Here is a 72,089-nt window from a genome sequence, read left to right on the forward strand (position 1 = left end):
CACCAGCACTAAAGGAAACATCCTCTCCACATACACTCTAACTGTGTCCTCTGGTCCTAGACTCCCCCACTACAGGAAACATCCTCTCCACATCCACTCTATCTGTGTCCTTTGGCCCTAGACTCCCCCACTATAGGAAACACCCTCTCTACATCCACTCTATCCGTGCCCTCTGGTCCTAGACTCCTCCATGACAGGAAACACCCTCTCCACATCCACTCTCTCTGTGTCCTCTGGTCCTAGACTCCCCACTACAGGAAAAATCCTCTCCACATCCATTCCATCTGTGTCCTCTGGTCCTAGACTCCACCACTATAGGAAACATCCTCTCCACATCCACTCTATCTGTGTCCCCTGGTCCTAGACCCCTGCTATAGGAAACATCCTCTCCACATCCACTCTAACTGTGTCCTCTGGTCCTAGACTCCCCCACTACTGGAAACATCCTCTCCACATCCACTTTATCTGTGTCCTCTGGTCCTAGACTCCCCCACTACAGGAAACATCCTCTCCACATCCACTCTGTGTCCTCTGGTCCTAGACACCAGCACTAAAGGAAACATCCTCTCCACATAGACTCTAACTGTGTCCTCTGGTCCTAGACTCCCCCACTACTGGAAACATCCTCTCCACATCCACTCTATCTGTGTCCTCTGGTCCTAGACTCCCCCACTACAGGAAACATCCTCTCCACATCCACTCTGTGTCCTCTGGTCCTAGACACCAGCACTAAAGGAAACATCCTCTCCACATCCACTCTAACTGTGTCCACTGGTCCTAGACTCCCCCACTACTGGAAACATCCTCTCCACATACACTCTATCTGTGTCCTCTGGTCCTAGACTCTCCAGTATAGGAAACATCCTCTCCACATCCACTCTATCTCTGTCCTCTGGTCCTAGACTCCCCGACTATAGGAAACATCCTCTCCACATCCACTCTATCTGTGTCCTCTGGTCCTAGACACCCCACTACAGGAAACATCCTCTCCGCATCCACTCTATCTGTGTCCTCTGGTCCTAGACTCCCCCACTACAGGAAACATCCTCTCCGCATCCACTCTATCTGTGTACTCTGGACCTTGACTCCCCCACTATATGAAACATCCTCTCCACATCCACTCTACCTGTGTCCTCTGGTCCTAGACTCCCCACTACAGGAAAAATCCTCTCCACATCCACTCTATCTGTGTCCTCTTGTCCTAGACTCCCCCACTATAGGAAACATCCTCTCCACATCCACTCTATCTGTGTCCTCTGGTCCTAGACTCCCCCACAACAGGAAACACCCTCTCCACATCCACTCTATCTGTGTCCCCTGGACCTAGACTCCCCTGCTATAGGAAACATCCTCTCCACATTCACTCTAACTGTGTCCTCTGGTCCTAGACTCCCCCAACTCAGGAAACATCCTCTCCACATCCACTCTGTCTGTGTCCTCTTGACTTAGTCTCCCCCACTATAGGAAACATCCTCTCCACATCCCCTCTATCTGTGTCCTCTGGTCCTAGACTCCCCCACTATAGGAAACATCCTCTCGACATCCACTCTATCTGTGTCTGGTCCTAGACTCCCCCACTAAAGGAAACATCCTCTCCACATCCACTCTATCTGTGTCCTCTGGTCCTGGACTCCCCAACTACAGGAAACATCCTCTCCACATCCACACTATCTGTGTCCTCTGGTCCTAGACTCCCCCACTATAGGAAACATCCTCTCCACATCCACTCTATCTGTGTTCTCTGGTCCTAGACTCCCCCACGACAGGAAACACCCTCTCCACATCCACTCTATCTGTGTCCTCTGGTCCTAGACTCCCCCACTACAGGAAACATCCTCTCCACATCCACTCTGTCTGTGTCCTCTAGTTTTAGACTCCCCCACTATAGGAAACATCCTCTCCACATCCACTCTATCTGTGTCTTCTGGTCCTAGACTCCCCCACTACAGGAAACATCCTCTCCACATCCACTCTATCTGTGTCCTCTGGTCCTAGACTCCCGCACTACAGGAAACATCCTCTCCACATCCACTCTATCTGTGTCCTCTGGTCCTAGACTCCCCCACTATAGGAAACATCCTCTCCACATCCACTCTGAGTCCTCTGGTCCTAGACACCAGCACTAAAGGAAACATCCTCTCCACATCCACTCTATCTGTGTCCTCTGGTCCTAGACTCCCCAGTATAGGAAACATCCTCTCCACATCCACTCTATCTGTGTCCTCTGGTCCTAGACTCCCCCACTACAGGAAACATCCTCTCCACATCCACTCTATCTGTGTCCTCTGGTCCTAGACTCCCCCACTACTGGAAACATCCTCTCCACATCCACTCTATCTGTGTCCTCTGGTCCTAGACTCCCCCACTACAGGAAACATCCTCTCCACATCCACTCTATCTGTGTCCTCTGGTCCTAGACTCCCCAACTACAGGAAACATCCTCTCCACATCCACACTATCTGTGTCCTCTGGTCCTAGACTCCCCCACTATAGGAAACATCCTCTCCACATCCACTCTATCTGAGTTCTCTGGTCCTAGACTCCCCCACGACAGGAAACACCCTCTCCACATCCACTCTATCTGTGTCCCCTGGTCCTAGACTCCCCTGCTATAGGAAACATCCTCTCCACATCCACTCTGACTGTGTCCTCTGGTCCTATACTCCCCCAACTCAGGAAACATCCTCTCCACATCCACTCTATCTGTGTCCTCTGGTCCTAGACTCCCACACTACAGGAAACATCCTCTCCACATCCACTCTGTCTGTGTCTTCTAGTCTTAGACTCCCCCACTATAGGAAACATCCTCTCCACATCCACTCTATCTGTGTCCTCTGGTCCTAGACTCCCCCACTACAGGAAACATCCTCTCCACATCCACTCTATCTGTGTCCTCTGGTCCTAGACTCCCCCACTACAGGAAACATCCTCTCCACATCCACTCTATCTGTGTCCACTGGTCCTAGACTCCCCCACTACAGGAAACATCCTCTCCACATCCACTCTGTCTGTGTCCTCTAGTTTTAGACTCCCCCACTATAGGAAACATCCTCTCCACATCCACTCTATCTGTGTCCTCTGGTCCTAGACTCCCCCACTACAGGAAACATCCTCTCCACATCCACTCTATCTGTGTCCTCTGGTCCTAGACTCCCGCACTACAGGAAACATCCTCTCCACATCCACTCTATCTGTGTCCTCTGGTCCTAGACTCCCCCACTATAGGAAACATCCTCTCCACATCCACTCTGAGTCCTCTGGTCCTAGACACCAGCACTAAAGGAAACATCCTCACCACATCCACTCTATCTGTGTCCTCTGGTCCTAGACTCCCCAGTATAGGAAACATCTTCTCCACATCCACTCTATCTCAGTCCTCTGGTCCTAGACTCCCCCACTATAGGAAACATCCTCTCCACATCCACTCTATCTGTGTCCTCTGGTCCTAGACACCCCACTACAGGACACATCCTCTCCGCATCCACTCTATCTGTGTCCTCTGGTCCTAGACTCCCCCACTACAGGAAACATCCTCTCCACATCCACTCTATCTGTGTCCTCTGGTCCTAGACTCCCCCACTACAGGAAACATCCTCTCCACATCCACTCTATCTGTGTCCTCTGGTCCTAGACTCCCCCACTACAGGAAACATCTTCTCCACATCCAGTCTATCTGTGTCCTCTGGTCCTAGACTCCCCAACTACAGGAAACATCCTCTCCACATCCACACTATCTGTGTCCTCTGGTCCTTGACTCCCCCACTATAGGAAACATCCTCTCCACATCCACTCTATCTGTGTTCTCTGGTCCTAGACTCCCCCACGACAGGAAACACCCTCTCCACATCCACTCTATCTGTGTACTCTGGTCCAAGACTCCCCCACTATAGGAAATATCCTTTCCACATCCGCTCTTTCTCTGTCCTCTGGTCCTAGTCTCCCCACTACAGGAAAAATCCTCTCCACATCCACTCTATCTGTGTCCTCTGGTCCTAGACTCCACCACTATAGGAAACATCCTCTCCACATCCACTCTATCTGTGTCCCCTGGTCCTAGACTCCCCTGCTATAGGAAACATCCTCTCCACATCCACTCTATCTGTGTCCTCTGGTCCTAGACTCCCCCACTACAGGAAACATCCTCTCCACATCCACTCTATCTGTGTCCTCTGGTCCTAGACTCCCCCACTACAGGAAACATCCTCTCCACATCCACTCTGTGTCCTCTGGTCCTAGACTCCCCCACTATAGGATACATCCTCTCTACATCCACTCTATCTGTGTCCTCTGGTCCTAGACTCCCCCACTACAGGAAACATCCTCTCCACATCCACTCTATCTGTGTCCTCTGGTCCTAGACTCCCCAGTATAGGAAACATCCTCTTCACATCCACTCTATCTCTGTCCTCTGGTCCTAGACTCCCCCACTATAGGAAACATCCTCTCCACATCCACTCTGTGTCCTCTGGTCCTAGACACCAGCACTAAAGGAAACATCCTCTCCACATCCACTCTGTGTCCTCTGGTCCTAGACACCAGCACGAAAGGAAACATCCTCTCCACATCCACTCTATCTGTGTCCTCTGGTCCTAGACTCCCCCACTACAGGAAACATCCTCTCCACATCCACTCTGTGTCCTCTGGTCCTAGACTCCCCCACTATAGGATACATCCTCTCTACATCCACTCTATCTGTGTCCTCTGGTCCTAGACTCCCCCACTACAGGAAACATCCTCTCCACATCCACTCTATCTGTGTCCTCTGGTCCTAGACTCCCCAGTATAGGAAACATCCTCTTCACATCCACTCTATCTCTGTCCTCTGGTCCTAGACTCCCCCACTATAGGAAACATCCTCTCCACATCCACTCTGTGTCCTCTGGTCCTAGACACCAGCACTAAAGGAAACATCCTCTCCACATCCACTCTGTGTCCTCTGGTCCTAGACACCAGCACGAAAGGAAACATCCTCTCCACATCCACTCTATCTGTGTCCTCTGGTCCTAGACTCCCCCACTACAGGAAACATCCTCTCCACATCCACTCTATCTGTGACCTCTGGTCCTAGACTCCCCAGTATAGGAAACATCCTCTTCACATCCACTCTTATCTCTGTCCTCTGGTCCTAGACTCCCCCACTATAGGAAACATCCTCTCCACATCCACTCTATCTGTGTCCTCTGGTCCTAGACTCCCCAGTATAGGAAACATCCTCTTCACATCCACTCTATCTCTGTCCTCTGGTCCTAGACTCCCCCACTATAGGAAACATCCTCTCCACATCCACTCTATCTGTGTCCTCTGGTCCTTGACACCCCACTACAGGAAACATCCTCTCCGCATCCACTCTATCTGTGTCCTCTGGTCCTAGACTCCCCCACTACAGGAAACATCCTCTCCACATCCACTCTATCTGTGTCCTCTGGTCCTAGACTCCCCCACTACAGGAAACATCCTCTCCACACCCACTCTATCTGTGTCCTCTGGTCCTAGACTCCCCCACTACAGGAAACATCCTCTCCACATCCACTCTATCTGTGTCCTCTGGTCCTACACTCCCCAACTTCAGGAAACATCCTCTCCACATCCACACTATCTGTGTCCTCTGGTCCTAGACTCCCCCACTATAGGAAACATCCTCTCCACATCCACTCTATCTGTGTTCTCTGGTCCTAGACTCCCCCACGACAGGAAACACCCTCTCCACATCCACTCTATCTGTGTACTCTGGTCCTAGACTCCCCCACTATAGGAAATATCCTTTCCACATCTGCTCTATCTCTGTCCTCTGGTCCTGGACTCCCCACTACAGGAAAAATCCTCTCCACATCCACTCTATCTGTGTCCTCTGGTTCTAGACTCCACGACTATAGGAAACATCCTCTCCACATCCACTCTATCTGTGTCCCCTGGTCCTAGACTCCCCTGCTATAGGAAACATCCTCTCCACATCCACTCTGTCTGTGTCTTTTGGTCCTAGACTCCCCCAACTCAGGAAAAATCCTCTCCACATCCACTCTATCTGTGTCCTCTGGTCCTAGACTCCCCCACTACAGGAAACGTCCTCTCCACATCCACTCTGTCTGTGTCCTCTAGTCTTAGACTCCCCCACTATAGGAAACATCCTCTCCACATCCACTCTATCTGTGTCCTCTGGTCCTAGACTCCCCCAGTACAGGAAACATCCTCTCCACATCGACTCTATCTGTGTCCTCTGGTCCTAGACTCCCCCACTACAGGAAACGTCCTCTCCACATCCACTCTGTCTGTGTCCTCTAGTCTTAGACTCCCCCACTATAGGAAACATCCTCTCCACATCCACTCTATCTGTGTCCTCTGGTCCTAGACTCCCCCACTACAGGAAACATCCTCTCCACATCGACTCTATCTGTGTCCTCTGGTCCTAGACTCCCCCACTACAGGAAACATCCTCTCCACATCCACTCTATCTGTGTCCTCTGGTCCTAGACCCCCACTATAGGAAACATCCTCTCCACATCCACTCTGTGTCCTCTGGTCCTAGACACCAGCACTAAAGGAAACATCCTCTCCACATCCACTCTATCTGTGTCCTCTGGTCCTAGACTCCCCAGTATAGGAAACATCCTCTCCACATCCACTCTATCTCTGTCCTCTGGTCCTAGACTCCCCCACTATAGGAAACATCCTCTCCACATCCACTCTATCTGTGTCCTCTGGTCCTAGACACCCCACTACAGGAAACATCCTCTCCGCATCCACTCTATCTGTGTCCTCTGGTCCTAGACTCCCCCACTACAGGAAACATCCTCTCCACATCCACTCTATCTGTGTCCTCTGGTCCTAGACTCCCCCACTACAGGAAACATCCTCTCCACAACCACTCTATCTGTGTCCTCTGGTCCTAGACTCCCCCACTACAGGAAACATCCTCTCCACATCCACTCTATCTGTGTCCTCTGGTCCTAGACTCCCCAACTTCAGGAAACATCCTCTCCACATCCACTCTGAGTCCTCTGGTCCTAGACACCAGCACTAAAGGAAACATCCTCTCCACATCCACTCTATCTGTGTCCTCTGGTCCTAGACTCCCCAGTATAGGAAACATCCTCTCCACATCCACTCTATCTGTGTCCTCTGGTCCTAGACTCCCCCACTACAGGAAACATCCTCTCCACATCCACTCTATCTGTGTCCTCTGGTCCTAGACTCCCCCACTACTGGAAACATCCTCTCCACATCCACTCTATCTGTGTCCTCTGGTCCTAGACTCCCCCACTACAGGAAACATCCTCTCCACATCCACTCTATCTGTGTCCTCTGGTCCTAGACTCCCCAACTACAGGAAACATCCTCTCCACATCCACACTATCTGTGTCCTCTGGTCCTAGACTCCCCCACTATAGGAAACATCCTCTCCACATCCACTCTATCTGAGTTCTCTGGTCCTAGACTCCCCCACGACAGGAAACACCCTCTCCACATCCACTCTATCTGTGTCCCCTGGTCCTAGACTCCCCTGCTATAGGAAACATCCTCTCCACATCCACTCTGACTGTGTCCTCTGGTCCTATACTCCCCCAACTCAGGAAACATCCTCTCCACATCCACTCTATCTGTGTCCTCTGGTCCTAGACTCCCACACTACAGGAAACATCCTCTCCACATCCACTCTGTCTGTGTCTTCTAGTCTTAGACTCCCCCACTATAGGAAACATCCGCTCCACATCCACTCTATCTGTGTCCTCTGGTCCTAGACTCCCCCACTACAGGAAACATCCTCTCCACATCCACTCTATCTGTGTCCTCTGGTCCTAGACTCCCCCAGTACAGGAAACATCCTCTCCACATCGACTCTATCTGTGTCCTCTGGTCCTAGACTCCCCCACTACAGGAAACGTCCTCTCCACATCCACTCTGTCTGTGTCCTCTAGTCTTAGACTCCCCCACTATAGGAAACATCCTCTCCACATCCACTCTATCTGTGTCCTCTGGTCCTAGACTCCCCCACTACAGGAAACATCCTCTCCACATCGACTCTATCTGTGTCCTCTGGTCCTAGACTCCCCCACTACAGGAAACATCCTCTCCACATCCACTCTATCTGTGTCCTCTGGTCCTAGACCCCCACTATAGGAAACATCCTCTCCACATCCACTCTGTGTCCTCTGGTCCTAGACACCAGCACTAAAGGAAACATCCTCTCCACATCCACTCTATCTGTGTCCTCTGGTCCTAGACTCCCCAGTATAGGAAACATCCTCTCCACATCCACTCTATCTCTGTCCTCTGGTCCTAGACTCCCCCACTATAGGAAACATCCTCTCCACATCCACTCTATCTGTGTCCTCTGGTCCTAGACTCTCCAACTGCAGGAAACATCATCTCCACATCCACTCTATCTGTGTCCTCTGGTCCTAGACTCCCCCACTATATGAAACATCCTCTCCACATCCACTCTATCTGTGTCCTCTGGTCCTAGACTCCCCCACTAGGAAACATCCTCTCCACATCCACTCTATCTGTGCCCTCTGGTCCTAGACTCCTCCACTATAGGATACATCCTCTCCACATCCACTCTGTGTCCTCTGGTCCTAGACACCAGCACTAAAGGAAACATCCTCTCCACATCCACTCTGTGTCCTCTGGTCCTAGACACCAGCACGAAAGGAAACATCCTCTCCACATCCACTCTATCTGTGTCCTCTGGTCCTAGACTCCCCCACTACAGGAAACATCCTCTCCACATCCACTCTATCTGTGACCTCTGGTCCTAGACTCCCCAGTATAGGAAACATCCTCTTCACATCCACTCTTATCTCTGTCCTCTGGTCCTAGACTCCCCCACTACAGGAAACATCCTCTCCACATCCACTCTATCTGTGTCCTCTGGTCCTAGACTCCCCAACTTCAGGAAACATCCTCTCCACATCCACACTATCTGTGTCCTCTGGTCCTTGACTCCCCCACTATAGGAAACATCCTCTCCACATCCACTCTATCTGTGTTCTCTGGTCCTAGACTCCCCCACGACAGGAAACACCCTCTCCACATCCACTCTATCTGTGTCCTCTGGTCCTAGACTCCCCCACTACAGGAAACATCCTCTCCACATCCACTCTGTCTGTGTCCTCTAGTTTTAGACTCCCCCACTATAGGAAACATCCTCTCCACATCCACTCTATCTGTGTCCTCTGGTCCTAGACTCCCCCACTACAGGAAACATCCTCTCCACATCCACTCTATCTGTGTCCTCTGGTCCTAGACTCCCGCACTACAGGAAACATCCTCTCCACATCCACTCTATCTGTGTCCTCTGGTCCTAGACTCCCCCACTATAGGAAACATCCTCTCCACATCCACTCTGAGTCCTCTGGTCCTAGACACCAGCACTAAAGGAAACATCCTCTCCACATCCACTCTATCTGTGTCCTCTGGTCCTAGACTCCCCAGTATAGGAAACATCCTCTCCACATCCACTCTATCTGTGTCCTCTGGTCCTAGACTCCCCCACTACAGGAAACATCCTCTCCACATCCACTCTATCTGTGTCCTCTGGTCCTAGACTCCCCCACTACTGGAAACATCCTCTCCACATCCACTCTATCTGTGTCCTCTGGTCCTAGACTCCCCCACTACAGGAAACATCCTCTCCACATCCACTCTATCTGTGTCCTCTGGTCCTAGACTCCCCAACTACAGGAAACATCCTCTCCACATCCACACTATCTGTGTCCTCTGGTCCTAGACTCCCCCACTATAGGAAACATCCTCTCCACATCCACTCTATCTGAGTTCTCTGGTCCTAGACTCCCCCACGACAGGAAACACCCTCTCCACATCCACTCTATCTGTGTCCCCTGGTCCTAGACTCCCCTGCTATAGGAAACATCCTCTCCACATCCACTCTGACTGTGTCCTCTGGTCCTATACTCCCCCAACTCAGGAAACATCCTCTCCACATCCACTCTATCTGTGTCCTCTGGTCCTAGACTCCCACACTACAGGAAACATCCTCTCCACATCCACTCTGTCTGTGTCTTCTAGTCTTAGACTCCCCCACTATAGGAAACATCCGCTCCACATCCACTCTATCTGTGTCCTCTGGTCCTAGACTCCCCCACTACAGGAAACATCCTCTCCACATCCACTCTATCTGTGTCCTCTGGTCCTAGACTCCCCCAGTACAGGAAACATCCTCTCCACATCGACTCTATCTGTGTCCTCTGGTCCTAGACTCCCCCACTACAGGAAACGTCCTCTCCACATCCACTCTGTCTGTGTCCTCTAGTCTTAGACTCCCCCACTATAGGAAACATCCTCTCCACATCCACTCTATCTGTGTCCTCTGGTCCTAGACTCCCCCACTACAGGAAACATCCTCTCCACATCGACTCTATCTGTGTCCTCTGGTCCTAGACTCCCCCACTACAGGAAACATCCTCTCCACATCCACTCTATCTGTGTCCTCTGGTCCTAGACCCCCACTATAGGAAACATCCTCTCCACATCCACTCTGTGTCCTCTGGTCCTAGACACCAGCACTAAAGGAAACATCCTCTCCACATCCACTCTATCTGTGTCCTCTGGTCCTAGACTCCCCAGTATAGGAAACATCCTCTCCACATCCACTCTATCTCTGTCCTCTGGTCCTAGACTCCCCCACTATAGGAAACATCCTCTCCACATCCACTCTATCTGTGTCCTCTGGTCCTAGACTCTCCAACTGCAGGAAACATCATCTCCACATCCACTCTATCTGTGTCCTCTGGTCCTAGACTCCCCCACTATATGAAACATCCTCTCCACATCCACTCTATCTGTGTCCTCTGGTCCTAGACTCCCCCACTAGGAAACATCCTCTCCACATCCACTCTATCTGTGCCCTCTGGTCCTAGACTCCTCCACTATAGGATACATCCTCTCCACATCCACTCTGTGTCCTCTGGTCCTAGACACCAGCACTAAAGGAAACATCCTCTCCACATCCACTCTGTGTCCTCTGGTCCTAGACACCAGCACGAAAGGAAACATCCTCTCCACATCCACTCTATCTGTGTCCTCTGGTCCTAGACTCCCCCACTACAGGAAACATCCTCTCCACATCCACTCTATCTGTGACCTCTGGTCCTAGACTCCCCAGTATAGGAAACATCCTCTTCACATCCACTCTTATCTCTGTCCTCTGGTCCTAGACTCCCCCACTATAGGAAACATCCTCTCCACATCCACTCTATCTGTGTCCTCTGGTCCTAGACTCCCCAGTATAGGAAACATCCTCTTCACATCCACTCTATCTCTGTCCTCTGGTCCTAGACTCCCCCACTATAGGAAACATCCTCTCCACATCCACTCTATCTGTGTCCTCTGGTCCTTGACACCCCACTACAGGAAACATCCTCTCCGCATCCACTCTATCTGTGTCCTCTGGTCCTAGACTCCCCCACTACAGGAAACATCCTCTCCACATCCACTCTATCTGTGTCCTCTGGTCCTAGACTCCCCCACTACAGGAAACATCCTCTCCACACCCACTCTATCTGTGTCCTCTGGTCCTAGACTCCCCCACTACAGGAAACATCCTCTCCACATCCACTCTATCTGTGTCCTCTGGTCCTACACTCCCCAACTTCAGGAAACATCCTCTCCACATCCACACTATCTGTGTCCTCTGGTCCTAGACTCCCCCACTATAGGAAACATCCTCTCCACATCCACTCTATCTGTGTTCTCTGGTCCTAGACTCCCCCACGACAGGAAACACCCTCTCCACATCCACTCTATCTGTGTACTCTGGTCCTAGACTCCCCCACTATAGGAAATATCCTTTCCACATCTGCTCTATCTCTGTCCTCTGGTCCTGGACTCCCCACTACAGGAAAAATCCTCTCCACATCCACTCTATCTGTGTCCTCTGGTTCTAGACTCCACGACTATAGGAAACATCCTCTCCACATCCACTCTATCTGTGTCCCCTGGTCCTAGACTCCCCTGCTATAGGAAACATCCTCTCCACATCCACTCTGTCTGTGTCTTTTGGTCCTAGACTCCCCCAACTCAGGAAAAATCCTCTCCACATCCACTCTATCTGTGTCCTCTGGTCCTAGACTCCCCCACTACAGGAAACGTCCTCTCCACATCCACTCTGTCTGTGTCCTCTAGTCTTAGACTCCCCCACTATAGGAAACATCCTCTCCACATCCACTCTATCTGTGTCCTCTGGTCCTAGACTCCCCCAGTACAGGAAACATCCTCTCCACATCGACTCTATCTGTGTCCTCTGGTCCTAGACTCCCCCACTACAGGAAACGTCCTCTCCACATCCACTCTGTCTGTGTCCTCTAGTCTTAGACTCCCCCACTATAGGAAACATCCTCTCCACATCCACTCTATCTGTGTCCTCTGGTCCTAGACTCCCCCACTACAGGAAACATCCTCTCCACATCGACTCTATCTGTGTCCTCTGGTCCTAGACTCCCCCACTACAGGAAACATCCTCTCCACATCCACTCTATCTGTGTCCTCTGGTCCTAGACCCCCACTATAGGAAACATCCTCTCCACATCCACTCTGTGTCCTCTGGTCCTAGACACCAGCACTAAAGGAAACATCCTCTCCACATCCACTCTATCTGTGTCCTCTGGTCCTAGACTCCCCAGTATAGGAAACATCCTCTCCACATCCACTCTATCTCTGTCCTCTGGTCCTAGACTCCCCCACTATAGGAAACATCCTCTCCACATCCACTCTATCTGTGTCCTCTGGTCCTAGACACCCCACTACAGGAAACATCCTCTCCGCATCCACTCTATCTGTGTCCTCTGGTCCTAGACTCCCCCACTACAGGAAACATCCTCTCCACATCCACTCTATCTGTGTCCTCTGGTCCTAGACTCCCCCACTACAGGAAACATCCTCTCCACAACCACTCTATCTGTGTCCTCTGGTCCTAGACTCCCCCACTACAGGAAACATCCTCTCCACATCCACTCTATCTGTGTCCTCTGGTCCTAGACTCCCCAACTTCAGGAAACATCCTCTCCACATCCACACTATCTGTGTCCTCTGGTCCTTGACTCCCCCACTATAGGAAACATCCTCTCCACATCCACTCTATCTGTGTTCTCTGGTCCTAGACTCCCCCACGACAGGAAACACCCTCTCCACATCCACTCTATCTGTGTCCTCTGGTCCTAGACTCCCCCACTACAGGAAACATCCTCTCCACATCCACTCTGTCTGTGTCCTCTAGTTTTAGACTCCCCCACTATAGGAAACATCCTCTCCACATCCACCCTATCTGTGTCCTCTGGTCCTAGACTCCCCCACTACAGGAAACATCCTCTCCACATCCACTCTATCTGTGTCCTCTGGTCCTAGACTCCCGCACTACAGGAAACATCCTCTCCACATCCACTCTATCTGTGTCCTCTGGTCCTAGACTCCCCCACTATAGGAAACATCCTCTCCACATCCACTCTGAGTCCTCTGGTCCTAGACACCAGCACTAAAGGAAACATCCTCTCCACATCCACTCTATCTGTGTCCTCTGGTCCTAGACTCCCCAGTATAGGAAACATCCTCTCCACATCCACTCTATCTGTGTCCTCTGGTCCTAGACTCCCCCACTACAGGAAACATCCTCTCCACATCCACTCTATCTGTGTCCTCTGGTCCTAGACTCCCCCACTACTGGAAACATCCTCTCCACATCCACTCTATCTGTGTCCTCTGGTCCTAGACTCCCCCACTACAGGAAACATCCTCTCCACATCCACTCTATCTGTGTCCTCTGGTCCTAGACTCCCCAACTACAGGAAACATCCTCTCCACATCCACACTATCTGTGTCCTCTGGTCCTAGACTCCCCCACTATAGGAAACATCCTCTCCACATCCACTCTATCTGAGTTCTCTGGTCCTAGACTCCCCCACGACAGGAAACACCCTCTCCACATCCACTCTATCTGTGTCCCCTGGTCCTAGACTCCCCTGCTATAGGAAACATCCTCTCCACATCCACTCTGACTGTGTCCTCTGGTCCTATACTCCCCCAACTCAGGAAACATCCTCTCCACATCCACTCTATCTGTGTCCTCTGGTCCTAGACTCCCACACTACAGGAAACATCCTCTCCACATCCACTCTGTCTGTGTCTTCTAGTCTTAGACTCCCCCACTATAGGAAACATCCGCTCCACATCCACTCTATCTGTGTCCTCTGGTCCTAGACTCCCCCACTACAGGAAACATCCTCTCCACATCCACTCTATCTGTGTCCTCTGGTCCTAGACTCCCCCAGTACAGGAAACATCCTCTCCACATCGACTCTATCTGTGTCCTCTGGTCCTAGACTCCCCCACTACAGGAAACGTCCTCTCCACATCCACTCTGTCTGTGTCCTCTAGTCTTAGACTCCCCCACTATAGGAAACATCCTCTCCACATCCACTCTATCTGTGTCCTCTGGTCCTAGACTCCCCCACTACAGGAAACATCCTCTCCACATCGACTCTATCTGTGTCCTCTGGTCCTAGACTCCCCCACTACAGGAAACATCCTCTCCACATCCACTCTATCTGTGTCCTCTGGTCCTAGACCCCCACTATAGGAAACATCCTCTCCACATCCACTCTGTGTCCTCTGGTCCTAGACACCAGCACTAAAGGAAACATCCTCTCCACATCCACTCTATCTGTGTCCTCTGGTCCTAGACTCCCCAGTATAGGAAACATCCTCTCCACATCCACTCTATCTCTGTCCTCTGGTCCTAGACTCCCCCACTATAGGAAACATCCTCTCCACATCCACTCTATCTGTGTCCTCTGGTCCTAGACACCCCACTACAGGAAACATCCTCTCCGCATCCACTCTATCTGTGTCCTCTGGTCCTAGACTCCCCCACTACAGGAAACATCCTCTCCACATCCACTCTATCTGTGTCCTCTGGTCCTAGACTCCCCCACTACAGGAAACATCCTCTCCACAACCACTCTATCTGTGTCCTCTGGTCCTAGACTCCCCCACTACAGGAAACATCCTCTCCACATCCACTCTATCTGTGTCCTCTGGTCCTAGACTCCCCAACTTCAGGAAACATCCTCTCCACATCCACACTATCTGTGTCCTCTGGTCCTTGACTCCCCCACTATAGGAAACATCCTCTCCACATCCACTCTATCTGTGTTCTCTGGTCCTAGACTCCCCCACGACAGGAAACACCCTCTCCACATCCACTCTATCTGTGTCCTCTGGTCCTAGACTCCCCCACTACAGGAAACATCCTCTCCACATCCACTCTGTCTGTGTCCTCTAGTTTTAGACTCCCCCACTATAGGAAACATCCTCTCCACATCCACTCTATCTGTGTCCTCTGGTCCTAGACTCCCCCACTACAGGAAACATCCTCTCCACATCCACTCTATCTGTGTCCTCTGGTCCTAGACTCCCGCACTACAGGAAACATCCTCTCCACATCCACTCTATCTGTGTCCTCTGGTCCTAGACTCCCCCACTATAGGAAACATCCTCTCCACATCCACTCTGAGTCCTCTGGTCCTAGACACCAGCACTAAAGGAAACATCCTCTCCACATCCACTCTATCTGTGTCCTCTGGTCCTAGACTCCCCAGTATAGGAAACATCCTCTCCACATCCACTCTATCTGTGTCCTCTGGTCCTAGACTCCCCCACTACAGGAAACATCCTCTCCACATCCACTCTATCTGTGTCCTCTGGTCCTAGACTCCCCCACTACTGGAAACATCCTCTCCACATCCACTCTATCTGTGTCCTCTGGTCCTAGACTCCCCCACTACAGGAAACATCCTCTCCACATCCACTCTATCTGTGTCCTCTGGTCCTAGACTCCCCAACTACAGGAAACATCCTCTCCACATCCACACTATCTGTGTCCTCTGGTCCTAGACTCCCCCACTATAGGAAACATCCTCTCCACATCCACTCTATCTGAGTTGTCTGGTCCTAGACTCCCCCACGACAGGAAACACCCTCTCCACATCCACTCTATCTGTGTCCCCTGGTCCTAGACTCCCCTGCTATAGGAAACATCCTCTCCACATCCACTCTGACTGTGTCCTCTGGTCCTATACTCCCCCAACTCAGGAAACATCCTCTCCACATCCACTCTATCTGTGTCCTCTGGTCCTAGACTCCCACACTACAGGAAACATCCTCTCCACATCCACTCTGTCTGTGTCTTCTAGTCTTAGACTCCCCCACTATAGGAAACATCCTCTCCACATCCACTCTATCTGTGTCCTCTGGTCCTAGACTCCCCCACTACAGGAAACATCCTCTCCACATCCACTCTATCTGTGTCCTCTGGTCCTAGACTCCCCCACTACAGGAAACATCCTCTCCACATCCACTCTATCTGTGTCCACTGGTCCTAGACTCCCCCACTACAGGAAACATCCTCTCCACATCCACTCTATCTGTGTCCTCTGGTCCTAGACTCCCCCACTACAGGAAACATCCTCTCCACATCCACTCTATCTGTGTCCTCTGGTCCTAGACTCCCGCACTACAGGAAACATCCTCTCCACATCCACTCTATCTGTGTCCTCTGGTCCTAGACTCCCCCACTATAGGAAACATCCTCTCCACATCCACTCTGAGTCCTCTGGTCCTAGACACCAGCACTAAAGGAAACATCCTCACCACATCCACTCTATCTGTGTCCTCTGGTCCTAGACTCCCCAGTATAGGAAACATCTTCTCCACATCCACTCTATCTCAGTCCTCTGGTCCTAGACTCCCCCACTATAGGAAACATCCTCTCCACATCCACTCTATCTGTGTCCTCTGGTCCTAGACACCCCACTACAGGACACATCCTCTCCGCATCCACTCTATCTGTGTCCTCTGGTCCTAGACTCCCCCACTACAGGAAACATCCTCTCCACATCCACTCTATCTGTGTCCTCTGGTCCTAGACTCCCCCACTACAGGAAACATCCTCTCCACATCCACTCTATCTGTGTCCTCTGGTCCTAGACTCCCCCACTACAGGAAACATCCTCTCCACATCCAGTCTATCTGTGTCCTCTGGTCCTAGACTCCCCAACTACAGGAAACATCCTCTCCACATCCACACTATCTGTGTCCTCTGGTCCTTGACTCCCCCACTATAGGAAACATCCTCTCCACATCCACTCTATCTGTGTTCTCTGGTCCTAGACTCCCCCACGACAGGAAACACCCTCTCCACATCCACTCTATCTGTGTACTCTGGTCCAAGACTCCCCCACTATAGGAAATATCCTTTCCACATCCGCTCTTTCTCTGTCCTCTGGTCCTAGTCTCCCCACTACAGGAAAAATCCTCTCCACATCCACTCTATCTGTGTCCTCTGGTCCTAGACTCCACCACTATAGGAAACATCCTCTCCACATCCACTCTATCTGTGTCCCCTGGTCCTAGACTCCCCTGCTATAGGAAACATCCTCTCCACATCCACTCTATCTGTGTCCTCTGGTCCTAGACTCCCCCACTACAGGAAACATCCTCTCCACATCCACTCTATCTGTGTCCTCTGGTCCTAGACTCCCCCACTACAGGAAACATCCTCTCCACATCCACTCTGTGTCCTCTGGTCCTAGACTCCCCCACTATAGGATACATCCTCTCTACATCCACTCTATCTGTGTCCTCTGGTCCTAGACTCCCCCACTACAGGAAACATCCTCTCCACATCCACTCTATCTGTGTCCTCTGGTCCTAGACTCCCCAGTATAGGAAACATCCTCTTCACATCCACTCTATCTCTGTCCTCTGGTCCTAGACTCCCCCACTATAGGAAACATCCTCTCCACATCCACTCTGTGTCCTCTGGTCCTAGACACCAGCACTAAAGGAAACATCCTCTCCACATCCACTCTGTGTCCTCTGGTCCTAGACACCAGCACGAAAGGAAACATCCTCTCCACATCCACTCTATCTGTGTCCTCTGGTCCTAGACTCCCCCACTACAGGAAACATCCTCTCCACATCCACTCTATCTGTGACCTCTGGTCCTAGACTCCCCAGTATAGGAAACATCCTCTTCACATCCACTCTTATCTCTGTCCTCTGGTCCTAGACTCCCCCACTATAGGAAACATCCTCTCCACATCCACTCTATCTGTGTCCTCTGGTCCTAGACTCCCCAGTATAGGAAACATCCTCTTCACATCCACTCTATCTCTGTCCTCTGGTCCTAGACTCCCCCACTATAGGAAACATCCTCTCCACATCCACTCTATCTGTGTCCTCTGGTCCTTGACACCCCACTACAGGAAACATCCTCTCCGCATCCACTCTATCTGTGTCCTCTGGTCCTAGACTCCCCCACTACAGGAAACATCCTCTCCACATCCACTCTATCTGTGTCCTCTGGTCCTAGACTCCCCCACTACAGGAAACATCCTCTCCACACCCACTCTATCTGTGTCCTCTGGTCCTAGACTCCCCCACTACAGGAAACATCCTCTCCACATCCACTCTATCTGTGTCCTCTGGTCCTACACTCCCCAACTTCAGGAAACATCCTCTCCACATCCACACTATCTGTGTCCTCTGGTCCTAGACTCCCCCACTATAGGAAACATCCTCTCCACATCCACTCTATCTGTGTTCTCTGGTCCTAGACTCCCCCACGACAGGAAACACCCTCTCCACATCCACTCTATCTGTGTACTCTGGTCCTAGACTCCCCCACTATAGGAAATATCCTTTCCACATCTGCTCTATCTCTGTCCTCTGGTCCTGGACTCCCCACTACAGGAAAAATCCTCTCCACATCCACTCTATCTGTGTCCTCTGGTTCTAGACTCCACGACTATAGGAAACATCCTCTCCACATCCACTCTATCTGTGTCCCCTGGTCCTAGACTCCCCTGCTATAGGAAACATCCTCTCCACATCCACTCTGTCTGTGTCTTTTGGTCCTAGACTCCCCCAACTCAGGAAAAATCCTCTCCACATCCACTCTATCTGTGTCCTCTGGTCCTAGACTCCCCCACTACAGGAAACGTCCTCTCCACATCCACTCTGTCTGTGTCCTCTAGTCTTAGACTCCCCCACTATAGGAAACATCCTCTCCACATCCACTCTATCTGTGTCCTCTGGTCCTAGACTCCCCCAGTACAGGAAACATCCTCTCCACATCGACTCTATCTGTGTCCTCTGGTCCTAGACTCCCCCACTACAGGAAACGTCCTCTCCACATCCACTCTGTCTGTGTCCTCTAGTCTTAGACTCCCCCACTATAGGAAACATCCTCTCCACATCCACTCTATCTGTGTCCTCTGGTCCTAGACTCCCCCACTACAGGAAACATCCTCTCCACATCGACTCTATCTGTGTCCTCTGGTCCTAGACTCCCCCACTACAGGAAACATCCTCTCCACATCCACTCTATCTGTGTCCTCTGGTCCTAGACCCCCACTATAGGAAACATCCTCTCCACATCCACTCTGTGTCCTCTGGTCCTAGACACCAGCACTAAAGGAAACATCCTCTCCACATCCACTCTATCTGTGTCCTCTGGTCCTAGACTCCCCAGTATAGGAAACATCCTCTCCACATCCACTCTATCTCTGTCCTCTGGTCCTAGACTCCCCCACTATAGGAAACATCCTCTCCACATCCACTCTATCTGTGTCCTCTGGTCCTAGACACCCCACTACAGGAAACATCCTCTCCGCATCCACTCTATCTGTGTCCTCTGGTCCTAGACTCCCCCACTACAGGAAACATCGTCTCCACATCCACTCTATCTGTGTCCTCTGGTCCTAGACTCCTCCACTACAGGAAACATCCTCTCCACAACCACTCTATCTGTGTCCTCTGGTCCTAGACTCCCCCACTACAGGAAACATCCTCTCCACATCCACTCTATCTGTGTCCTCTGGTCCTAGACTCCCCAACTTCAGGAAACATCCTCTCCACATCCACACTATCTGTGTCCTCTGGTCCTTGACTCCCCCACTATAGGAAACATCCTCTCCACATCCACTCTATCTGTGTTCTCTGGTCCTAGACTCCCCCACGACAGGAAACACCCTCTCCACATCCACTCTATCTGTGTACTCTGGTCCTAGACTCCCCCACTATAGGAAATATCCTTTCCACATCCGCTCTATCTGTGTCCTCTGGTCCTAGACTCCCCCACTACAGGAAACATCCTCTCCACATCCACTCTATCTGTGTCCTCTGGTCCTAGACTCCCGCACTACAGGAAACATCCTCTCCACATCCACTCTATCTGTGTCCTCTGGTCCTAGACTCCCCCACTATAGGAAACATCCTCTCCACATCCACTCTGAGTCCTCTGGTCCTAGACACCAGCACTAAAGGAAACATCCTCACCACATCCACTCTATCTGTGTCCTCTGGTCCTAGACTCCCCAGTATAGGAAACATCTTCTCCACATCCACTCTATCTCAGTCCTCTGGTCCTAGACTCCCCCACTATAGGAAACATCCTCTCCACATCCACTCTATCTGTGTCCTCTGGTCCTAGACACCCCACTACAGGACACATCCTCTCCGCATCCACTCTATCTGTGTCCTCTGGTCCTAGACTCCCCCACTACAGGAAACATCCTCTCCACATCCACTCTATCTGTGTCCTCTGGTCCTAGACTCCCCCACTACAGGAAACATCCTCTCCACATCCACTCTATCTGTGTCCTCTGGTCCTAGACTCCCCCACTACAGGAAACATCCTCTCCACATCCAGTCTATCTGTGTCCTCTGGTCCTAGACTCCCCAACTACAGGAAACATCCTCTCCACATCCACACTATCTGTGTCCTCTGGTCCTTGACTCCCCCACTATAGGAAACATCCTCTCCACATCCACTCTATCTGTGTTCTCTGGTCCTAGACTCCCCCACGACAGGAAACACCCTCTCCACATCCACTCTATCTGTGTACTCTGGTCCAAGACTCCCCCACTATAGGAAATATCCTTTCCACATCCGCTCTTTCTCTGTCCTCTGGTCCTAGTCTCCCCACTACAGGAAAAATCCTCTCCACATCCACTCTATCTGTGTCCTCTGGTCCTAGACTCCACCACTATAGGAAACATCCTCTCCACATCCACTCTATCTGTGTCCCCTGGTCCTAGACTCCCCTGCTATAGGAAACATCCTCTCCACATCCACTCTATCTGTGTCCTCTGGTCCTAGACTCCCCCACTACAGGAAACATCCTCTCCACATCCACTCTATCTGTGTCCTCTGGTCCTAGACTCCCCCACTACAGGAAACATCCTCTCCACATCCACTCTGTGTCCTCTGGTCCTAGACTCCCCCACTATAGGATACATCCTCTCTACATCCACTCTATCTGTGTCCTCTGGTCCTAGACTCCCCCACTACAGGAAACATCCTCTCCACATCCACTCTATCTGTGTCCTCTGGTCCTAGACTCCCCAGTATAGGAAACATCCTCTTCACATCCACTCTATCTCTGTCCTCTGGTCCTAGACTCCCCCACTATAGGAAACATCCTCTCCACATCCACTCTGTGTCCTCTGGTCCTAGACACCAGCACTAAAGGAAACATCCTCTCCACATCCACTCTGTGTCCTCTGGTCCTAGACACCAGCACGAAAGGAAACATCCTCTCCACATCCACTCTATCTGTGTCCTCTGGTCCTAGACTCCCCCACTACAGGAAACATCCTCTCCACATCCACTCTATCTGTGACCTCTGGTCCTAGACTCCCCAGTATAGGAAACATCCTCTTCACATCCACTCTTATCTCTGTCCTCTGGTCCTAGACTCCCCCACTATAGGAAACATCCTCTCCACATCCACTCTATCTGTGTCCTCTGGTCCTAGACTCCCCAGTATAGGAAACATCCTCTTCACATCCACTCTATCTCTGTCCTCTGGTCCTAGACTCCCCCACTATAGGAAACATCCTCTCCACATCCACTCTATCTGTGTCCTCTGGTCCTTGACACCCCACTACAGGAAACATCCTCTCCGCATCCACTCTATCTGTGTCCTCTGGTCCTAGACTCCCCCACTACAGGAAACATCCTCTCCACATCCACTCTATCTGTGTCCTCTGGTCCTAGACTCCCCCACTACAGGAAACATCCTCTCCACACCCACTCTATCTGTGTCCTCTGGTCCTAGACTCCCCCACTACAGGAAACATCCTCTCCACATCCACTCTATCTGTGTCCTCTGGTCCTACACTCCCCAACTTCAGGAAACATCCTCTCCACATCCACACTATCTGTGTCCTCTGGTCCTAGACTCCCCCACTATAGGAAACATCCTCTCCACATCCACTCTATCTGTGTTCTCTGGTCCTAGACTCCCCCACGACAGGAAACACCCTCTCCACATCCACTCTATCTGTGTACTCTGGTCCTAGACTCCCCCACTATAGGAAATATCCTTTCCACATCTGCTCTATCTCTGTCCTCTGGTCCTGGACTCCCCACTACAGGAAAAATCCTCTCCACATCCACTCTATCTGTGTCCTCTGGTTCTAGACTCCACGACTATAGGAAACATCCTCTCCACATCCACTCTATCTGTGTCCCCTGGTCCTAGACTCCCCTGCTATAGGAAACATCCTCTCCACATCCACTCTGTCTGTGTCTTTTGGTCCTAGACTCCCCCAACTCAGGAAAAATCCTCTCCACATCCACTCTATCTGTGTCCTCTGGTCCTAGACTCCCCCACTACAGGAAACGTCCTCTCCACATCCACTCTGTCTGTGTCCTCTAGTCTTAGACTCCCCCACTATAGGAAACATCCTCTCCACATCCACTCTATCTGTGTCCTCTGGTCCTAGACTCCCCCAGTACAGGAAACATCCTCTCCACATCGACTCTATCTGTGTCCTCTGGTCCTAGACTCCCCCACTACAGGAAACGTCCTCTCCACATCCACTCTGTCTGTGTCCTCTAGTCTTAGACTCCCCCACTATAGGAAACATCCTCTCCACATCCACTCTATCTGTGTCCTCTGGTCCTAGACTCCCCCACTACAGGAAACATCCTCTCCACATCGACTCTATCTGTGTCCTCTGGTCCTAGACTCCCCCACTACAGGAAACATCCTCTCCACATCCACTCTATCTGTGTCCTCTGGTCCTAGACCCCCACTATAGGAAACATCCTCTCCACATCCACTCTGTGTCCTCTGGTCCTAGACACCAGCACTAAAGGAAACATCCTCTCCACATCCACTCTATCTGTGTCCTCTGGTCCTAGACTCCCCAGTATAGGAAACATCCTCTCCACATCCACTCTATCTCTGTCCTCTGGTCCTAGACTCCCCCACTATAGGAAACATCCTCTCCACATCCACTCTATCTGTGTCCTCTGGTCCTAGACACCCCACTACAGGAAACATCCTCTCCGCATCCACTCTATCTGTGTCCTCTGGTCCTAGACTCCCCCACTACAGGAAACATCGTCTCCACATCCACTCTATCTGTGTCCTCTGGTCCTAGACTCCTCCACTACAGGAAACATCCTCTCCACAACCACTCTATCTGTGTCCTCTGGTCCTAGACTCCCCCACTACAGGAAACATCCTCTCCACATCCACTCTATCTGTGTCCTCTGGTCCTAGACTCCCCAACTTCAGGAAACATCCTCTCCACATCCACACTATCTGTGTCCTCTGGTCCTTGACTCCCCCACTATAGGAAACATCCTCTCCACATCCACTCTATCTGTGTTCTCTGGTCCTAGACTCCCCCACGACAGGAAACACCCTCTCCACATCCACTCTATCTGTGTACTCTGGTCCTAGACTCCCCCACTATAGGAAATATCCTTTCCACATCCGCTCTATCTCTGTCCTCTGGTCCTGGACTCCCCACTACAGGAAAAATCCTCTCCACATCCACTCTATCTGTGTCCTCTGGTCCTAGACTCCACCACTATAGGAAACATCCTCTCCACATCCACTCTATCTGTGTCCCCTGGTCCTAGACTCCCCTGCTATAGGAAACATCCTCTCCACATCCACTCTGTCTGTGTCTTCTGGTCCTAGACTCCCCCAACTCAGGAAAAATCCTCTCCACATCCACTCTATCTGTGTCCTCTGGTCCTAGACTCCCCCACTACAGGAAACGTCCTCTCCACATCCACTCTGTCTTTGTCCTCTAGTCTTAGACTCCCCCACTATAGGAAACATCCTCTCCACATCCACTCTATCTGTGTCCTCTGGTCCTAGACTCCCCCACTACAGGAAACATCCTCTCCACATCGACTCTATCTGTGTCCTCTGGTCCTAGACTCCCCCACTACAGGAAACATCCTCTCCACATCCACTCTATCTGTGTCCTCTGGTCCTAGACCCCCACTATAGGAAACATCCTCTCCACATCTACTCTGTGTCCTCTGGTCCTAGACACCAGCACTAAAGGAAACATCCTCTCCACATCCACTCTATCTGTGTCCTCTGGTCCTAGACTCCCCAGTATAGGAAACATCCTCTCCACATCCACTCTATCTCTGTCCTCTGGTCCTAGACTCCCCCACTATAGGAAACATCCTCTCCACATCCACTCTAACTGTGTCCTCTGGTCCTAGACACCCCACTACAGGAAACATCCTCTCTGCATCCACTCTATCTGTGTCCTCTGGTCCTAGACTCCCCCACTACAGGAAACATCCTCTCCACATCCACTCTATCTGTGTCCTCTGGTCCTAGACTCCCCCACTACAGGAAACATCCTCTCCACATCCACTATATCTGTGTCCTCTGGTCCTAGACTCCCCCAACTCAGGAAGCATCCTCCCCACATCCACTCTATCTGTGTCCTCTGGTCCTAGACTCCCCCACTACAGGAAACATCCTCTCCACATCCACTCTGTCTGTGTCCTCTAGTCTTAGACTCCCCCACTATAGGAAACATCCTCTCCACATCCACTCTATCTCTGTCCTCTGGTCCTAGACTCCCCCACTATAGGAAACATCCTCTCCACCCACTCTATCTGTGTCCTCTGGTCCTAGACACCCCACTACAGGAAACATATTCTCCACATCCACTCTATCGGTGTACTCTGGGCCTAGACTCCCTCACTACAGGAAACACCCTCTCCACATCCACTATCTCTGTGTCCTCTGGTCCTCGACTCCCCCACTACAAGAAACATCCTCTGCGCATCCACTCTACCTGTGTCCTCTGGTCCTAGACTCCCCCACGACAGGAAACACCCTCTCCACATTAACTCTATCTGTGTACTCTGGTCCTAGACTCCCCCAACTCAGGAAACATCCTCTCCACATCCACTCTATCTGTGTCCTCTGGTCCTAGACTCCCCTACTACAGGAAACATCCTCTCCACATCCACTCTGTCTGTGTCCGCTAGTCTTAGACTCCCCCACTATAGGAAACATCCTCTCCACATCCACTCTATCTGTGTCCTCTGGTCCTAGTCTCCCCCACTACAGGAAACATCCTCTCCACATCCACTCTATCTGTGTCCTCTGGTCCTAGACTCCCCCACTACAGGAAACATCCTCTCCACATCCACTCTATCTGTGTCCTCTGGTCCTAGACTCCCCCACTATAGGAAATATCCTTTCCGCATCCGCTCTATCTCTGTCCTCTGGTCCTAGACTCCCCACTACAGGAAAAATCCTCTCCACATCCACTCTATCTGTGTATTCTGGTCCTAGACTCCACCACTATAGGAAACATCCTCTCCACATCCACTCTATCTGTGTCCCCTGGACCTAGACTCCCCTGCTATAGGAAACATCCTCTCCACATCCACTCTAACTGTGTCCTCTGGTCCTAGACTCCCCCAACTCAGGAAACATCCTCTCCACATCCACTCTGTCTGTGTCCTCTTGACTTAGTCTCCCCCACTATAGGAAACATCCTCTCCACATCCACTCTATCTGTGTCCTCTGGTCCTAGACTCCCCCACTACAGGAAACATCCTCTCGACATCCACTCTATCTGTGTCCTCTGGTCCTAGAATCCCCCACTACAGGAAAAATCCTCTCCACATCCCCTCTATCTGTGTCCCCTGGTCCTAGACTCCCCTGCTATAGGAAACATCCTCTCCACATCCACTCTATCTGTGTCCTCTGGTCCTAGACACCCCACTACAGGAAACATATTCTCCACATCCACTCTATCGGTGTCCTCTGGTCCTAGACTCCCTCACTACAGGAAACACCCTCTCCACATCCACTATCTCTGTGTCCTCTGGTCCTCGACTCCCACACTACAAGAAACATCCTCTGCGCATCCACTCTACCTGTGTCCTCTGGTCCTAGACTCCCCCACGACAGGAAACACCCTCTCCACATCCACTCTATGTGTGTACTCTGGTCCTAGACTCCCCCAACTCAGGAAACATCCTCTCCACATCCACTCTATCTGTGTCCTCTGGTCCTAGACTCCCCCACTACAGGAAACATCCTCTCCACATCCACTCTATCTGTGTCCTCTGGTCCTCGACTCCCCCACTACAAGAAACATGCTCTGCACATCAACTCTACCTGTGTCCTTTGGTCCTAGACTCCCCCACTACAGGAAACATCCTCTCCACATCCACTCTGTCTGTGCCCTCTGTTCCTAGACTCCACCACTATAGGAAACATCCTCTCCACATCCACTCTATCTGTGTCCCCTGGTCCTAGACTCCCCTGCTATAGGAAACATCCTCTCCACATCCACTCTATCTGTGTCCTCTGGTCCTAGACTCCCCCACTACAGGAAACATCCTCTCCACATCCACTCTATCTGTGTCCTCTGGTCCTAGACTCCCCCACTACAGGAAACATCCTCTCCACATCCACTCTGTGTCCTCTGGTCCTAGACTCCCCCACTATAGGATACATCCTCTCTACATCCACTCTATCTGTGTCCTCTGGTCCTAGACTCCCCCACTACAGGAAACATCCTCTCCACATCCACTCTATCTGTGTCCTCTGGTCCTAGACTCCCCAGTATAGGAAACATCCTCTTCACATCCACTCTATCTCTGTCCTCTGGTCCTAGACTCCCCCACTATAGGAAACATCCTCTCCACATCCACTCTGTGTCCTCTGGTCCTTGACACCAGCACTAAAGGAAACATCCTCTCCACATCCACTCTGTGTCCTCTGGTCCTAGACACCAGCACGAAAGGAAACATCCTCTCCACATCCACTCTATCTGTGTCCTCTGGTCCTAAACTCCCCCACTACAGGAAACATCCTCTCCACATCCACTCTATCTGTGACCTCTGGTCCTAGACTCCCCAGTATAGGAAACATCCTCTTCACATCCACTCTTATCTCTGTCCTCTGGTCCTAGACTCCCCCACTATAGGAAACATCCTCTCCACATCCACTCTATCTGTGTCCTCTGGTCCTAGACTCCCCAGTATAGGAAACATCCTCTTCACATCCACTCTATCTCTGTCCTCTGGTCCTAGACTCCCCCACTATAGGAAACATCCTCTCCACATCCACTCTATCTGTGTCCTCTGGTCCTAGACACCCCACTACAGGAAACATCCTCTCCGCATCCACTCTATCTGTGTCCTCTGGTCCTAGACTCCCCCAATACAGGAAACATCCTCTCCACATCCACTCTATCTGTGTCCTCTGGTCCTAGACTCCCCCACTACAGGAAACATCCTCACCACAACCACTCTATCTGTGTCCTCTGGTCCTAGACTCCCCCACTACAGGAAACATCCTCTCCACATCCACTCTATCTGTGTCCTCTGGTCCTAGAATCCCCAACTTCAGGAAACATCCTCTCCGCATCCACACTATCTGTGTCCTCTGGTCCTAGACTCCCCCACTATAGGAAACATCCTCTCCACATCCACTCTATCTGTGTTCTCTGGTCCTAGACTCCCCCACGACAGGAAACACCCTCTCCACATCCACTCTATCTGTGTACTCTGGTCCTAGACTCCCCCACTATAGGAAATATCCTTTCCACATCCGCTCTATCTCTGTCCTCTGGTCCTGGACTCCACACTACAGGAAAAATCCTCTCCACATCCACTCTATCTGTGTCCTCTGGTCCAAGACGCCACCACTATAGGAAACATCCTCTCCACATCCACTCTATCTGTGTCCCCTGGTCCTAGACTCCCCTGCTATAGGAAACATCCTCTCCACATCCACTCTGTCTGTGTCTTCTGGTCCTAGACTCCCCCAACTCAGGAAAAATCCTCTCCACATCCACACTATCTGTGTCCTCTGGTCCTAGACTCCCCCACTACAGGAAACGTCCTCTCCACATCCACTCTGTCTGTGTCCTCTAGTCTTAGACTCCCCCACTATAGGAAACATCCTCTCCACATCCACTCTATCTGTGTCCTCTGGTCCTAGACTCCCCCACTACAGGAAACATCCTCTCCACATCGACTCTATCTGTGTCCTCTGGTCCTAGACTCCCCCACTAGAGGAAACATCCTCTCCACATCCACTCTATCTGTGTCCTCTGGTCCTAGACCCCCACTATAGGAAACATCCTCTCCACATCCACTCTGTCTGTGTCCTCTTGACTTAGTCTCCCCCACTATAGGAAACATCCTCTCCACATCCACTCTATCTGTGTCCTCTGGTCCTAGACTCCCCCACTACAGGAAACATCCTCTCGACATCCACTCTATCTGTGTCCTCTGGTCCTAGAATCCCCCACTACAGGAAAAATCTTCTCCACATCCACTCTATCTGTGTCCCCTGGTCCTAGACTCCCCTGCTATAGGAAACATCCTCTCCACATCCACTCTATCTGTGTCCTCTGGTCCTAGACACCCCACTACAGGAAACATCCTCTCCACATCCACTCTATCTGTGTCCTCTGGTCCTAGACACCCCACTACAGGAAACATATTCTCCACATCCACTCTATCGGTGTCCTCTGGTCCTAGACTCCCTCACTACAGGAAACACCCTCTCCACATCCACTATCTCTGTGTCCTCTGGTCCTCGACTCCCACACTACAAGAAACATCCTCTGCGCATCCACTCTACCTGTGTCCTCTGGTCCTAGACTCCCCCACGACAGGAAACACCCTCTCCACATCCACTCTATGTGTGTACTCTGGTCCTAGACTCCCCCAACTCAGGAAACATCCTCTCCACATCCACTCTATCTGTGTCCTCTGGTCCTAGACTCCCCCACTACAGGAAACATCCTCTCCACATCCACTCTATCTGTGTCCTCTGGTCCTCGACTCCCCCACTACAAGAAACATGCTCTGCACATCAACTCTACCTGTGTCCTTTGGTCCTAGACTCCCCCACTACAGGAAACATCCTCTCCACATCCACTCTGTCTGTGCCCTCTGTTCCTAGACTCCACCACTATAGGAAACATCCTCTCCACATCCACTCTATCTGTGTCCCCTGGTCCTAGACTCCCCTGCTATAGGAAACATCCTCTCCACATCCACTCTATCTGTGTCCTCTGGTCCTAGACTCCCCCACTACAGGAAACATCCTCTCCACATCCACTCTATCTGTGTCCTCTGGTCCTAGACTCCCCCACTACAGGAAACATCCTCTCCACATCCACTCTGTGTCCTCTGGTCCTAGACTCCCCCACTATAGGATACATCCTCTCTACATCCACTCTATCTGTGTCCTCTGGTCCTAGACTCCCCCACTACAGGAAACATCCTCTCCACATCCACTCTATCTGTGTCCTCTGGTCCTAGACTCCCCAGTATAGGAAACATCCTCTTCACATCCACTCTATCTCTGTCCTCTGGTCCTAGACTCCCCCACTATAGGAAACATCCTCTCCACATCCACTCTGTGTCCTCTGGTCCTTGACACCAGCACTAAAGGAAACATCCTCTCCACATCCACTCTGTGTCCTCTGGTCCTAGACACCAGCACGAAAGGAAACATCCTCTCCACATCCACTCTATCTGTGTCCTCTGGTCCTAAACTCCCCCACTACAGGAAACATCCTCTCCACATCCACTCTATCTGTGACCTCTGGTCCTAGACTCCCCAGTATAGGAAACATCCTCTTCACATCCACTCTTATCTCTGTCCTCTGGTCCTAGACTCCCCCACTATAGGAAACATCCTCTCCACATCCACTCTATCTGTGTCCTCTGGTCCTAGACTCCCCAGTATAGGAAACATCCTCTTCACATCCACTCTATCTCTGTCCTCTGGTCCTAGACTCCCCCACTATAGGAAACATCCTCTCCACATCCACTCTATCTGTGTCCTCTGGTCCTAGACACCCCACTACAGGAAACATCCTCTCCGCATCCACTCTATCTGTGTCCTCTGGTCCTAGACTCCCCCAATACAGGAAACATCCTCTCCACATCCACTCTATCTGTGTCCTCTGGTCCTAGACTCCCCCACTACAGGAAACATCCTCACCACAACCACTCTATCTGTGTCCTCTGGTCCTAGACTCCCCCACTACAGGAAACATCCTCTCCACATCCACTCTATCTGTGTCCTCTGGTCCTAGAATCCCCAACTTCAGGAAACATCCTCTCCGCATCCACACTATCTGTGTCCTCTGGTCCTAGACTCCCCCACTATAGGAAACATCCTCTCCACATCCACTCTATCTGTGTTCTCTGGTCCTAGACTCCCCCACGACAGGAAACACCCTCTCCACATCCACTCTATCTGTGTACTCTGGTCCTAGACTCCCCCACTATAGGAAATATCCTTTCCACATCCGCTCTATCTCTGTCCTCTGGTCCTGGACTCCACACTACAGGAAAAATCCTCTCCACATCCACTCTATCTGTGTCCTCTGGTCCAAGACTCCACCACTATAGGAAACATCCTCTCCACATCCACTCTATCTGTGTCCCCTGGTCCTAGACTCCCCTGCTATAGGAAACATCCTCTCCACATCCACTCTGTCTGTGTCTTCTGGTCCTAGACTCCCCCAACTCAGGAAAAATCCTCTCCACATCCACACTATCTGTGTCCTCTGGTCCTAGACTCCCCCACTACAGGAAACGTCCTCTCCACATCCACTCTGTCTGTGTCCTCTAGTCTTAGACTCCCCCACTATAGGAAACATCCTCTCCACATCCACTCTATCTGTGTCCTCTGGTCCTAGACTCCCCCACTACAGGAAACATCCTCTCCACATCGACTCTATCTGTGTCCTCTGGTCCTAGACTCCCCCACTAGAGGAAACATCCTCTCCACATCCACTCTATCTGTGTCCTCTGGTCCTAGACCCCCACTATAGGAAACATCCTCTCCACATCCACTCTGTCTGTGTCCTCTTGACTTAGTCTCCCCCACTATAGGAAACATCCTCTCCACATCCACTCTATCTGTGTCCTCTGGTCCTAGACTCCCCCACTACAGGAAACATCCTCTCGACATCCACTCTATCTGTGTCCTCTGGTCCTAGAATCCCCCACTACAGGAAAAATCTTCTCCACATCCACTCTATCTGTGTCCCCTGGTCCTAGACTCCCCTGCTATAGGAAACATCCTCTCCACATCCACTCTATCTGTGTCCTCTGGTCCTAGACACCCCACTACAGGAAACATATTCTACACATCCACTCTATCGGTGTCCTCTGGTCCTAGACTCCCTCACTACAGGAAACACCCTCTCCACATCCACTATCTCTGTGTCCTCTGGTCCTCGACTCCCCCACTACAAGAAACATCCTCTGCGCATCCACTCTACCTGTGTCCTCTGGTCCTAGACTCCCCCACGACAGGAAACACCCTCTCCACATCCACTCTATGTGTGTACTCTGGTCCTAGACTCCCCCAACTCAGGAAAAATCCTCTCCACATCCACTCTATCTGTGTCCTCTGGTCCTAGACTCCCCCACTATAGGAAACATCCTCTCCACATCCACTCTATCTGTGTCCCCTGGACCTGGACTCCCCTGCTATAGGAAACATCCTCTCCACATCCACTCTAACTGTGTCCTCTGGTCCTAGACTCCCCCAACTCAGGAAACATCCTCTCCACATCCACTCTGTCTGTGTCCTCTTGACTTAGTCTCCCCCACTATAGGAAACATCCTCTCCACATCCACTCTATCTGTGTCCTCTGGTCCTAGACTCCCCCACTACAGGAAACATCCTCTCGACATCCACTCTATCTGTGTCCTCTGGTCCTAGACTCCCCCACTACAGGAAACATCCTCTCGACATCCACTCTATCTGTGTCCTCTGGTCCTAGAATCCCCAACTACAGGAAAAATCCTCTCCACATCCGCTCTATCTCTGTCCTCTGGTCCTGGACTCCCCACTACAGGAAAAATCCTCTCCACATCCACTCTATCTGTGTCCTCTGGTCCTAGACTCCACCACTATAGGAAACATCCTCTCCACATCCACTCTATCTGTGTCCCCTGGTCCTAGACTCCCCTGCTATAGGAAACATCCTCTCCACATCCACTCTGTCTGTGTCTTCTGGTCCTAGACTCCCCCAACTCAGGAAAAATCCTCTCCACATCCACTCTATCTGTGTCCTCTGGTCCTAGACTCCCCCACTACAGGAAACGTCCTCTCCACATCCACTCTGTCTGTGTCCTCTAGTCTTAGACTCCCCCACTATAGGAAACATCCTCTCCACATCCACTCTATCTGTGTCCTCTGGTCCTAGACTCCCCCACTACAGGAAACATCCTCTCCACATCGAATCTATCTGTGTCCTCTGGTCCTAGACTCCCCCACTACAGGAAACATCCTCTCCACATCCACTCTATCTGTGTCCTCTGGTCCTAGACCCCCACTATAGGAAACATCCTCTCCACATCCACTCTGTGTCCTCTGGTCCTAGACACCAGCACTAAAGGAAACATCCTCTCCACATCCACTATATCTGTGTCCTCTGGTCCTAGACTCCCCAGTATAGGAAACATCCTCTCCACATCCACTCTATCTCTGTCCTCTGGTCCTAGACTCCCCCACTATAGGAAACATCCTCTCCACATCCACTCTAACTGTGTCCTCTGGTCCTAGACACCCCACTACAGTAAACATCCTCTCTGCATCTACTCTATCTGTGTCCTCTGGTCCTAGACTCCCCCACTACAGGAAACATCCTCTCCACATCCACTCTATCTGTGTCCTCTGGTCCTAGACTCCCCCACTACAGGAAACATCCTCTCCACATCCACTATATCTGTGTCCTCTGGTCCTAGACTCCCCCAACTCAGGAAACATCCTCCCCACATCCACTCTATCTGTGTCCTCTTGTCCTAGACTCCCCCACTACAGGAAACATCCTCTCCACATCCACTCTGTCTGTGTCCTCTAGTCTTAGACTCCCCCACTATAGGAAACATCCTCTCCACCCACTCTATCTGTGTCCTCTTGTCCTAGACACCCCACTACAGGAAACATATTCTCCACATCCACTCTATCGGTGTCCTCTGGGCCTAGACTCCCTCTCTACAGGAAACACCCTCTCCACATCCACTATCTCTGTGTCCTCTGGTCCTCGACTCCCCCACTACAAGAAACATCCTCTGCGCATCCACTCTACCTGTGTCCTCTGGTCCTAGACTCCCCCACGACAGGAAACACCCTCTCCACATTAACTCTATCTGTGTACTCTGGTCCTAGACTCCCCCAACTCAGGAAACATCCTCTCCACATCCACTCTATCTGTGTCCTCTGGTCCTAGACTCCCCTACTACAGGAAACATCCTCTCCACATCCACTCTGTCTGTGTCCGCTAGTCTTAGACTCCCCCACTATAGGAAACATCCTCTCCACATCCACTCTATCTGTGTCCTCTGGTCCTTGTCTCCCCCACTACAGGAAACATCCTCTCCACATCCACTCTATCTCTGTCCTCTGGTCCTAGACTCCCCCACTACAGGAAACATCCTCTCCACATCCACTCTATCTGTGTCCTCTGGTCCTAGACTCCCCCACTATAGGAAATATCCTTTCCGCATCCGCTCTATCTCTGTCCTCTGGTCCTAGACTCCCCACTACAGGAAAAATCCTCTCCACATCCACTCTATCTGTGTCCTCTGGTCCTAGACTCCACCACTATAGGAAACATCCTCTCCACATCCACTCTATCTGTGTCCCCTGGACCTAGACTCCCCTGCTATAGGAAACATCCTCTCCACATCCACTCTAACTGTGTCCTCTGGTCCTAGACTCCCCCAACTCAGGAAACATCCTCTCCACATCCACTCTGTCTGTGTCCTCTTGACTTAGTCTCCCCCACTATAGGAAACATCCTCTCCACATCCACTCTATCTGTGTCCTCTGGTCCTAGACTCCCCCACTACAGGAAACATCCTCTCCACATCCACTATATCTGTGTCCTATGGTCCTAGACTTCCCCACTATAGGAAACATCCTCTCGACATCCACTCTGTCTGTGTCCTCTGGTCTTAGACTCCCCACTATAGGAAACATCCTCTCCACATCCACTCTGTCTGTGTCCTCTTGACTTAGTCTCCCCCACTATAGGAAACATCCTCTCCACATCCACTCTATCTGTGTCCTCTGGTCCTAGACTCCCCCACTACAGGAAAAATCCTCTCCACATCCACTCTATCTGTGTCCTCTGGTCCTAGACTCCACCACTATAGGAAACATCCTCTCCACATCCACTCTATCTGTGTCCCCTGGACCTAGACTCCCCTGCTATAGGAAACATCCTCTCCACATCCACTCTAACTGTGTCCTCTGGTCCTAGACTCCCCCAACTCAGGAAACATCCTCTCCACATCCACTCTGTCTGTGTCCTCTTGACTTAGTCTCCCCCACTATAGGAAACATCCTCTCCACATCCACTCTATCTGTGTCCTCTGGTCCTAGACTCCCCCACTACAGGAAACATCCTCTCGACATCCACTCTATCTGTGTCCTCTGGTCCTAGAATCCCCCACTACAGGAAAAATCCTCTCCACATCCACTCTATCTGTGTCCCCTGGTCCTAGACTCCCCTGCTATAGGAAACATCCTCTCCACATCCACTCTATCTGTGTCCTCTGGTCCTAGACACCCCACTACAGGAAACATATTCTCCACATCCACTCTATCGGTGTCCTCTGATCCTAGACTCCCTCACTACAGGAAACACCCTCTCCACATCCACTCTATGTGTGTACTCTGGTCCTAGACTCCCCCAACTCAGGAAACATCCTCTCCACATCCACTCTATCTGTGTCCTCTGGTCCTAGACTCCCCCACTACAGGAAACATCCTCTCCACATCCACTCTAACTGTGTCCTCTGGTCCTCGACTCCCCCACTACAAGAAACATGCTCTGCACATCCACTCTACCTGTGTCCTTTGGTCCTAGACTCCCCTGCTATAGGAAACATCCTCTCCACATCCACTCTAACTGTGTCCTCTGGTCCTAGACTCCCCCAACTCAGGAAACATCCTCTCCACATCCACTCTGTCTGTGTCCTCTTGACTTAGTCTCCCCCACTATAGGAAACATCCTCTCCACATCCACTCTATCTGTGTCCTCTGGTCCTAGACTCCCGCACTACAGGAAACATCCTCTCGACATCCACTCTATCTGTGTCCTCTGGTCCTAGAATCCCCCACTACAGGAAAAATCCTCTCCACATCCCCTCTATCTGTGTCCCCTGGTCCTAGACTCTCCTGCTATAGGAAACATCCTCTCCACATCCACTCTATCTGTGTCCTCTGGTCCTAGACTCCCCCACTACAGGAAACATCCTCTCCACATCCACTCTATCTGTGTCCTTTGGCCCTAGACTCCCCCACTATAGGAAACACCCTCTCTACATCCACTCTATCTGTGTCCTCTGGTCCTAGACACCAGCACTAAAGGAAACATCCTCTCCACATCCACTCTATCTGTGTCCTCTGGTCCTAGACTCCCCAGTATAGGAAACATCCTCTCCACATCCACTCTATCTCTGCCCTCTGGTCCTAGACTCCCCCACTATAGGAAACATCCTCTCCACATCCACTCTATCTGTGTCCTCTGGTCCTAGACTCCCCCACTACAGGAAACATCCTCTCGACATCCACTCTATCTGTGTCCTCTGGTCCTAGAATCCCCCACTACAGGAAAAATCCTCTCCACATCCACTCTATCTGTGTCCCCTGGTCCTAGACTCCCCTGCTATAGGAAACATCCTCTCCACATCCACTCTATCTGTGTCCTCTGGTCCTAGACACCCCACTACAGGAAACATATTCTCCACATCCACTCTATCGGTGTCCTCTGGTCCTAGACTCCCTCACTACAGGAAACACCCTCTCCACATCCACTATCTCTGTGTCCTCTGGTCCTCGACTCCCCCACTACAAGAAACATCCTCTGCGCATCCACTCTACCTGTGTCCTCTGGTCCTAGACTCCCCCACGACAGGAAACACCCTCTCCACATCCACTCTATGTGTGTACTCTGGTCCTAGACTCCCCCAACTCAGGAAACATCCTCTCCACATCCACTCTATCTGTGTCCTCTGGTCCTAGACTCCCCCACTACAGGAAACATCCTCTCCACATCCACTCTAACTGTGTCCTCTGGTCCTCGACTCCCCCACTACAAGAAACATGCTCTGCACATCCACTCTACCTGTGTCCTTTGGTCCTAGACTCCCCCACTATAGGAAACACCCTCTCTACATCCACTCTATCTGTGTCCTCTGGTCCTAGACACCAGCACTAAAGGAAACATCCTCTCCACATCCACTCTATCTGTGTCCTCTGGTCCTAGACTCCCCAGTATAGGAAACATCCTCCCCACATCCACTCTATCTCTGCCCTCTGGTCCTAGACTCCCCCACTATAGGAAACATCCTCTCCACATCCACTCTATCTGTGTCCTCTGGTCCTAGACTCCCCCACTACAGGAAACATCCTCTCGACATCCACTCTATCTGTGTCCTCTGGTCCTAGAATCCCCCACTACAGGAAAAATCCTCTCCACATCCACTCTATCTGTGTCCCCTGGTCCTAGACTCCCCTGCTATAGGAAACATCCTCTCCACATCCACTCTATCTGTGTCCTCTGGTCCTAGACACCCCACTACAGGAAACATATTCTCCACATCCACTCTATCGGTGTCCTCTGGTCCTAGACTCCCTCACTACAGGAAACACCCTCTCCACATCCACTATCTCTGTGTCCTCTGGTCCTCGACTCCCCCACTACAAGAAACATCCTCTGCGCATCCACTCTACCTGTGTCCTCTGGTCCTAGACTCCCCCACGACAGGAAACACCCTCTCCACATCCACTCTATGTGTGTACTCTGGTCCTAGACTCCCCCAACTCAGGAAACATCCTCTCCACATCCACTCTATCTGTGTCCTCTGGTCCTAGACTCCCCCACTACAGGAAACATCCTCTCCACATCCACTCTAACTGTGTCCTCTGGTCCTCGACTCCCCCACTACAAGAAACATGCTCTGCACATCCACTCTACCTGTGTCCTTTGGTCCTAGACTCCCCTGCTATAGGAAACATCCTCTCCACATCCACTCTAACTGTGTCCTCTGGTCCTAGACTCCCCCAACTCAGGAAACATCCTCTCCACATCCACTCTGTCTGTGTCCTCTTGACTTAGTCTCCCCCACTATAGGAAACATCCTCTCCACATCCACTCTATCTGTGTCCTCTGGACCTAGACTCCCCCACTACAGGAAACATCCTCTCCACATCCACTCTATCTGTGTCCTTTGGCCCTAGACTCCCCCACTATAGGAAACACCCTCTCTACATCCACTCTATCTGTGTCCTCTGGTCCTAGACACCAGCACTAAAGGAAACATCCTCTCCACATCCACTCTATCTGTGTCCTCTGGTCCTAGACTCCCCAGTATAGGAAACATCCTCTTCACATCCACTCTATCTGTGTCCTCTGGTCCTAGACTCCCCCACTACAGGAAACGTCCTCTCCACATCCACTCTGTCTGTGTCCTCTAGTCTTAGACTCCCCCACTATAGGAAACATCCTCTCCACATCCACTCTATCTGTGTCCTCTGGTCCTAGACTCCCCCACTACAGGAAACATCCTCTCCACATCCACTCTATCTGTGTCCTCTGGTCCTAGACTCCCCAGTATAGGAAACATCCTCTCCACATCCACTCTATCTCTGTCCTCTGGTCCTAGACTCCCCCACTATAGGAAACATCCTCTCCACATCCACTCTAACTGTGTCCTCTGGTCCTAGACACCCCACTACAGGAAACATCCTCTCCTCATCCACTATATCTGTGTCCTCTGGTCCTAGACTCCCCCAACTCAGGAAACATCCTCCCCACATCCACTCTATCTGTGTCCTCTGGTCCTAGACTCCCCCACTACAGGAAACATCCTCTCCACATCCACTCTGTCTGTGTCCTCTAGTCTTAGACTCCCCCACTATAGGAAACATCCTCTCCACATCCACTCTATCTCTGTCCTCTGGTCCTAGACTCCCCCAACTCAGGAAACATATTCTCCACATCCACTCTATCGGTGTCCTCTGGGCCTAGACTCCCTCACTACAGGAAACACCCTCTCCACATCCACTATCTCTGTGTCCTCTGGTCCTCGACTCCCCCACTACAAGAAACATCCTCTGCGCATCCACTCTACCTGTGTCCTCTGGTCCTAGACTCCCCCACGACAGGAAACACCCTCTCCACATTAACTCTATCTGTGTACTCTGGTCCTAGACTCCCCCAACTCAGGAAACATCCTCTCCACATCCACTCTATCTGTGTCCTCTGGTCCTAGACTCCCTTACTACAGGAAACATCCTCTCCACATCCACTCTGTCTGTGTCCGCTAGTCTTACACTCCCCAGTATAGGAAACATCCTCTCCACATCCACTCTATCTCTGCCCTCTGGTCCTAGACTCCCCCACTATAGGAAACATCCTCTCCACATCCACTCTATCTGTGTCCTCTGGTCCTAGACTCCCCCACTACAGGAAACATCCTCTCGACATCCACTCTATCTGTGTCCTCTGGTCCTAGAATCCCCCACTACAGGAAAAATCCTCTCCACATCCACTCTATCTGTGTCCCCTGGTCCTAGACTCCCCTGCTATAGGAAACATCCACTCCACATCCACTCTATCTGTGTCCTCTGGTCCTAGACACCCCACTACAGGAAACATATTCTCCACATCCACTCTATCGGTGTCCTCTGGTCCTAGACTCCCTCACTACAGGAAACACCCTCTCCACATCCACTATCTCTGTGTCCTCTGGTCCTCGACTCCCCCACTACAAGAAACATCCTCTGCGCATCCACTCTACCTGTGTCCTCTGGTCCTAGACTCCCCCACGACAGGAAACACCCTCTCCACATCCACTCTATGTGTGTACTCTGGTCCTAGACTCCCCCAACTCAGGAAACATCCTCTCCACATCCACTCTATCTGTGTCCTCTGGTCCTAGACTCCCCCACTACAGGAAACATCCTCTCCACATCCACTCTAACTGTGTCCTCTGGTCCTCGACTCCCCCACTACAAGAAACATGCTCTGCACATCCACTCTACCTGTGTCCTTTGGTCCTAGACTCCCCTGCTATAGGAAACATCCTCTCCACATCCACTCTAACTGTGTCCTCTGGTCCTAGACTCCCCCAACTCAGGAAACATCCTCTCCACATCCACTCTGTCTGTGTCCTCTTGACTTAGTCTCCCCCACTATAGGAAACATCCTCTCCACATCCACTCTATCTGTGTCCTCTGGTCCTAGACTCCCCCACTACAGGAAACATCCTCTCGACATCCACTCTATCTGTGTCCTCTGGTCCTAGAATCCCCCACTACAGGAAAAATCCTCTCCACATCCCCTCTATCTGTGTCCCCTGGTCCTAGACTCCCCTGCTATAGGAAACATCCTCTCCACATCCACTCTATCTGTGTCCTCTGGTCCTAGACTCCCCCACTACAGGAAACATCCTCTCCACATCCACTCTATCTGTGTCCTTTGGCCCTAGACTCCCCCACTATAGGAAACAACCTCTCTACATCCACTCTATCTGTGTCCTCTGGTCCTAGACACCAGCACTAAAGGAAACATCCTCTCCACATCCACTCTATCTGTGTCCTCTGGTCCTAGACTCCCCAGTATAGGAAACATCCTCTTCACATCCACTCTATCTGTGTCCTCTGGTCCTAGACTCCCCCACTACAGGAAACGTCCTCTCCACATCCACTCTGTCTGTGTCCTCTAGTCTTAGACTCCCCCACTATAGGAAACATCCTCTCCACATCCACTCTATCTGTGTCCTCTGGTCCTAGACTCCCCCACTACAGGAAACATCCTCTCCACATCCACTCTATCTGTGTCCTCTGGTCCTAGACCCCCACTATAGGAAACATCCACTCCACATCCACTCTGTGTCCTCTGGTCCTAGACATCAGCACTAAAGGAAACATCCTCTCCACATCCACTCTATCTGTGTCCTCTGGTCCTAGACTCCCCAGTATAGGAAACATCCTCTCCACATCCACTCTATCTCTGTCCTCTGGTCCTAGACTCCCCCACTATAGGAAACATCCTCTCCACATCCACTCTAACTGTGTCCTCTGGTCCTAGACACCCCACTACAGGAAACATCCTCTCTGCATCCACTCTATCTGTGTCCTCTGGTCCTAGACTCCCCCACTACAGGAAACATCCTCTCCACATCCACTCTATCTGTGTCCTCTGGTCCTAGACTCCCCCACTACAGGAAACATCCTCTCCTCATCCACTATATCTGTGTCCTCTGGTCCTAGACTCCCCCAACTCAGGAAACATCCTCCCCACATCCACTCTATCTGTGTCCTCTGGTCCTAGACTCCCCCACTACAGGAAACATCCTCTCCACATCCACTCTGTCTGTGTCCTCTAGTCTTAGACTCCCCCACTATAGGAAACATCCTCTCCACATCCACTCTATCTCTGTCCTCTGGTCCTAGACTCCCCCACTATAGGAAACATCCTCTCCACATCCACTCTATCTGTGTCCTCTGGTCCTAGACACCCCACTACAGGAAACATATTCTCCACATCCACTCTATCAGTGTCCTCTGGGCCTAGACTCCCTCACTACAGGAAACACCCTCTCCACATCCACTATCTCTGTGTCCTCTGGTCCTCGACTCCCCCACTACAAGAAACATCCTCTGCGCATCCACTCTACCTGTGTCCTCTGGTCCTAGACTCCCCCACGACAGGAAACACCCTCTCCACATTAACTCTATCTGTGTACTCTGGTCCTAGACTCCCCCAATTCAGGAAACATCCTCTCCACATCCACTCTATCTGTGTCCTCTGGTCCTAGACTCCCTTACTACAGGAAACATCCTCTCCACATCCACTCTGTCTGTGTCCGCTAGTCTTAGACTCCCCCACTATAGGAAACATCCTCTCCACATCCACTCTATCTGTGTCCTCTTGTCCTAGACTCCCCCACTACAGGAAACATCCTCTCCACATCGACTCTATCTGTGTCCTCTGGTCCTAGACTCTCCCACTACAGGAAACATCCTCTCCACATCCACTCTATCTGTGTCCTCTGGTCCTAGACTCCCCCACTATAGGAAACATCCTCTCCACATCCACTCTGTGTCCTCTGGTCCTAGACACCAGCACTAAAGGAAACATCCTCTCCACATCCACTCTATCTGTGTCCTCTGGTCCTAGACTCCCCAGTATAGGAAACATCCTCTCCACATCCACTCTGTCTCTGTCCTCTGGTCCTAGACTCCCCCACTATAGGAAACATCCTCTCCACATCCATTCTATCTGTGTCCTCTGGTCCTAGACACCCCACTACAGGAAACATCCTCTCTGCATCCACACTATCTGTGTCCTCTGGTCCTAGACTCCCCCACTACAGGAAACATCCTCTCCACATCCACTCTATCTGTGTCCTCTGGTCCTAGACTCCCGCACTACAGGAAACATCCTCTCCACATCCACTCTATCTGTGTCCTCTGGTCCTAGACTCCCCCAACTCAGGAAACATCCTCTCCACATCCACTCTATCTGTGTCCTCTGGTCCTAGACTCCCCCACTACAGGAAACATCCTCTCCACATCCACTCTGTCTGTGTCCTCTAGTCTTAGACTCCCCCACTATAGGAAACATCCTCTCCACTTCCACTCTATCTCTGTCCTCTGGTCCTAGACTCCCCCACTATAGGAAACATCCTCTCCACATCCACTCTATCTGTGTCCTCTGGTCCTAGACACCCCACTACAGGAAACATATTCTCCACATCCACTCTATCGGTGTCCTCTGGTCCTAGACTCCCTCACTACAGGAAACACCCTCTCCACATCCACTATCTCTGTGTCCTCTGGTCCTCGCCTCCCCCACTACAAGAAACATCCTCTGCGCATCCACTCTACCTGTGTCCTCTGGTCCTAGACTCCCCCACGACAGGAAACACCCTCTCCACATCCACTCTATCTGTGTACTCTGGTCCAAGACTCCCCCAACTCAGGAAACATCCTCTCCACATCCACTCTATCTGTGTCCTCTGGTCCTAGACTCCCCTACTACAGGAAACATCCTCTCCACATCCACTCTGTCTGCGTCCTCTAGTCTTAGACTCCCCCACTATAGGAAACATCCTCTCCACATCCACTCTATCTGTGTCCTTTGGTCCTAGTCTCCCCCACTACAGGAAACATCCTCTCCACATCCACTCTATCTGTGTCCTCTGGTCCTAGACTCCCCCACTACAGGAAACATCCTCTCCACATCCACTTTATCTGTGTCCTCTGGTCCTAGACTCCCCCACTATAGGAAACATCCTCTCCACATCCACTCTATCTGTGTCCCCTGGTCCTAGACTCCCCAGTATAGGAAACATCCTCTCCACATCCACTCTATCACTGTCCTCTGGTCCTAGACTCCCCCACTATAGGAAACATCCTCTCCACATCCACTCTATCTGTGTCCTCTGGTCCTAGACTCCCCTACTACAGGAAACATCCTCTCCACATCCACTCTGTCTGCGTCCTCTAGTCTTAGACTCCCCCACTATAGGAAACATCCTCTCCACATCCACTCTATCTGTGTCCTCTGGTCCTAGTCTCCCCCACTACAGGAAACATCCTCTCCACATCCACTCTATCTGTGTCCTCTGGTCCTAGACTCCCCCACTACAGGAAACATCCTCTCCACATCCACTTTATCTGTGTCCTCTGGTCCTAGACTCCCCCACTATAGGAAATATCCTTTCCGCATCCGCTCTATCTCTGTCCTCTGGTCCTAGACTCCCCACTACAGGAAAAATCCTCTCCACAACCACTCTATCTGTGTCCTCTGGTCCTAGACTCCACCACTATAGGAAACATCCTCTCCACTTCCACTCTATCTGTGTCCCCTGGACCTAGACTCCCCTGCTATAGGAAACATTCTCTCCACATCCACTCTAACTGTGTCCTCTGGTCCTAGACTCCCCCAACTCAGGAAACATCCTCTCCACATCCACTCTGTCTGTGTCCTCTTGACTTAGTCTCCCCCACTATAGGAAACATCCTCTCCACATCCACTCTATCTGTGTCCTCTGGTCCTAGACTCCCCCACTACAGGAAACATCCTGTCGACATCCACTCTATCTGTGTCCTCTGGTCCTAGAATCCCCCACTACAGGAAACATATTCTCCACATCCACTCTATCGGTGTCCTCTGGTCCTAGACTCCCTCACTACAGGAAACACCCTCTCCACATCCACTATCTCTGTGTCCTCTGGTCCTCGACTCCCCCACTACAAGAAACATCCTCTGCGCATCCACTCTACCTGTGTCCTTTGGTCCTAGACTCCCCCACTACAGGAAACACCCTCTCCACATCCACTCTATCTGTGTACTCTGGTCCTAGACTCCCCACTACAGGAAAAATCCTCTCCACATCCACTCTATCTGTGTCCTCTGGTCCTAGACTCCACCACTATAGGAAACATCCTCTCCACATCCACTCTATCTGTGTCCTCTGGTCCTAGACTCCCCAGTATAGGAAACATCCTCTCCACATCCACTCTATCTCTGTCCTCTGGTCCTAGACTCCCCCACTATAGGAAACATCCTCTCCACATCCACTCTATCTGTGTCCTCTGGTCCTAGACACCCCACTACAGGAAACATCCTCTCTGCATCCACTCTATCTGTGTCCTCTGGTCCTAGACTCCCCCACTACAGGAAACATCCTCTCCACATCCACTCTATCTGTGTCCTCTGGTCCTAGACTCCCCCACTACAGGAAACACCCTCTCCACATCCACTCTATCTGTGTACTCTGGTCCTAGACTCCCCCAACTCAGGAAACATCCTCTCCACATCCACTCTATCTGTGTCCTCTGGTCCTAGACTCCCCTACTACAGGAAACATCCTCTCCACATCCACTCTGTCTGCGTCCTCTAGTCTTAGACTCCCCCACTATAGGAAACATCCTCCACATCCACTCTATCTGTGTCCTCTGGTCCTAGTCTCCCCCACTACAGGAAACATCCTCTCCACATCCACTCTATCTGTGTCCTCTGGTCCTAGACTCCCCCACTACAGGAAACATCCTCTCCACATCCACTTTATCTGTGTCCTCTGGTCCTAGACTCCCCCACTATAGGAAATATCCTTTCCGCATCCGCTCTATCTCTGTCCTCTGGTCCTAGACTCCCCACTACAGGAAAAATCCTCTCCACATCCACTCTATCTGTGTCCTCTGGTCCTAGACTCCACCACTATAGGAAACATCCTCTCCACTTCCACTCTATCTGTGTCCCCTGGACCTAGACTCCCCTGCTATAGGAAACATCCTCTCCACATCCACTCTAACTGTGTCCTCTGGTCCTAGACTCCCCCAACTCAGGAAACATCCTCTCCACATCCACTCTGTCTGTGTCCTCTTGACTTAGTCTCCCCCACTATAGGAAACATCCTCTCCACATCCACTCTATCTGTGTCCTCTGGTCCTAGACTCCCCCACTACAGGAAACATCCTGTCGACATCCACTCTATCTGTGTCCTCTGGTCCTAGAATCCCCCACTACAGGAAACATATTCTCCACATCCACTCTATCGGTGTCCTCTGGTCCTAGACTCCCTCACTACAGGAAACACCCTCTCCACATCCACTATCTCTGTGTCCTCTGGTCCTCGACTCCCCCACTACAAGAAACATCCTCTGCGCATCCACTCTACCTGTGTCCTTTGGTCCTAGACTCCCCCACTACAGGAAACACCCTCTCCACATCCACTCTATCTGTGTACTCTGGTCCTAGACTCCCCACTACAGGAAAAATCCTCTCCACATCCACTCTATCTGTGTCCTCTGGTCCTAGACTCCACCACTATAGGAAACATCCTCTCCACATCCACTCTATCTGTGTCCCCTGGTCCTAGACTCCCCAGTATAGGAAACATCCTCTCCACATCCACTCTATCTCTGTCCTCTGGTCCTAGACTCCCCCACTATAGGAAACATCCTCTCCACATCCACTCTATCTGTGTCCTCTGGTCCTAGACACCCCACTACAGGAAACATCCTCTCTGCATCCACTCTATCTGTGTCCTCTGGTCCTAGACTCCCCCACTACAGGAAACATCCTCTCCACATCCACTCTATCTGTGTCCTCTGGTCCTAGACTCCCCCACTACAGGAAACATCCTCTCCACATCCACTTTATCTGTGTCCTCTGGTCTTAGACTCCCCCACTATAGGAAATATCCTTTCCGCATCCGCTCTATCTCTGTCCTCTGGTCCTAGACTCCCCACTACAGGAAAAATCCTCTCCACAACCACTCTATCTGTGTCCTCTGGTCCTAGACTCCACCACTATAGGAAACATCCTCTCCACTTCCACTCTATCTGTGTCCCCTGGACCTAGACTCCCCTGCTATAGGAAACATCCTCTCCACATCCACTCTAACTGTGTCCTCTGGTCCTAGACTCCCCCAACTCAGGAAACATCCTCTCCACATCCACTCTGTCTGTGTCCTCTTGACTTAGTCTCCCCCACTATAGGAAACATCCTCTCCACATCCACTCTATCTGTGTCCTCTGGTCCTAGACTCCCCCACTACAGGAAACATCCTGTCGACATCCACTCTATCTGTGTCCTCTGGTCCTAGAATCCCCCACTACAGGAAACATATTCTCCACATCCACTCTATCGGTGTCCTCTGGTCCTAGACTCCCTCACTACAGGAAACACCCTCTCCACATCCACTATCTCTGTGTCCTCTGGTCCTCGACTCCCCCACTACAAGAAACATCCTCTGCGCATCCACTCTACCTGTGTCCTTTGGTCCTAGACTCCCCCACTACAGGAAACACCCTCTCCACATCCACTCTATCTGTGTACTCTGGTCCTAGACTCCCCACTACAGGAAAAATCCTCTCCACATCCACTCTATCTGTGTCCTCTGGTCCTAGACTCCACCACTATAGGAAACATCCTCTCCACATCCACTCTATCTGTGTCCTCTGGTCCTAGACTCCCCAGTATAGGAAACATCCTCTCCACATCCACTCTATCTCTGTCCTCTGGTCCTAGACTCCCCCACTATAGGAAACATCCTCTCCACATCCACTCTATCTGTGTCCTCTGGTCCTAGACACCCCAGTACAGGAAACATCCTCTCTGCATCCACTCTATCTGTGTCCTCTGGTCCTAGACTCCCCCACTACAGGAAACATCCTCTCCACATCCACTCTATCTGTGTCCTCTGGTCCTAGACTCCCCCACTACAGGAAACACCCTCTCCACATCCACTCTATCTGTGTACTCTGGTCCTAGACTCCCCCAACTCAGGAAACATCCTCTCCACATCCACTCTATCTGTGTCCTCTGGTCCTAGACTCCCCTACTACAGGAAACATCCTCTCCACATCCACTCTGTCTGCGTCCTCTAGTCTTAGACTCCCCCACTATAGGAAACATCCTCCACATCCACTCTATCTGTGTCCTCTGGTCCTAGTCTCCCCCACTACAGGAAACATCCTCTCCACATCCACTCTATCTGTGTCCTCTGGTCCTAGACTCCCCCACTACAGGAAACATCCTCTCCACATCCACTTTATCTGTGTCCTCTGGTCCTAGACTCCCCCACTATAGGAAATATCCTTTCCGCATCCGCTCTATCTCTGTCCTCTGGTCCTAGACTCCCCACTACAGGAAAAATCCTCTCCACATCCACTCTATCTGTGTCCTCTGGTCCTAGACTCCACCACTATAGGAAACATCCTCTCCACTTCCACTCTATCTGTGTCCCCTGGACCTAGACTCCCCTGCTATAGGAAACATCCTCTCCACATCCACTCTAACTGTGTCCTCTGGTCCTAGACTCCCCCAACTCAGGAAACATCCTCTCCACATCCACTCTGTCTGTGTCCTCTTGACTTAGTCTCCCCCACTATAGGAAACATCCTCTCCACATCCACTCTATCTGTGTCCTCTGGTCCTAGACTCCCCCACTACAGGAAACATCCTGTCGACATCCACTCTATCTGTGTCCTCTGGTCCTAGAATCCCCCACTACAGGAAACATATTCTCCACATCCACTCTATCGGTGTCCTCTGGTCCTAGACTCCCTCACTACAGGAAACACCCTCTCCACATCCACTATCTCTGTGTCCTCTGGTCCTCGACTCCCCCACTACAAGAAACATCCTCTGCGCATCCACTCTACCTGTGTCCTTTGGTCCTAGACTCCCCCACTACAGGAAACACCCTCTCCACATCCACTCTATCTGTGTACTCTGGTCCTAGACTCCCCACTACAGGAAAAATCCTCTCCACATCCACTCTATCTGTGTCCTCTGGTCCTAGACTCCACCACTATAGGAAACATCCTCTCCACATCCACTCTATCTGTGTCCCCTGGTCCTAGACTCCCCAGTATAGGAAACATCCTCTCCACATCCACTCTGTCTGTGTCCTCTTGACTTAGTCTCCCCCACTATAGGAAACATCCTCTCCACATCCACTCTATCTGTGTCCTCTGGTCCTAGACTCCCCCACTACAGGAAACATCCTGTCGACATCCACTCTATCTGTGTCCTCTGGTCCTAGAATCCCCCACTACAGGAAACATATTCTCCACATCCACTCTATCGGTGTCCTCTGGTCCTAGACTCCCTCACTACAGGAAACACCCTCTCCACATCCACTATCTCTGTGTCCTCTGGTCCTCGACTCCCCCACTACAAGAAACATCCTCTGCGCATCCACTCTACCTGTGTCCTTTGGTCCTAGACTCCCCCACTACAGGAAACACCCTCTCCACATCCACTCTATCTGTGTACTCTGGTCCTAGACTCCCCACTACAGGAAAAATCCTCTCCACATCCACTCTATCTGTGTCCTCTGGTCCTAGACTCCACCACTATAGGAAACATCCTCTCCACATCCACTCTATCTGTGTCCCCTGGTCCTAGACTCCCCAGTATAGGAAACATCCTCTCCACATCCACTCTATCTCTGTCCTCTGGTCCTAGACTCCCCCACTATAGGAAACATCCTCTCCACATCCACTCTATCTGTGTCCTCTGGTCCTAGACACCCCACTACAGGAAACATCCTCTCTGCATCCACTCTATCTGTGTCCTCTGGTCCTAGACTCCCCCACTACAGGAAACATCCTCTCCACATCCACTCTATCTGTGTCCTCTGGTCCTAGACTCCCCCACTACAGGAAACATCCTCTCCACATCCACTTTATCTGTGTCCTCTGGTCTTAGACTCCCCCACTATAGGAAATATCCTTTCCGCATCCGCTCTATCTCTGTCCTCTGGTCCTAGACTCCCCACTACAGGAAAAATCCTCTCCACAACCACTCTATCTGTGTCCTCTGGTCCTAGACTCCACCACTATAGGAAACATCCTCTCCACTTCCACTCTATCTGTGTCCCCTGGACCTAGACTCCCCTGCTATAGGAAACATCCTCTCCACATCCACTCTAACTGTGTCCTCTGGTCCTAGACTCCCCCAACTCAGGAAACATCCTCTCCACATCCACTCTGTCTGTGTCCTCTTGACTTAGTCTCCCCCACTATAGGAAACATCCTCTCCACATCCACTCTATCTGTGTCCTCTGGTCCTATACTCCCCCACTACAGGAAACATCCTGTCGACATCCACTCTATCTGTGTCCTCTGGTCCTAGAATCCCCCACTACAGGAAACATATTCTCCACATCCACTCTATCGGTGTCCTCTGGTCCTAGACTCCCTCACTACAGGAAACACCCTCTCCACATCCACTATCTCTGTGTCCTCTGGTCCTCGACTCCCCCACTACAAGAAACATCCTCTGCGCATCCACTCTACCTGTGTCCTTTGGTCCTAGACTCCCCCACTACAGGAAACACCCTCTCCACATCCACTCTATCTGTGTCCTCTGGTCCTAGACTCCCCAGTATAGGAAACATCCTCTCCACATCCACTCTATCTCTGTCCTCTGGTCCTAGACTCCCCCACTATAGGAAACATCCTCTCCACATCCACTCTATCTGTGTCCTCTGGTCCTAGACACCCCACTACAGGAAACATCCTCTCTGCATCCACTCTATCTGTGTCCTCTGGTCCTAGACTCCCCCACTACAGGAAACATCCTCTCCACATCCACTCTATCTGTGTCCTCTGGTCCTAGACTCCCCCACTACAGGAAACACCCTCTCCACATCCACTCTATCTGTGTACTCTGGTCCTAGACTCCCCCAACTCAGGAAACATCCTCTCCACATCCACTCTATCTGTGTCCTCTGGTCCTAGACTCCACTACTACAGGAAACATCCTCTCCACATCCACTCTGTCTGCGTCCTCTAGTCTTAGACTCCCCCACTATAGGAAACATCCTCCACATCCACTCTATCTGTGTCCTCTGGTCCTAGTCTCCCCCACTACAGGAAACATCCTCTCCACATCCACTCTATCTGTGTCCTCTGGTCCTAGACTCCCCCACTACAGGAAACATCCTCTCCACATCCACTTTATCTGTGTCCTCTGGTCCTAGACTCCCCCACTATAGGAAATATCCTTTCCGCATCCGCTCTATCTCTGTCCTCTGGTCCTAGACTCCCCACTACAGGAAAAATCCTCTCCACATCCACTCTATCTGTGTCCTCTGGTCCTAGACTCCACCACTATAGGAAACATCCTCTCCACTTCCACTCTATCTGTGTCCCCTGGACCTAGACTCCCCTGCTATAGGAAACATCCTCTCCACATCCACTCTAACTGTGTCCTCTGGTCCTAGACTCCCCCAACTCAGGAAACATCCTCTCCACATCCACTCTGTCTGTGTCCTCTTGACTTAGTCTCCCCCACTATAGGAAACATCCTCTCCACATCCACTCTATCTGTGTCCTCTGGTCCTAGACTCCCCCACTACAGGAAAGATCCTGTCGACATCCACTCTATCTGTGTCCTCTGGTCCTAGAATCCCCCACTACAGGAAACATATTCTCCACATCCACTCTATCGGTGTCCTCTGGTCCTAGACTCCCTCACTACAGGAAACACCCTCTCCACATCCACTATCTCTGTGTCCTCTGGTCCTCGACTCCCCCACTACAAGAAACATCCTCTGCGCATCCACTCTACCTGTGTCCTTTGGTCCTAGACTCCCCCACTACAGGAAACACCCTCTCCACATCCACTCTATCTGTGTACTCTGGTCCTAGACTCCCCACTACAGGAAAAATCCTCTCCACATCCACTCTATCTGTGTCCTCTGGTCCTAGACTCCACCACTATAGGAAACATCCTCTCCACATCCACTCTATCTGTGTCCCCTGGTCCTAGACTCCCCAGTATAGGAAACATCCTCTCCACATCCACTCTATCTCTGTCCTCTGGTCCTAGACTCCCCCACTATAGGAAACATCCTCTCCACATCCACTCTATCTGTGTCCTCTGGTCCTAGACACCCCACTACAGGAAACATCCTCTCTGCATCCACTCTATCTGTGTCCTCTGGTCCTAGACTCCCCCACTACAGGAAACATCCTCTCCACATCCACTCTATCTGTGTCCTCTGGTCCTAGACTCCCCCACTACAGGAAACATCCTCTCCACATCGACTCTATCTGTGTCCTCTGGTCCTAGACTCCACCAACTCAGGAAACATCCTCTCCACATCCACTCTATCTGTGTCCTCTGGTCCTAGACTCCCCCACTACAGGAAACATCCTCTCCACATCCACTCTGTCTGTGTCCTCTAGTCTTAGACTCCCCCACTATAGGAAACATCCTCTCCACATCCACTCTATCTGTGTCCTCTGGTCCTAGACTCCCCCACTACAGGAAACATCCTCTCCACATCCACTCTATCTGTGTCCTCTGGTCCTAGACTCCCCCACTACAGGAAACATCCTCTCCACATCCACTCTATCTGTGTCCTCTGGTCCTAGACTCCCCCACTATAGGAAACATCCTCTCCACATCCACTCTGTGTCCTCTGGTCCTAGACACCAGCACTAAAGGAAACATCCTCTCCACATCCACTCCATCTGTGTCCTCTGGTCCTAGACTCCCCAGTATAGGAAACATCCTCTCCACATCCACTCTATCTCCACTATAGGAAACATCCTCTCCACATCCACTCTATCTGTGTCCTCTGGTCCTAGACTCCCCACTACCGGAAACATATTCTCCACATCCACTCTATCGGTGTCCTCTGGTCCTAGACTCCCTCACTACAGGAAACACCCTCTCCACATCCACTATCTCTGTGTCCTCTGGTCCTCGACTCCCCCACTACAAGAAACATCCTCTGCGCATCCACTCTACCTGTGTCCTCTGGTCCTAGACTCCCCCACGACAGGAAACACCCTCTCCACATCCACTCTATCTGTGTACTCTGGTCCTAGACTCCCCCAACTCAGGAAACATCCTCTCCACATCCACTCTATCTGTGTCCTCTGGTCCTAGACTCCCCTACTACAGGAAACATCCTCTCCACATCCACTCTGTCTGTGTCCTCTATTCTTAGACTCCCCCACTATAGGAAACATCCTCTCCACATCCACTCTATCTGTGTCCTCTGGTCCTAGTCTCCCCCACTACAGGAAACATCCTCTCCACATCCACTCTATCTGTGTCCTCTGGTCCTAGACTCCCCCAACTCAGGAAACATCCTCTCCACATCCACTCTGTCTGTGTCCTCTTGACTTAGTCTCCCCCACTTTAGGAAACATCCTCTCCACATCCACTCTATCTGTGTCCTCTGGTCCTAGACTCCCCCACTACAGGAAACATCCTCTCGACATCCACTCTATCTGTGTCCTCTGGTCCTAGAATCCCCCACTACAGAAAAATCCTCTCCACATCCCCTCTATCTGTGTCCCCTGGTCCTAGACTCCCCTGCTATAGGAAACATCCTCTCCACATCCACTCTAACTGTGTCTTCTGGTCCTAGACTCCCCCAACTCAGGAAACATCCTCTCCACATCCCCTCTATCTGTGTCCTCTGGTCCTAGACTCCCCCACTACAGGAAACGTCCTCTCCACATCCACTCTGTCTGTGTCCTCTAGTCTTAGACTACCCCACTATAGGAAACATCCTCTCCACATCCACTCTATCTCTGTCCTCTGGTCCTAGACTCCCCCACTATAGGAAACATCCTCTCCACATCCACTCTATCTGTGTCCTCTGGTCCTAGACATCCCACTACAGGAAACATATTCTCCACATCCACTCTATCGGTGTCCTCTGGTCCTAGACTCCCTCACTACAGGAAACACCCTCTCCACATCCACTATCTCTGTGTCCTCTGGTCCTCGACTCCCCCACTACAAGAAACATCCTCTGCGCATCCACTCTACCTGTGTCCTCTGGTCCTAGACTCCCCCACGACAGGAAACACCCTCTCCACATCCACTCTATCTGTGTACTCTGGTCCTAGACTCCCCCAACTCAGGAAGCATCCTCTCCACATCCACTCTATCTGTGTCCTCTGGTCCTAGACTCCCCCACTACAGGAAACATCCTCTCCACATCCACTCTATCTGTGTCCTCTGGTCCTAGACACCCCACTACAGGAAACATCCTCTCTGCATCCACTCTATCTGTGTCCTCTGGTCCTAGACTCCCCCATTACAGGAAACATCCTCTCCACATCCACTCTATCTGTGTCCTCTGGTCCTAGACACCCCACTACAGGAAACATCCTCTCTGCATCCACTCTATCTGTGTCCTCTGGTCCTAGAATCCCCCACTACAGAAAAATCCTCTCCACATCCCCTCTATCTGTGTCCCCTGGTCCTAGACTCCCCTGCTATAGGAAACATCCTCTCCACATCCACTCTAACTGTGTCTTCTGGTCCTAGACTCCCCCAACTCAGGAAACATCCTCTCCACATCCCCTCTATCTGTGTCCTCTGGTCCTAGACTCCCCCACTACAGGAAACGTCCTCTCCACATCCACTCTGTCTGTGTCCTCTAGTCTTAGACTACCCCACTATAGGAAACATCCTCTCCACATCCACTCTATCTCTGTCCTCTGGTCCTAGACTCCCCCACTATAGGAAACATCCTCTCCACATCCACTCTATCTGTGTCCTCTGGTCCTAGACATCCCACTACAGGAAACATATTCTCCACATCCACTCTATCGGTGTCCTCTGGTCCTAGACTCCCTCACTACAGGAAACACCCTCTCCACATCCACTATCTCTGTGTCCTCTGGTCCTCGACTCCCCCACTACAAGAAACATCCTCTGCGCATCCACTCTACCTGTGTCCTCTGGTCCTAGACTCCCCCACGACAGGAAACACCCTCTCCACATCCACTCTATCTGTGTACTCTGGTCCTAGACTCCCCCAACTCAGGAAGCATCCTCTCCACATCCACTCTATCTGTGTCCTCTGGTCCTAGACTCCCCCACTACAGGAAACATCCTCTCCACATCCACTCTATCTGTGTCCTCTGGTCCTAGACACCCCACTACAGGAAACATCCTCTCTGCATCCACTCTATCTGTGTCCTCTGGTCCTAGACTCCCCCATTACAGGAAACATCCTCTCCACATCCACTCTATCTGTGTCCTCTGGTCCTAGACTCCCCCACTACAGGAAACATCCTCTCCACATCGACTCTATCTGTGTACTCTGGTCCTAGACTCCCCCAACTCAGGAAACATCCTCTCCACATCCACTCTATCTGTGTCCTCTGGTCCTAGACTCCCCCACAATAGGAAACATCCTCTCCACATCCACTCTATCTGTGTCCTCTGGTCCTAGACACCCCACTACAGGAAACATCCTCTCTGCATCCACTCTATCTGTGTCCTCTGGTCCTAGACTCCCCCACTACAGGAAACATCCTCTCCACATCCACTCTATCTGTGTCCTCTGGTCCTAGACTCCCCTACTACAGGAAACATCCTCTCCACATCCACTCTATCTGTGTCTTCTGGTCCTAGACTCCCCCACTACAGGAAACATCCTCTCCACATCGACTCTATCTGTGTCCTCTGGTCCTAGACTCCACCAACTCAGGAAACATCCTCTCCACATCCACTCTATCTGTGTCCTCTGGTCCTAGACTCCCCCACTACAGGAAACATCCTCTCCACATCCACTCTGTCTGTGTCCTCTAGTCTTAGACTCCCCCACTATAGGAAACATCCTCTCCACATCCACTCTATCTGTGTCCTCTGGTCCTAGACTCCCCCACTACAGGAAACATCCTCTCCACATCCACTCTATCTGTGTCCTCTGGTCCTAGACTCCCCCACTACAGGAAACATCCTCTCCACATCCACTCTATCTGTGTCCTCTGGTCCTAGACTCCCCCACTATAGGAAACATCCTCTCCACATCCACTCTGTGTCCTCTGGTCCTAGACACCAGCACTAAAGGAAACATCCTCTCCACATCCACTCCATCTGTGTCCTCTGGTCCTAGACTCCCCAGTATAGGAAACATCCTCTCCACATCCACTCTATCTCTGTCCTCTGGTCCGAGACTCCCCCACTATAGGAAACATCCTCTCCACATCCACTCTATCTGTGTCCTCTGGTCCTAGACTCCCCACTACCGGAAACATATTCTCCACATCCACTCTATCGGTGTCCTCTGGTCCTAGACTCCCTCACTACAGGAAACACCCTCTCCACATCCACTATCTCTGTGTCCTCTGGTCCTCGACTCCCCCACTACAAGAAACATCCTCTGCGCATCCACTCTACCTGTGTCCTCTGGTCCTAGACTCCCCCACGACAGGAAACACCCTCTCCACATCCACTCTATCTGTGTACTCTGGTCCTAGACTCCCCCAACTCAGGAAACATCCTCTCCACATCCACTCTATCTGTGTCCTCTGGTCCTAGACTCCCCTACTACAGGAAACATCCTCTCCACATCCACTCTGTCTGTGTCGTCTATTCTTAGACTCCCCCACTATAGGAAACATCCTCTCCACATCCACTCTATCTGTGTCATCTGGTCCTAGTCTCCCCCACTACAGGAAACATCCTCTCCACATCCACTCTATCTGTGTCCTCTGGTCCTAGACTCCCCCAACTCAGGAAACATCCTCTCCACATCCACTCTGTCTGTGTCCTCTTGACTTAGTCTCCCCCACTACAGGAAACATCCTCTCCACATCCACTCTATCTGTGTCCTCTGGTCCTAGACTCCCCCACTACAGGAAACATCCTCTCGACATCCACTCTATCTGTGTCCTCTGGTCCTAGAATCCCCCACTACAGAAAAATCCTCTCCACATCCCCTCTATCTGTGTCCCCTGGTCCTAGACTCCCCTGCTATAGGAAACATCCTCTCCACATCCACTCTAACTGTGTCTTCTGGTCCTAGACTCCCCCAACTCAGGAAACATCCTCTCCACATCCCCTCTATCTGTGTCCTCTGGTCCTAGACTCCCCCACTACAGGAAACGTCCTCTCCACATCCACTCTGTCTGTGTCCTCTAGTCTTAGACTACCCCACTATAGGAAACATCCTCTCCACATCCACTCTATCTCTGTCCTCTGGTCCTAGACTCCCCCACTATAGGAAACATCCTCTCCACATCCACTCTATCTGTGTCCTCTGGTCCTAGACACCCCACTACAGGAAACATATTCTCCACATCCACTCTATCGGTGTCCTCTGGTCCTAGACTCCCTCACTACAGGAAACACCCTCTCCACATCCACTATCTCTCTGTCCTCTGGTCTTCGACTCCCCCACTACAAGAAACATCCTCTGCGCATCCACTCTACCTGTGTCCTCTGGTCCTAGACTCCCCCACGACAGGAAACACCCTCTCCACATCCACTCTATCTGTGTACTCTGGTCCTAGACTCCCCCAACTCAGGAAGCATCCTCTCCACATCCACTCTATCTGTGTCCTCTGGTCCTAGACTCCCCCACTACAGGAAACATCCTCTCCACATCCACTCTATCTGTGTCCTCTGGTCCTAGACACCCCACTACAGGAAACATCCTCTCTGCATCCACTCTATCTGTGTCCTCTGGTCCTAGACTCCCCCATTACAGGAAACATCCTCTCCACATCCACTCTATCTGTGTCCTCTGGTCCTAGACTCCCCCACTACAGGAAACATCCTCTCCACATCGACTCTATCTGTGTACTCTGGTCCTAGACTCCCCCAACTCAGGAAACATCCTCTCCACATCCACTCTATCTGTGTCCTCTGGTCCTAGACTCCCCCACAATAGGAAACATCCTCTCCACATCCACTCTATCTGTGTCCTCTGGTCCTAGACACCCCACTACAGGAAACATCCTCTCTGCATCCACTCTATCTGTGTCCTCTGGTCCTAGACTCCCCCACTACAGGAAACATCCTCTCCACATCCACTCTATCTGTGTCCTCTGGTCCTAGACTCCCCCACTACAGGAAACATCCTCTCCACATCGACTCTATCTGTGTCCTCTGGTCCTAGACTCCACCAACTCAGGAAACATCCTCTCCACATCCACTCTATCTGTGTCCTCTGGTCCGAGACTCCCTCACTACAGGAAACACCCTCTCCACATCCACTATCTCTGTGTCCTCTGGTCCTCGACTCCCCCACTACAAGAAACATCCTCTGCGCATCCACTCTACCTGTGTCCTCTGGTCCTAGACTCCCCCACGACAGGAAACACCCTCTCCACATCCACTCTATCTGTGTCCTCTGGTCCTAGACTCCCCTACTACAGGAAACGTCCTCTCCACATCCACTCTGTCTGTGTCCTCTATTCTTAGACTCCCCCACTACAGGAAACATCCTCTCTGCATCCACTCTATCTGTGTCCTCTGGTCCTAGACTCCCCCATTACAGGAAACATCCTCTCCACATCCACTCTATCTGTGTCCTCTGGTCCTAGACTCCCCCACTACAGGAAACATCCTCTCCACATCGACTCTATCTGTGTACTCTGGTCCTAGACTCCCCCAACTCAGGAAACATCCTCTCCACATCCACTCTATCTGTGTCCTCTGGTCCTAGACTCCCCCACAATAGGAAACATCCTCTCCACATCCACTCTATCTGTGTCCTCTGGTCCTAGACACCCCACTACAGGAAACATCCTCTCTGCATCCACTCTATCTGTGTCCTCTGGTCCTAGACTCCCCCACTACAGGAAACATCCTCTCCACATCCACTCTATCTGTGTCCTCTGGTCCTAGACTCCCCTACTACAGGAAACATCCTCTCCACATCCACTCTATCTGTGTCTTCTGGTCCTAGACTCCCCCACTACAGGAAACATCCTCTCCACATCGACTCTATCTGTGTCCTCTGGTCCTAGACTCCACCAACTCAGGAAACATCCTCTCCACATCCACTCTATCTGTGTCCTCTGGTCCTAGACTCCCCCACTACAGGAAACATCCTCTCCACATCCACTCTGTCTGTGTCCTCTAGTCTTAGACTCCCCCACTATAGGAAACATCCTCTCCACATCCACTCTATCTGTGTCCTCTGGTCCTAGACTCCCCCACTACAGGAAACATCCTCTCCACATCCACTCTATCTGTGTCCTCTGGTCCTAGACTCCCCCACTACAGGAAACATCCTCTCCACATCCACTCTATCTGTGTCCTCTGGTCCTAGACTCCCCCACTATAGGAAACATCCTCTCCACATCCACTCTGTGTCCTCTGGTCCTAGACACCAGCACTAAAGGAAACATCCTCTCCACATCCACTCCATCTGTGTCCTCTGGTCCTAGACTCCCCAGTATAGGAAACATCCTCTCCACATCCACTCTATCTCTGTCCTCTGGTCCGAGACTCCCCCACTATAGGAAACATCCTCTCCACATCCACTCTATCTGTGTCCTCTGGTCCTAGACTCCCCACTACCGGAAACATATTCTCCACATCCACTCTATCGGTGTCCTCTGGTCCTAGACTCCCTCACTACAGGAAACACCCTCTCCACATCCACTATCTCTGTGTCCTCTGGTCCTCGACTCCCCCACTACAAGAAACATCCTCTGCGCATCCACTCTACCTGTGTCCTCTGGTCCTAGACTCCCCCACGACAGGAAACACCCTCTCCACATCCACTCTATCTGTGTACTCTGGTCCTAGACTCCCCCAACTCAGGAAACATCCTCTCCACATCCACTCTATCTGTGTCCTCTGGTCCTAGACTCCCCTACTACAGGAAACATCCTCTCTACATCCACTCTGTCTGTGTCCTCTATTCTTAGACTCCCCCACTATAGGAAACATCCTCTCCACATCCACTCTATCTGTGTCATCTGGTCCTAGTCTCCCCCACTACAGGAAACATCCTCTCCACATCCACTCTATCTGTGTCCTCTGGTCCTAGACTCCCCCAACTCAGGAAACATCCTCTCCACATCCACTCTGTCTGTGTCCTCTTGAATTAGTCTCCCCCACTTTAGGAAACATCCTCTCCACATCCACTCTATCTGTGTCCTCTGGTCCTAGACTCCCCCACTACAGGAAACATCCTCTCGACATCCACTCTATCTGTGTCCTCTGGTCCTAGAATCCCCCACTACAGAAAAATCCTCTCCACATCCCCTCTATCTGTGTCCCCTGGTCCTAGACTCCCCTGCTATAGGAAACATCCTCTCCACATCCACTCTAACTGTGTCTTCTGGTCCTAGACTCCCCCAACTCAGGAAACATCCTCTCCACATCCCCTCTATCTGTGTCCTCTGGTCCTAGACTCCCCCACTACAGGAAACGTCCTCTCCACATCCACTCTGTCTGTGTCCTCTAGTCTTAGACTACCCCACTATAGGAAACATCCTCTCCACATCCACTCTATCTCTGTCCTCTGGTCCTAGACTCCCCCACTATAGGAAACATCCTCTCCACATCCACTCTATCTGTGTCCTCTGGTCCTAGACACCCCACTACAGGAAACATATTCTCCACATCCACTCTATCGGTGTCCTCTGGTCCTAGACTCCCTCACTACAGGAAACACCCTCTCCACATCCACTATCTCTGTGTCCTCTGGTCTTCGACTCCCCCACTACAAGAAACATCCTCTGCGCATCCACTCTACCTGTGTCCTCTGGTCCTAGACTCCCCCACGACAGGAAACACCCTCTCCACATCCACTCTATCTGTGTACTCTGGTCCTAGACTCCCCCAACTCAGGAAGCATCCTCTCCACATCCACTCTATCTGTGTCCTCTGGTCCTAGACTCCCCCACTACAGGAAACATCCTCTCCACATCCACTCTATCTGTGTCCTCTGGTCCTAGACACCCCACTACAGGAAACATCCTCTCTGCATCCACTCTATCTGTGTCCTCTGGTCCTAGACTCCCCCATTACAGGAAACATCCTCTCCACATCCACTCTATCTGTGTCCTCTGGTCCTAGACTCCCCCACTACAGGAAACATCCTCTCCACATCGACTCTATCTGTGTACTCTGGTCCTAGACTCCCCCAACTCAGGAAACATCCTCTCCACATCCACTCTATCTGTGTCCTCTGGTCCTAGACTCCCCCACAATAGGAAACATCCTCTCCACATCCACTCTATCTGTGTCCTCTGGTCCTAGACACCCCACTACAGGAAACATCCTCTCTGCATCCACTCTATCTGTGTCCTCTGGTCCTAGACTCCCCCATTACAGGAAACATCCTCTCCACATCCACTCTATCTGTGTCCTCTGGTCCTAGACTCCCCCACTACAGGAAACATCCTCCTCACATCGACTCTATCTGTGTCCTCTGGTCCTAGACTCCACCAACTCAGGAAACATCCTCTCCACATCCACTCTATCTGTGTCCTCTGGTCCGAGACTCCCTCACTACAGGAAACACCCTCTCCACATCCACTATCTCTGTGTCCTCTGGTCCTCGACTCCCCCACTACAAGAAACATCCTCTGCGCATCCACTCTACCTGTGTCCTCTGGTCCTAGACTCCCCCACGACAGGAAACACCCTCTCCACATCCACTCTATCTGTGTCCTCTGGTCCTAGACTCCCCTACTACAGGAAACGTCCTCTCCACATCCACTCTGTCTGTGTCCTCTATTCTTAGACTCCCCCACTACAGGAAACATCCTCTCTGCATCCACTCTATCTGTGTCCTCTGGTCCTAGACTCCCCCATTACAGGAAACATCCTCTCCACATCCACTCTATCTGTGTCCTCTGGTCCTAGACTCCCCCACTACAGGAAACATCCTCTCCACATCGACTCTATCTGTGTACTCTGGTCCTAGACTCCCCCAACTCAGGAAACATCCTCTCCACATCCACTCTATCTGTGTCCTCTGGTCCTAGACTCCCCCACAATAGGAAACATCCTCTCCACATCCACTCTATCTGTGTCCTCTGGTCCTAGACACCCCACTACAGGAAACATCCTCTCTGCATCCACTCTATCTGTGTCCTCTGGTCCTAGACTCCCCCACTACAGGAAACATCCTCTCCACATCCACTCTATCTGTGTCCTCTGGTCCTAGACTCCCCTACTACAGGAAACATCCTCTCCACATCCACTCTATCTGTGTCTTCTGGTCCTAGACTCCCCCACTACAGGAAACATCCTCTCCACATCGACTCTATCTGTGTCCTCTGGTCCTAGACTCCACCAACTCAGGAAACATCCTCTCCACATCCACTCTATCTGTGTCCTCTGGTCCTAGACTCCCCCACTACAGGAAACATCCTCTCCACATCCACTCTGTCTGTGTCCTCTAGTCTTAGACTCCCCCACTATAGGAAACATCCTCTCCACATCCACTCTATCTGTGTCCTCTGGTCCTAGACTCCCCCACTACAGGAAACATCCTCTCCACATCCACTCTATCTGTGTCCTCTGGTCCTAGACTCCCCCACTACAGGAAACATCCTCTCCACATCCACTCTATCTGTGTCCTCTGGTCCTAGACACCCCCACTATAGGAAACATCCTCTCCACATCCACTCTGTGTCCTCTGGTCCTAGACACCAGCACTAAAGGAAACATCCTCTCCACATCCACTCCATCTGTGTCCTCTGGTCCTAGACTCCCCAGTATAGGAAACATCCTCTCCACATCCACTCTATCTCTGTCCTCTGGTCCGAGACTCCCCCACTATAGGAAACATCCTCTCCACATCCACTCTATCTGTGTCCTCTGGTCCTAGACTCCCCACTACCGGAAACATATTCTCCACATCCACTCTATCGGTGTCCTCTGGTCCTAGACTCCCTCACTACAGGAAACACCCTCTCCACATCCACTATCTCTGTGTCCTCTGGTCCTCGACTCCCCCACTACAAGAAACATCCTCTGCGCATCCACTCTACCTGTGTCCTCTGGTCCTAGACTCCCCCACGACAGGAAACACCCTCTCCACATCCACTCTATCTGTGTACTCTGGTCCTAGACTCCCCCAACTCAGGAAACATCCTCTCCACATCCACTCTATCTGTGTCCTCTGGTCCTAGACTCCCCTACTACAGGAAACATCCTCTCCACATCCACTCTGTCTGTGTCCTCTATTCTTAGACTCCCCCACTATAGGAAACATCCTCTCCACATCCACTCTATCTGTGTCCTCTGGTCCTAGTCTCCCCCACTACAGGAAACATCCTCTCCACATCCACTCTATCTGTGTCCTCTGGTCCTAGACTCCCCCAACTCAGGAAACATCCTCTCCACATCCACTCTGTCTGTGTCCTCTTGACTTAGTCTCCCCCACTTTAGGAAACATCCTCTCCACATCCACTCTATCTGTGTCCTCTGGTCCTAGACTCCCCCACTACAGGAAACATCCTCTCGACATCCACTCTATCTGTGTCCTCTGGTCCTAGAATCCCCCACTACAGAAAAATCCTCTCCACATCCCCTCTATCTGTGTCCCCTGGTCCTAGACTCCCCACTACAGGAAACATATTCTCCACATCCACTCTATCGGTGTCCTCTGGTCCTAGACTCCCTCACTACAGGAAACACCCTCTCCACATCCACTATCTCTGTGTCCTCTGGTCTTCGACTCCCCCACTACAAGAAACATCCTCTGCGCATCCACTCTACCTGTGTCCTCTGGTCCTAGACTCCCCCACGACAGGAAACACCCTCTCCACATCCACTCTATCTGTGTACTCTGGTCCTAGACTCCCCCAACTCAGGAAGCATCCTCTCCACATCCACTCTATCTGTGTCCTCTGGTCCTAGACTCCCCCACTACAGGAAACATCCTCTCCACATCCACTCTATCTGTGTCCTCTGGTCCTAGACACCCCACTACAGGAAACATCCTCTCTGCATCCACTCTATCTGTGTCCTCTGGTCCTAGACTCCCCCATTACAGGAAACATCCTCTCCACATCCACTCTATCTGTGTCCTCTGGTCCTAGACTCCCCCACTACAGGAAACATCCTCTCCACATCGACTCTATCTGTGTACTCTGGTCCTAGACTCCCCCAACTCAGGAAACATCCTCTCCACATCCACTCTATCTGTGTCCTCTGGTCCTAGACTCCCCCACAATAGGAAACATCCTCTCCACATCCACTCTATCTGTGTCCTCTGGTCCTAGACACCCCACTACAGGAAACATCCTCTCTGCATCCACTCTATCTGTGTCCTCTGGTCCTAGACTCCCCCACTACAGGAAACATCCTCTCCACATCCACTCTATCTGTGTCCTCTGGTCCTAGACTCCCCCACTACAGGAAACATCCTCTCCACATCGACTCTATCTGTGTCCTCTGGTCCTAGACTCCACCAACTCAGGAAACATCCTCTCCACATCCACTCTATCTGTGTCCTCTGGTCCGAGACTCCCTCACTACAGGAAACACCCTCTCCACATCCACTATCTCTGTGTCCTCTGGTCCTCGACTCCCCCACTACAAGAAACATCCTCTGCGCATCCACTCTACCTGTGTCCTCTGGTCCTAGACTCCCCCACGACAGGAAACACCCTCTCCACATCCACTCTATCTGTGTACTCTGGTCCTAGACTCCCCCAACTCAGGAAACATCCTCTCCACATCCACTCTATCTGTGTCCTCTGGTCCTAGACTCCCCTACTACAGGAAACGTCCTCTCCACATCCACTCTGTCTGTGTCCTCTATTCTTAGACTCCCCCACTATAGGAAACATCCTCTCCACATCCACTCTATCTGTGTCCTCTGGTGCTAGTCTCCCCCACTACAGGAAACATCCTCTCCACATCCACTCTATCTGTGTCCTCTGGTCCTAGACTCCCCCAACTCAGGAAACATCCTCTCCACATCCACTCTGTCTGTGTCCTCTTGACTTAGTCTCCCCCACTATAGGAAACATCCTCTCCACATCCACTCTATCTGTGTCCTCTGGTCCTAGACTCCCCCACTACAGGAAACATCCTCTCGACATCCACTCTATCTGTGTCCTCTGGTCCTAGAATCCCCCACTACAGGAAAAATCCTCTCCACATCCCCTCTATCTGTGTCCCCTGGTCCTAGACTCCCCTGCTATAGGAAACATCCTCTCCACATCCACTCTAACTGTGTCTTCTGGTCCTAGACTCCCCCAACTCTGGAAACATCCTCTCCACATCCACTCTATCTGTGTCCTCTGGTCCTAGACTCCCCCACTACAGGAAACGTCCTCTCCACATCCACTCTGTCTGTGTCCTCTAGTCTTAGACTACCCCACTATAGGAAACATCCTCTCCACATCCACTCTATCTGTGTCCTCTGGTCCTAGACACCCCACTACAGGAAACATATTCTCCACATCCACTCTATCGGTGTCCTCTGGTCCTAGACTCCCTCACTACAGGAAACGCCCTCTCCACATCCACTATCTCTGTGTCCTCTGGTCCTCGACTCCCCGACTACAAGAAACATCCTCTGCGCATCCACTCTACCTGTGTCCTCTGGCCCTAGACTCCTCGACGACAGGAAACACCCTCTCCACATCCACTCTATCTGTGGACTCTGGTCCTAGACTCCCCCAACTCAGGAAACATCCTCTCCACATCCACTCTATCTGTGTCCTCTGGTCCTAGACTCCCCCACTACAGGAAACATCCTCTCCACATCCACTCTATCTGTGTCCTCTGGTCCTAGACTCCCCCACTATAGGAAACATCCTCACCACATCCACTCTATCTGTGTCCTCTGGTCCTAGAATCCCCCACTACAGGAAACATCCTCTCCACATCGACTCTATCTGTGTCCTCTGGTCCCAGACTCCCCCACTACAGGAAACATCCTCTCCACATCCACTCTATCTGTGTCCTCTGGTCCTAGACTCCCCCACTATAGGAAACATCCTCTCCACATCCACTCTGTGTCCTCTGGTCCTAGACACCAGCACTAAAGGAAACATCCTCTCCACATCCACTCTATCTGTGTCCTCTGGTCCTAGACTCCCCAGTATAGGAAACATCCTCTCCACATCCACTCTATCTCTGACCTTTGGTCCTAGACTCCCGCACTATAGGAAACATCCTCTCCACATCCACTCTATCTGTGTCCTCTGGTCCTAGACACCCGACTACAGGAAACATCCTCTCTGCATCCACTCTATCTGTGTCCTCTGGTCCTAGACTCCCCCACTACAGGAAACATCCTCTCCACATCCACTCTATCTGTGTCCTCTGGTCCTAGACTCCCCCACTACAGGAAACATCCTCTCCACATCCACTCTATCTGTGTCCTCTGGTCCTAGACTCCCCCAACTCAGGAAACATCCTCTCCACATCCACTCTATCTGTGTCCTCTGGTCCTAGACTCCCCCACTACAGGAAACATCCTCTCCACATCCACTCTGTCTGTGTCCTCTAGTCTTAGACACCCCCACTATAGGAAACATCCTCTCCACTTCCACTCTATCTCTGTCCTCTGGTCCTAGACTCCCCCACTATAGGAAACATCCTCTCCACATCCACTCTATCTGTGTCCTCTGGTCCTAGACACCCCACTACAGGAAACATATTCTCCACATCCACTCTATCGGTGTCCTCTGGTCCTAGACTCCCTCACTACAGGAAACACCCTCTCCACATCCACTATCTCTGTGTCCTCTGGTCCTCGACTCCCCCACTACAAGAAACATCCTCTGCACATCCACTCTACCTGTGTCCTCTGGTCCTAGACTCCCCCACGACAGGAAACACCCTCTCCACATCCACTCTATCTGTGTACTCTGGTCCTAGACTCCCCCAACTCAGGAAACATCCTCTCCACATCCACTCTATCTGTGTCCTCTGGTCCTAGACTCCCCTACTACAGGAAACATCCTCTCCACATCCACTCTGTCTGCGTCCTCTAGTCTTAGACTCCCCCACTACAGGAAACATCCTCTCCACATCCACTCTATCTGTGTCCTCTGGTCCTAGTCTCCCCCACTACAGGAAACATCCTCTCCACATCCACTCTATCTGTGTCCTCTGGTCCTAGACTCCCCCACTACAGGAAACATCCTCTCCACATCCACTCTATCTCTGTCCTCTGGTCCTAGACTCCCCACTACAGGAAAAATCCTCTCCACATCCACTCTATCTGTGTCCTCTGGTCCTAGACTCCACCACGAAAGGAAACATCCTCTCCACATCCACTCTATCTGTGTCCCCCGGACCTAGACTCCCCTGCTATAGGAAACATCCTCTCCACATCCACTCTAACTGTGTCCTCTGGTCCTAGACTCCCCCAACTCAGGAAACATCCTCTCCACATCCACTCTGTCTGTGTCCTCTTGACTTAGCCTCCCCACTATAGGAAACATCCTCTCCACATCCACTCTATCTGTGTCCTCTGGTCCTAGACTCCCCCACTACAGGAAACATCCTCTCGACATCCACTCTATCTGTGTCCTCTGGTCCTCGACTCCCCCACTACAAGAAACATCCTCTGCGCATCCACTCTACCTGTGTCCTTTGGTCCTAGACTCCCCCACTACAGGAAACACCCTCTCCACATCCACTCTATCTGTGTACTCTGGTCCTAGACTCCCCCACTATAGGAAATATCCTTTCCACATCCGCTCTATCTCTGTCCTCTGGTCCTAGACTCCCCACTACAGGAAAAATCCTCTCCACATCCACTCTATCTGTGTCCTCTGGTCCTAGACTCCACCACTATAGGAAACATCCTCTCCACATCCACTCTATCTGTGTCCTCTGGTCCTAGACTCCCCAGTATAGGAAACATCCTCTCCACATCCACTCTATCTCTGTCCTCTGGTCCTAGACTCCCCCACTATAGGAAACATCCTCTCCACATCCACTCTATCTGTGTCCTCTGGTCCTAGACACCCCACTACAGGAAACATCCTCTCTGCATCCACTCTATCTGTGTCCTCTGTTCCTAGACTCCCCCACTACAGGAAACATCCTCTCCACATCCACTCTATCTGTGTCCTCTGGTCCTAGACTCCCCCACTACAGGAAACATCCTCTCCACATCGACTCTATCTGTGTCCTCTGGTCCTAGACTCCACCAACTCAGGAAACATCCTCTCCACATCCACTATATCTGTGTCCTCTGGTCCTAGACTCCCCCAATACAGGAAACATCCTCTCCACATCCACTCTGTCTGTGTCCTCTAGTCTTAGACTACCCCACTATAGGAAACATCCTCTCCACATCCACTCTATCTGTGTCCTCTGGTCCTAGACTCCCCCACTACAGGAAACATCCTCTCCACATCCACTCTATCTGTGTCCTCTGGTCCTAGACTCCCCCACTATAGGAAACATCCTCTCCACATCCACTCTGTGTCCTCTGGTCCTAGACACCAGCACTAAAGGAAACATCCTCTCCACATCCACTCTATCTGTGTCCTCTGGTCCTAGACTCCCCAGTATAGGAAACATCCTCTCCACATCCATTCTATCTCTGTCCTCTGGTCCTAGACTCCCCCACTATAGGAAACATCCTCTCCACATCCACTCTATCTGTGTCCTCTGGTCCTAGACTCCCCACTACCGGAAACATATTCTCCACATCCACTCTTTCGGTGTCCTCTGGTCCTAGACTCCCTCACTACAGGAAACACCCTCTCCACATCCACTCTCTCTGTGTCCTCTGGTCCTCGACTCCCCCACTACAAGAAACATCCTCTGCGCATCCACTCTACCTGTGTCCTCTGGTCCTAGACTCCCCAGTATAGGAAACATCCTCTCCACATCCACTCTATCTCTGTCCTCTGGTCCTAGACTCCCCCACGACAGGAAACACCCTCTCCACATCCACTCTATCTGTGTCCTCTGGTCCTAGACTCCCCCACAACAGGAAACACCCTCTCCACATTCACTCTATCTGTGTACGCTGGTCCTAGACTCCCCCAACTGAGGAAACATCCTCTCCACATCCACTCTATCTGTGTCCTCTGGTCCTAGACTCCCCTACTACAGGAAACATCCTCTCCACATCCACTCTATCTGTGTCCTCTGGTCCTAGACACCCCACTACAGGAAACATATTCTCCACATCCACTCTATCGGTGTCCTCTGGTCCTAGACTCCCTCACTACAGGAAACACCCTCTCCACATCCACTATCTCTGTGTCCTCTGGTCCTCGACTCCCCCACTACAAGAAACATCCTCTGCACATCCACTCTACCTGTGTCCTCTGGTCCTAGACTCCCCCACGACAGGAAACACCCTCTCCACATCCACTCTATCTGTGTACTCTGGTCCTAGACTCCCCCAACTCAGGAAACATCCTCTCCAGATCCACTCTATCTGTGTCCTCTGGTCCTAGACTCCCCTACTACGGGAAACATCCTCTCCACATCCACTCTGTCTGCGTCCTCTAGTCTTAGACTCCCCCACTACAGGAAACATCCTCTCCACATCCACTCTATCTGTGTCCTCTGGTCCTAGTCTCCCCCACTACAGGAAACATCCTCTCCACTTCCACTCTATCTGTGTCCTGTGGTCCTAGACTCCCCCACTACAGGAAACATCCTCTCCACATCCACTCTATCTGTGTCCCCTGGTCCTAGACTCCCCCACTATAGGAAATATCCTTTCCGCATCCGCTCTATCTCTGTCCTCTGGTCCTAGACTCCCCACTACAGGAAAAATCCTCTCCACATCCACTCTATCTGTGTCCTCTGGTCCTAGACTCCACCACGAAAGGAAACATCCTCTCCACATCCACTCTATCTGTGTCCCCCGGACCTAGACTCCCCTGCTATAGGAAACATCCTCTCCACATCCACTCTAACTGTGTCCTCTGGTCCTAGACTCCCCCAACTCAGGAAACATCCTCTCCACATCCACTCTGTCTGTGTCCTCTTGACTTAGTCTCCCCCACTATAGGAAACATCCTCTCCACATCCACTCTATCTGTGTCCTCTGGTCCTAGACTCCCCCACTACAGGAAACATCCTCTCGACATCCACTCTATCTGTGTCCTCTGGTCCTCGACTCCCCCACTACAAGAAACATCCTCTGCGCATCCACTCTACCTGTGTCCTTTGGTCCTAGACTCCCCCACTACAGGAAACACCCTCTCCACATCCACTCTATCTGTGTACTCTGGTCCTAGACTCCCCTACTATAGGAAATATCCTTTCCACATCCGCTCTATCTCTGTCCTCTGGTCCTAGACTCCCCACTACAGGAAAAATCCTCTCCACATCCACTCTATCTGTGTCCTCTGGTCCTAGACTCCACCACTATAGGAAACATCCTCTCCACATCCACTCTATCTGTGTCCTCTGGTCCTAGACTCCCCAGTATAGGAAACATCCTCTCCACATCCACTCTATCTCTGTCCTCTGGTCCTAGACTCCCCCACTATAGGAAACATCCTCTCCACATCCACTCTATCTGTGTCCTCTGGTCCTAGACACCCCACTACAGGAAACATCCTCTCTGCATCCACTCTATCTGTGTCCTCTGGTCCTAGACTCCCCCACTACAGGAAACATCCTCTCCACATCCACTCTATCTGTGTCCTCTGGTCCTAGACTCCCCCACTACAGGAAACATCCTCTCCACATCGACTCTATCTGTGTCCTCTGGTCCTAGACTCCACCAACTCAGGAAACATCCTCTCCACATCCACTATATCTGTGTCCTCTGGTCCTAGACTCCCCCAATACAGGAAACATCCTCTCCACATCCACTCTGTCTGTGTCCTCTAGTCTTAGACTACCCCACTATAGGAAACATCCTCTCCACATCCACTCTATCTGTGTCCTCTGGTCCTAGACTCCCCCACTACAGGAAACATCCTCTCCACATCCACTCTATCTGTGTCCTCTGGTCCTAGACTCCCCCACTATAGGAAACATCCTCTCCACATCCACTCTGTGTCCTCTGGTCCTAGACACCAGCACTAAAGGAAACATCCTCTCCACATCCACTCTATCTGTGTCCTCTGGTCCTAGACTCCCCAGTATAGGAAACATCCTCTCCACATCCACTCTATCTCTGTCCTCTGGTCCTAGACTCCCCCACTATAGGAAACATCCTCTCCACATCCACTCTATCTGTGTCCTCTGGTCCTAGACTCCCCACTACCGGAAACATATTCTCCACATCCACTCTTTCGGTGTCCTCTGGTCCTAGACTCCCTCACTACAGGAAACACCCTCTCCACATCCACTATCTCTGTGTCCTCTGCTCCTCGACTCCCCCACTACAAGAAACATCCTCTGCGCATCCACTCTACCTGTGTCCTCTGGTCCTAGACTCCCCCACGACAGGAAACACCCTCTCCACATTCACTCTATCTGTGTACTCTGGTCCTAGACTCCCCCAACTGAGGAAACATCCTCTCCACATCCACTCTATCTGTGTCCTCTGGTCCTAGACTCCCCTACTACAGGAAACATCCTCTCCACATCCACTCTGTCTGTGTCCTCTATTCTTAGACTCCCCCACTATAGGAAACATCCTCTCCACATCCACTCTGTGTCCTCTGGTCCTAGACACCAGCACTAAAGGAAACATCCTCTCCACATCCACTCTATCTGTGTCCTCTGGTCCTAGACACCCCACTACAGGAAACATCCTCTCTGCATCCACTCTATCTGTGTCCTCTAGTCCTAGACTCCCCCACTACAGGAAACATCCTCTCCACATCCACTCTATCTGTGTCCTCTGGTCCTAGACACCCCCACTACAGGAAACATCCTCTCCACATCCACTCTATCTGTGTCCTCTGGTCCTAGACTCCCCCAACTCAGGAAACATCCTCTCCACATCCACTCTATCTGTGTCCTCTGGTCCTAGACTCCCCCACTACAGGAAACATCCTCTCCACATCCACTCTGTCTGTGTCCTCTAGTCTTAGACACCCCCACTATAGGAAACATCCTCTCCACATCCACTCTATCTCTGTCCTCTGGTCCTAGACTCCCCCACTATAGGAAACATCCTCTCCACATCCACTCTATCTGTGTCCTCTGGTCCTAGACACCCCACTACAGGAAACATATTCTCCACATCCACTCTATCGGTGTCCTCTGGTCCTAGACTCCCTCACTACAGGAAACACCCTCTCCACATCCACTATCTCTGTGTCCTCTGGTCCTCGACTCCCCCACTACAAGAAACATCCTCTGCACATCCACTCTACCTGTGTCCTCTGGTCCTAGACTCCCCCACGACAGGAAACACCCTCTCCACATCCACTCTATCTGTGTACTCTGGTCCTAGACTCCCCCAACTCAGGAAACATCCTCTCCACATCCACTCTATCTGTGTCCTCTGGTCCTAGACTCCCCTACTACAGGAAACATCCTCTCCACATCCACTCTGTCTGCGTCCTCTAGTCTTAGACTCCCCCACTATAGGAAACATCCTCTCCACATCCACTCTATCTGTGTCCTCTGGTCCTAGTCTCCCCCACTACAGGAAACATCCTCTCCACATCCACTCTATCTGTGTCCTCTGGTCCTAGACTCCCCCACTACAGGAAACATCCTCTCCACATCCACTCTATCTGTGTCCCCTGGTCCTAGACTCCCCCACTATAGGAAATATCCTTTCCGCATCCGCTCTATCTCTGTCCTCTGGTCCTAGACTCCCCACTACAGGAAAAATCCTCTCCACATCCACTCTATCTGTGTCCTCTGGTCCTAGACTCCACCACGAAAGGAAACATCCTCTCCACATCCACTCTATCTGTGTCCCCCGGACCTAGACTCCCCTGCTATAGGAAACATCCTCTCCACATCCACTCTAACTGTGTCCTCTGGTCCTAGACTCCCCCAACTCAGGAAACATCCTCTCCACATCCACTCTGTCTGTGTCCTCTTGACTTAGTCTCCCCCACTATAGGAAACATCCTCTCCACATCCACTCTATCTGTGTCCTCTGGTCCTAGACTCCCCCACTACAGGAAACATCCTCTCGACATCCACTCTATCTGTGTCCTCTGGTCCTCGACTCCCCCACTACAAGAAACATCCTCTGCGCATCCACTCTACCTGTGTCCTTTGGTCCTAGACTCCCCCACTACAGGAAACACCCTCTCCACATCCACTCTATCTGTGTACTCTGGTCCTAGACTCCCCCACTTTAGGAAATATCCTTTCCACATCCGCTCTATCTCTGTCCTCTGGTCCTAGACTCCCCACTACAGGAAAAATCCTCTCCACATCCACTCTATCTGTGTCCTCTGGTCCTAGAGTCCACCACTATAGGAAACATCCTCTCCACATCCACTCTATCTGTGTCCTCTGGTCCTAGACTCCCCAGTATAGGAAACATCCTCTCCACATCCACTCTATCTCTGTCCTCTGGTCCTAGACTCCCCCACTATAGGAAACATCCTCTCCACATCCACTCTATCTGTGTCCTCTGGTCC

The sequence above is a fragment of the Hypanus sabinus genome, unplaced genomic scaffold (assembly GCF_030144855.1).
Source record: "Hypanus sabinus isolate sHypSab1 unplaced genomic scaffold, sHypSab1.hap1 scaffold_1009, whole genome shotgun sequence".
In the NCBI taxonomy this organism is placed as follows: domain Eukaryota; kingdom Metazoa; phylum Chordata; class Chondrichthyes; order Myliobatiformes; family Dasyatidae; genus Hypanus; species Hypanus sabinus.